This window comes from Coptis chinensis, chromosome 7, assembly GCF_015680905.1.
Source record: "Coptis chinensis isolate HL-2020 chromosome 7, ASM1568090v1, whole genome shotgun sequence".
In the NCBI taxonomy this organism is placed as follows: Eukaryota; Viridiplantae; Streptophyta; class Magnoliopsida; order Ranunculales; family Ranunculaceae; genus Coptis; species Coptis chinensis.
Genome location: NC_141462.1, coordinates 9903163 through 9975251, shown reverse-complemented (window position 1 = coordinate 9975251; position 72089 = coordinate 9903163). Strand labels below are relative to the sequence as shown.

The window sequence follows — 72089 nt, the reverse complement described above, 5'->3', positions numbered from 1 at the left end:
CCCTTGGTAGTTTATATAGCTAATAAAAAGGACCATTTTTCAGAAGTTCTATTCAAGTACCCGATATCTAGAAGCGTGTTGTTCAAGCCGCATATTTATTGTTGTTTACCACACAAAGACGACACAGGTGGTAATTTTTCTTTGTATGTTCAAAGAGTCCATATGATTACCGTCACCATTGACATTATAGTTTTTGTTGATAATCGCAGTTGTTGAATTTCAAACTGAAAAGTGCGCTAGCTTTCTCTTCTTTCTTGTAATGTTTCTGGATCCTTCTAAAAAAATACACTTTTGATTCTGTTTGGGTCTTGCTTGAGCATTTCGTAAATTATTATTTTAGTGTGAACTTGACTAAGGATTATGTATTTCTGACGAAAAAGGTATGGGAACATTGACTAATAGGTTAGGTGAATGGGGTTTGCTAAGCTGATGTTTGTTCCCAAGATAATCAGCAAAGACAGCAAGGCTGTGGTCATGTGGTATGTCATATTGGTATGTCATATGTTTATTATTGTCCAAGGACCAAAGTCCAAAATGGAGTGATGATTCGGCGGTCACATATGGAAAATATTGGTATTGAAGAGTTGGTATCCATGGCCCGTATGCAAGAAAAGAAAAATAGTACTACTCGGGATCATAGTACAAAATATCAGGATATGGGTATTTATCGATATTCAATTTTTAGATATGTATCGTAGATATATTTCTCTTTTTGGGGATATTTGACATTGTTTCACATGCAAATATCGTGGATATATAAAAAATATCGACAAATATCGTGGATATTGTGGATATTTATTGATATATCATGATACATTATTTATATTTATTTAAAATATAATGGTAAATATTAAATAAAATTGTTATATACACAAAATATCGCTAAATATCACAAAATATCACAAATATTGCAAATATCGTCAAAATATCGCTGATATTTGCAGTCGTATATATCTCTTAACATATCGTAATATTTATATATCTTTTTCTGAAATCTAGATAGATATCCCCAAATATCGCGATATATCCGGATATTTTGTACTATGCTGGGGATAGTACAAAATATCCCGATATATCGCAATATTTAGGGATATTTATCCAGATTTCAGAGAAAGATATATAAATATCACGATATGTTTAGAGATATATACGACTATAAATATCAGTGATATTTTAATGATATTTATGATATTTGTGATATTTGGGGATATTTGGGGATATTTGGCGATATTTTGTGTATATAACAATTTTATTTAATATTTACCATTATATTTCAAATAAATACAAATAATGTATCATGATATATCAATAAATATCCACAATATCTACGATATTTGTCGATATTTTGGATATATCCACGATATTTGCATGTGAAACAATGTCAAATATCCCCAAAGAGGAGGATATATCCACGATACATATCCAGAAATTGAATATCGATAAATACCTATATCTTGATATTTTGTACTATGCTACTAGGTGCCATTTATATCCAGTGCTCTAAAAAAACGCTAGGCGGTAGTTTGGTGGTGGGAGAGCGCCTAGCGCCTAGGTCTTTTAGACGGGCTAGGCGCTAGGTGTTTTTTTTTCCTAATATATATAGTAATATACACATATACTACAAGAAATGAAAAAAATCATTTATCATAATTCAAAAAATAAACACAAACAAAGATACTTATTACAAAAATGCGTAGTAGTTGAGGAATATTGATTTCATATAAAAACATACTTTTTGTTATAGTGACATATAATTTATATTAGACTTAAGTCTTTTAAACTCATTTAAATCTTAAGCCTACACGGGCCTTTATTTTTCGACATTTAATTAAAAAAAAAAAAAAAAACTTAACTAGTTGGATCGCCTAGACCCGCCTAATCGGTCCGCCTAGACCCACTTAGTCAGTCCACCAATTTTTTAAATGACTAGGGCCTAGGCGAGTCGGTTGGGCACTGCCTAGCGCCTAGAGACTGCCTATGCTGATTTTTAGAACAGTGCTTATATCCCATTACTTGCCAATACTTAGCGTGTAAAACTCATGTGTTGCTATCGACTGTACTACTGTAGTGTTAAACAGTCGATAGCAACACATGTGTAAAACTCATGTGTTGCTATCGACATTGTAGTATGTTCACGTTTAACTAGCGTGTAAAACTCATTGTGTTGCTATCGAATATTCGATAGTTAAACGTGAACATACTACAATGTCCAACGAAATTTGATGCTAGAACAACTATATTTTAATAAGGGTTAACGAACACTACCCCCCACTAGATGAGCCAATTAGGATTTCCCTCCCACTAGATGGGAAATTAGGGTCTCCCCTCCAAATACACACAAAAAAAACACAGTCAACTCAAGTTGATTTTTTTTTTTTTGTGTACTTAATTAGGAGGGAGACCCTAATTTCCCCATCTAATAAAGGAGAAATCCTAATTGGCTCATCTAGTAGGGGGTAATACTAGTTAACCCCTTTAATAATCCTTTTTTATAGCTTCACCTAGGTCCTAATTTTGGGATGCATCACATTGGTACGGCGCAACTCATTTGCTAGTTCCTTTTATCTAAGTACCGGATTCGGATTCATGGGTTGCAGATCATAATGAAAGCATACTGTGGAAATGATAAGTGGAAACCAATCACCAAAATATTGAATTCGGACAATATATCGTGTACCCAAAAAATGAGATATAGGATATATCAAAAATATCGAAGATATCCATTTTTTGTTTACTAGTCAAAATTTTGTTTTCGATATATCGAAAATATCAGAATATTGTTGATTATATCGGAAATATGGTCAATTATATAAAAAATATCGTTGATATATTAATAAAAATCGATCAAAGTCAACAAAATCAACAATTTATATCAGACATATCGTATATATCAGTCGATATTTATATCGATATATAGAAAATTGTGATATATATCAGCAAAAACAAAATTCAATATTCAGTAGAGATATATCGAATATTTCTATTTCGTATACCAAAATACAAAATATATCAACAATATTTCAAAAATCTCAGCTATATTTTAGTCTTTGGTGGACACAACCAAAGTCAGGGAGTTTGTTCTATACTGCAATTGTTTAATAATTGTAAATGGTCCACAATGACGTCTCCTTGGAGTTGGAGGAATAGGCAATTAGTTAAAAATAGTACTACAAAGAAAACTATGTAACTTTTTAAATTGAAACCAGATCGTTAAAAATAGTACTACAAAGAAAACTATGTAACTTTTTAAATTGAAACCAGATCGTATTCTTCGAAGCGCTTTGGTCGACAAAGCTTTTACCAACTAAGGCGCATTCAAAAAAATAATAAAAAATTATGCTAACACTGACAGATTTAGGCAAAGGTCACGAGAAATTATTGCCTACTAAATAATGTACAAATTCAAGCCTTAACTCATTCTGTAAGACATAAGTTCCTTTGTGCGGTCCTTTTGTTATTGCCAGTTTCGCTTCAAGCTCCTTTGTGCGGTCAATATCACGCATAAGTTCCTTTATTTTCTTTCTGGTTTTCTCCATGGTGGATGTGAACTTGGTTTCTTCGGCTTCCCTTTCCGCTTCAATGGCTTCAAACTCTTTAACAGCCTCCATCCTACCTAATTCGACCAGTACTTGCTCTTCATTGGCTTTCTCGATCTCCTGCTTTAGACCCTCAATTGAATTTGAGTGAGACCCCAGTCTCGAAGTCGAAGCTTCGGTTTCTTTCTCAACCTGCGATTTATTTTCTAAAAGACACACCATATCAAGCTTAAGCTTAGGGGGTGTTTGTTTTTCCTACTTATAAGTGTTTGCAAACACTTATAAGTAGGTCTTAAAACTTGTTTGTTTTTTGCTACTTATAAGTGGTAGAGGTGTTTGTTTTTTCAAGCGCTTATAAGTGTCGACATTACAATTTTACTCATATTTTAATAACACGTATTCTCTTGTCGAAGTTAATGACGATCATATAAGAAATCAATTTAATGGAAGTAGAAATCAATTCATATAGACCATGCATTAAACAATCCACAATAGACATATTGTTTATTATGATAATCAAAAAGTGCTATTGGAAAGACATTAACTTCTTCTCATTTGCATCAACTCATTTGCTATTTGGTTAGTTATGTAATTTTATATGCGTCCATGGGTAGTTATGCAATTTTATGTCTAATCCCAATTTATAAGTTGGTCTACTTACAACTTTCGGCACTACTTATAAGTTTTTTTTACCGTTGGCTACTTATAAGTGGGAAAAAACAAATGGGTAAAAACAAGTGGTCCACCACTTACAAGTGTTTATAAGTGGTCTAGCACTTATAACAGTTATAAGTAGGAAAAACAAACACCCTATAACAACCCCAATTTTTAAACAACATAAATTAAATTATTTGATTGAAAATAACTATTATATTATGAAGTCTAGCTTATTATAAAATTTGTTTAGCTATTGTTGATTTTAAAAAAAAGTTCATGTTTTTACTTGAATTGTTTGTTATAACTTATGTGGGTATTTTATAATCATTTTGGGCTTGAAAACATTGTTAAAATGTACCCATTCATATAGGTATGGACCTTGGGTGTTTTTAGACCCATTGGAGGCCCATAGGTTAACTTAAACAGACTTAAAACATGGAATAAAGAAGACCTGCGAATTTTCTCTGTAAAAAGATGATTATTCAAAATCAAAACCCTAGCCTCCAATAAAAAGAAGGGGAAGAGGAAGAGGAAGAAAAGAGAAAAAGGGAATGCAAAGCATTAGGCTCACGCACTATTGATATTCATAGTTGTTTACATCTTGTAGACTTAATAAGGTGAGTTATATTTCTTTCTTTTATTGTTTCCATAGAAATAGGATATGTTGTTTGTTATGTGTGATCATATGGATTGTATATTGGGAGGATAAAGCCATTAATAAATTGTATAAAGTTTTGTGAAGAAGATGAACAGTTAACAGTAAACACCATTCCAGAAAAGTTGTCTGCGCAGTCTTTTAATTCTGTTAAGATGGAGATCTTTCCGTGCACGGATGTCTCTCAAATTTAATCTATAATTTCCTGACACATTGTAGTCTGACATGTTAAAATTTTAGACAGATCCAACGGTTGGATTTCTGTCGAGGCGCGCATAAGCGTGACAGGTCGTAGTGTTTCTACACCAGAAAAACTGCAGTGTGCAGTTTTTTGTTTTTGCTTAGATGGTGTCGTTTCCATACTCAGATTTGTATGAAATTTAATCCATAGTTTCCTGACACATTGTAGTATGACATATTAAAATTTTAGACAGATCCAACGGTTGGATTTCTGTCGAGGTGTGCATAAGCGTGACAGGTCGTAGTGTTTCTACACCAGAAAAACTGCAGTGTGCGGTCTTTTGTTTCTTCTTAGATGGTGACCTTTCCGTACTCGGATTTGTATGAAATTTCATCTATAGTTTCCTGACACATTTTAGTCTGCCATATTAGATTTTTAGATGTATCCAATGGCTTGATATCTGTCGAAGCTTCCATTAGTGGGACTAGTCGTAGTAGAAACTACACTAGAAAACTGATGGGTGCAGTCCTTTGTTTCTGTTTAGATGGAGGTCAACCTATTATCGGATTGATCTCAAATTTAATCCATAGATTCTTGATATCCAGTTAAATGACATATACAAATTTTAGACAGATCCAATAGTGGGTTGTCTGTCAAGGCACGGATTAACAAGGTTGTTAGAATTAGCTCAAGTTTAAAATAGATATAGTTGGGTGGTTACATGATGGCATTAGATGGTCAGTGGTTATTATACTTTCGATATATTCTTACTATCGTGAAAATATTGGTGTGGAATGAAAATATATCTATATGTTTTATTTTATTGTGATTATTAAAATATTTGGAGAATTGGTTAAGAGCTACGTAAGGCTTGATTCTAATCTTAAAAGATTGGATCGTAAAGGCAGACCTTATGTACAAAAAATCAATATATCTATAATATATATATTAGTTTGTGTGATAACTATGCGATTGTGTTAGAAATTACTGTTGTTTTGAGACTACATAAATATATATGTGTGAGATAGAAGTTGTAGATGAATATAGACTTTAGTATATGTGGATATGTTTTGGACATTAGTGTGTGTGGACTTGAATTTGGGCTAATAAACTATTTGTTTACGATATTGTATATATGAGTGTGGTTATGTAAATTGTATTTGTTTGATTATAAGTCTATTTATATTTAATGATATTTAAGTGCTTGATTTGCCTTGACGCGCGAAAATGACTCTCTGCATGTGTGATATATTTTGACATGAGTAATGCTAGTATAAGAATAAGTGATAATAATGTTTTAATGTGTCGCCCACATCTTTATAACTCTCCACGCCTCAGGATTTGGTAATGAAAAGAAATGTTTATGACTTGTGATGTCATGTGATAGATGGGTATTCATTGAATGTGCCATGAATGACCCGGGTATTCATTGAATGTGCCATGAATGACCCAATCGTTTGGACTGCCCTAGAGAGGAACTAAGGTATTCGCCTTGCGGGTTGGTCGTATTCCTTGAATGTACGGGAATGTAGGTTTGGGTATTCCTTGAATGTGGCGGGAATGACTCAGGGTATTCATTGAATGTGCCATGAATGACCCGTTAGTGTTATGATGGGTATTCCTTGAATGTGGCGGGAATGACCCAAGGTATTCATTGAATGTGCCATGAATGACCTGATATTTTGTTATGCCCAAAAGAGGCTTTGTGATTATGTGTATGGAAAGCCCAGAGATGGCTGTGACTCACAAGTTACGAGTTTACAAGATGAAAGTATGTTTCCTGGAGGCGATATCCCGTTTGGGACATATGTCTTGTAGTGGTACTCGGTGTGAGTGAGGCGCACGGATATGTGTGATTTGGCAAATGTGTGTAGTGCAAATCATGGAGTAGGAACTAAAGGTTGGGCTGTGTCTTTGAATAAATGAGTCAACAAGATAATTAATAAGCAAAGTAAAAATATTGATTTTACGTGTGATGGAGTTATTGCATATGATGTCTATGATTTCTTATGAGAAATGTTTACATGGTTTGTATGAGTTGATACTCACAAGGGATGAATGTACTCATTGGTTGTGACTTTTCCTCGTTCTCATAAGTAGACGAGTGATACTAAAGTAAAAGTATATAAATTGTGTGATGTTATGGATATGAAGTGTGACGGTGAATAATACTAGTAAATGATTGTGAGTTCTATGTATTTGTGAATTGACTATAACTTGATATGTTATTCTGAAACTATTAATGACTTGTGATAGTCGAGATCTATGATTATGCACATTATAAGCTTTATGACGTAATGATGTCATATGAATGACTACCCTTGATATAGGTATTATGATAAGTGGTATTCCCGAATATCTTGGGACGAACCAGTCATATCAATTAGACTTAAATGTCTTAAATGAGGTTTGGTTATGAATGGAATTTTGACTTTTGAGATAAATCATTTTATTGTGATGTCTAACTCTGTTTTTCTTGCAGGAGGGTAGGATCTATTAATCTTTTCTGCAGGGACGTAAATATCCTACCCTAAGACGACGTGTTGGCTTAAAGGTAAGGTATACCAAACTCATTTTTAATTAGGTTATTATATGTGCAGTTAATAAATGGAATGTAAGTGGTATTGTATTGTGAGTTATTTTGGAAAGTGGGAATGACGAGTGCTGTTATAAGAGATTCTTGGAATTTGTATGTTGGGGGTGAAATCTTACTTGGGAAGAAACTACACGCCGTTTTTGGAAAACGGAACTATATTGTCTTCCAAGTTGAAATTGTTTGTAATGTTATATTTATTCATTTGAAATATTATTATATATATTTTGTTGTTAGTCTACTCATACCAAGCAAATTCAATTTTTTGACCCATGTTTGCTTTGTTTTGGTAAGCGTGGGTGTGTTCTTGGGAACATAGATGGTGGAGTGCAGTGGATAAGGACACGTGGTTTGGAGTTGCTCTTGGAGTCTTCTGGTTTAAGATTTTCTGAAGGGTACGGTTTTGTTTTGAGACAGATGTAATAGTTGGTTAGTTTTTTTGTAGTTTAATAATGTGATTTAAAGATTGTTCCTTTTAAGTTTTTTTTTATTTCAGTTTTGTGTATATTGTGTTTGATAACAGGGTTTTGGGGTTTTGTTTCACCCCGGGTTTCCAGATAATTGAATATAATTGTTTTAAATATTGTCTGGAAATTTGGGGTGTGACACACCCCCTACTCAAATCCTGTTTCACAGATTCCAATTCTCTCATAACTTGAGCATACTGATAATTTTCCCCTTCTGCTACAGCCAATGCTCGTCCACCTTCAATTCTTTCTGGTCTTTTAAGTGTTTCAAGCTCCTTTTTTTCGTGTTCTACCTCTGAATTTTGATTCTTCTATTCTGCGACTCAGATCTTTCACTGTCTTATTATTTGCGCTAATGAGCTCCGACTCTGCCTGGGATCTCATGTCTTCTGCAACTTTAATGTCCTCATTGTACTATCTGATGTCTTTCTTCGCCATTTGGAGTTCTCTTGCCCTTGAAGATGGCTTCTACAAGTTCAACTTAGTGCACAAATAATTAGCTTGCAATAGCAAAATAAATTTGGAAAATAAAAACAAACAATAATAGTATGTATTTGGATTTGAAATATGCTTATATATTGAACCGTTAATTTCTCAATAAGATTACATTGAATTTGGATTTGAGGAATATGTTTTGCTTACGTGACTCAATTTACATAAGATGTCACTGAATTAGCACTTAAAAAAAAATGAAATTAACAATGTTCGCGTCAATGAGCCAAAATTGCGTTAGTTGGGATTTTGAACCAAATAATACAAAATGTATATATAGCATCACCCTTTATTTACCTTGCTTTAATTATAAATATAAATTTCATAGAAAAATATTCTTGAATTACACATGCAATAGTTCTATGATTTCGTTAAGTTATATTTAAGCGTTTCTGTATGCCACATGAACTTTTCGCATTCAAGAAAAATTCCAAGACCTTATACACTACTAACTAAGACCATTGTAAAGAAGTGATATGTATGAACCTAAAATCTCACCCCTACAATAGTTCTCTCTCACTCTATTTCAATCTCTCTTTTTTCTCTCAGTCTTTTGGTTCCTTTCTTTCTCTAATGCGGCCTCCTTTTTTTTTTCTCCCTCTTCTTCCTTTTATATCTCTTCTTCTCTCCATCTAGCTCGTCCACTTGTCCTTCCATCCTTTGGTCCCTCTTGCTGTCGTACCCATGCCACGTCCCCAGTTTAGGGTTCCGCGGCCACGATCCGATGCTCCTCGACTCCCCCTATTATGCTACCTCCTATTCCTTCTCCTATTGACCTAGTCCACATCTCTTCATTGGGCCACTACAAATGCCCCTTCTCGACTCCGCGGTTCCGTTAATGGACCCAGGGTCGAGAACTCCCGCCGCTTCGTTCTCCGTGTCTTTAATATCTCTTTCATCGGTTTGCGTGTGATGTGATGGCAATCATCACGCATGTTTTCGATCGCCCCTCGTACTTTGAGCTTCCACGTGTGACCGTATGGCTGGATTACTGACCCGACTCTTCGATTTTCATACCCCTTGTAATTACCATTCTGCCCCTCCCCTATTTATAGAAGTAAAATCAAACATCGTAGTCGCAAACGAAATGGTAGCAAAATAGTCGCTAAACAAGGAGCGAAACAAATCATGAGTTTGTAATAGTGTCTTAATACAAAAAGATTTCTTGGGCATCAACGATTATCTCATTAGTAGCTTACTCAATGGCTGCGGGGGTCTCAACAGTGGCCGTCACCTGGGTGGGGGTTTCTTCTACCACAGGGTGTTCTGGAATGACATCAGTGGCCGACACTTCTTCCATTGCGACCTTAGGGGATTCGATCACTGGGGTGGCAGGCCTTTCAGGGAGAAGTCGACCTTCCTGCATGAGCCGCGCATGTTCCTCTTGAATTTTCTTGGCCACCCTCTTGTCGGCCAGGAGCTTGAAGTGGTCACGAAGTACAGTCATGTCTGTTTGGTGCTGCTGCAGTAGTTCAGCGGTAGCATCCTGATGCTTCTGATTGAGGGCGTCCACGACTTCCTTGTGTTGTTGAGTGAGGGCATCCAGATTGAGTTGGTGTTGTTGGAGGAGCACTTCCCTTTGGTGGCTAAGGCGTTCGTTGACCTTATCCATGTATTGTTCGTGAGATGACTCCACGGACTTGAGCTCGTCCTGGGCCTTGAGTTTTGCCAAATTAGCAGCTTCTAGATCCAATTGGAGGCTGGCATAGGCAGCTCGTAGTCCAGCAGGGTTGTTAAGTTCTTGCTCCAGGGATGCCACCTTGGTCTTGGCACTGAAAAGGCCACGGATCATGAAAGAGATATCCAGGCTCACTTAGGATCAAAGAGGAAAATGGATAAAAAAAAATGAAAAGAAAAGAAAAGAAAAGAAAAGAAAAGAGAAAGGTTGTACCTTCTCCTAGTTGGTATACAGAGAAATATGGTGCTAATCAAATGAACCCCCGTCCGCATATGCCATGTCTTTGGGCAAGTGAGCATTATAAAATAGAGAGGAGGCTACGACCGCATTGTCCAGATTGGAGTCCGCAGTGTTCACCCTACGATTGTGCACCTTGAAAATAGGACATAAGTCCTCTGCACTTGCAGGCTCGGATGTCGGGGCAATAGGCAGAACTGGTTCTTTGCCAGACCGGTGTGTGCGGGGGGAAGAGACAGCAGAATAAAGGGGTGAAGTGATAGGGGCAAGTTGTTCGGATGCGGAGGTCCGTTGAGCGGTAGGGGTCAGTTCTTCAGATGCTGAGGTCCTCTACCTTTTGGATGGAGGCTTGTCAACAGGAGCCCGCACCTCTGTGGAGGGAACCTCCCTCACCTCATCATCATTGGAATCACTGTCAAACAGTTTTTGTTTGTGGACATCCATATCGTCGGGAGGGGAGTGGGGAGAGGTGTACTGATCGTCCCAATTGGAGATAGAGCGGTATGAAGGGACGTCTTCAGGAGCAGAGGAGTTGGGAGGATCATGAGATTCAAGGGAGTCGGGGGAGTGTGAGGAGGTTTGGGGATGATGGCGGTGGGAGGTATGGGTGCAAGGCCTTTTCCTTGGATGAGGAGATGTTCTTGGTTTCCGCTCCTTGGGAGAGGGAGGACGATAAAATGGAGCGGAGAAACCACCGATATTGTGTAGATCGGGGATTAGCAACAGGGGAGTAGCGGTAGTAGGATGGATACCTAGGCGGTCGGCTTGAGCAGGACCTAGTTCACGGAGCCTTTGAAAAATGGGACACGAGATGCCAGAGTAGATCCTAGACTTGGAATCTGGCTGCCAACCTGGAAAACAAATAGGAACCGCGGTATAGTGATAACAGGAGTAGCACATCAAGAGAGAAGGGAAGAGATAAGATACTCACCACGGGTTATGAAGGCGAGATGGTTAATAGTTAAATCAGAAAGAATGTCCGCAGACAGAAATTGCCCCGATACATATAACGGGTAGTGATGCCACACTTTATCTGAGGTTGTGACATGGAGTACGAATGATTGCTTCTGAGGGCGTACACAAAAGGACTGGTACCCCGCACCGACATCTTTGGTACTTTTCTTGATGTAATATTGAGAGAAGATATCGCGGCTCGTAATCTTGGGTTCTCCGGTCCTATTATACGAGTTTGCGGCATACATGATTCTCCAAAAATTCCCTATGCCTTGGCAGGGGGGGATGTTGAAGTGATTACACACCTCGACGTCAGGTAGGGTGAGTGGAAGCTGTAGACTAGCGACAATTTGGCCTACAGTGATGACAAGACACCCCGGGCGTCGGGGAACCAAGTGAGGGTAATGGGTGACAGAAGGCACATGTTCTAGAACTATGTCGGCCGAAATGCCATAGGCAACCCTAATTGCACCCAAATTAGGTCTACGACACCGAGAAGGAGGCGGCGGCAAGGAAACCTGGCAACCAGAGGTGGAGGGGACCGCAGTAGGGGCAAGAGATGGTAGAGACGCTACCCTATCGGACCAGGAAGAGGAAGAGCCACCGGATTCGGAGCCCGACATGGGGAAAGGGGATGAACAGACGTGAGAATTTGAATCAACTCAAATACACAGTACAAGCAAAAGAAAGAATGGCTTAGAAAACGTACCGACAAAAGTGAGGGGAGGAGTGACGAGCCCGAAGAGAGTGCTGAAAGGGAAGGAGATGCACTGGAGGAAGAGAGAACGCGTACGTGAGCCGGAGACTAATCGGAGATAGGAAAGTTGGCAAAGCAACAAGAGAACGAAGGAAGATGGCGAAAGCAAAAATGAGAAAGGGAGGAAAATGAGAAGAGTTTAAATAGGGGAAGGGCAAAAAGGTGATTGAAGAGGGTTGGGAAAATCGAAGAGTCGGGCAAGTGATCCAGCCAAAGGGTGATACGTGGAAGCTCGAGGTACGAGGGGCTACAGAAAATGTGCGCGATGATTGCCATCACATCACACACAAACCGATGAAGGAATTATTAGCGGCACAAAGAACGAAGTGGTGGGAGTTCTCGACCCCGGGTCCATCGACAGGACCGCGGAGTCGAGAAGGGGCATTTGTAGTGGCCCAATAATGAGAAGTGGACTAGGTCAACAGGATAAGGAATGGGATGTAATATAATAGGGGAATTCAAGGAGTATGGAATCATGACCGCAGAACCCTAGACCGCCCGGTGGCATAGGTACGGCGAAACGAGGGACCAAGGGATGGAAAGACAGGTGGACGATCCAGATGAAGAGGAGAAGGGGTATAAAAACAAGAGGATAGAGAGAAGAAAAGGGGAGGTCGCACAGTGTGGAAAAAAAAGGAGGAGAAAGAAAAAGAGGAGAGAGAGAGCTAGGTCTGGTTTGGTTTTTAGTTCTTTGGTGCTTACTTGTAGTTTTTAGGTTCATATAATGAGAAAGTGAGTTTTGTATTGAGTATGAACGTTAGGCACAAGGAGATGAAGTGGAGAGAGAGCCAAGGCTTTATAAGATGATTGGTTGTTATTGAAAGTTAAGTTGGTGGTGTCGCCAGACGACTACTCATTTTTGCCTTTTTCAATATATACAAACAATACTTGAAGTTTACTTCTGAGATCCACTGCTAAATTTCTCTTGAGATTAGAGTAGGCCGAATGTGGATCTTCTATTCCCACGTGGAGAAGCCGAATGTGGATCTTCCAATCCCACATAAGCATCAATTTTGAAACTTCCGAGATTTTACAAAATATTTTTAGTGTCTCGGACTTAATTTTAGAGCACAAGACAAACGTTTTAAGCAGATTTCACGTTTTAATTATTAGGCTCTGTTTGCTATGTGAAATTTGGTAGTACTCGACCATGTTTAAGGTATAGAAAACAAGTGGTGGATACTCCATAAGTAATTACTTTAGAAACTGTTTGGTCCCTTTTTCTTTAGAGGGATTGTCTCGTATTGTTTTTTTTTCTAACTCTCCCAATGGAATAAAAATCCCAAAAAAAAAAACACACAAATCGACCAAAGAAAACCCGTATCAGTAACTTCAAAAAAAAAAACCAAATTTCAATTCAACATAATTTCATAGAATAATCAAAGTGGTGGTCGGTCGATCAGAATGGAGACGGTAAAGAAAAAGAAATCATAGACCGTTTATGTTTTTGGTTATTGCTTGCTCCTATTTCTGATCTCTAATTTTAATTTGGAAAGGTGAAGGGAAGAATTTGTGAGAGAAGAAAATGAGTGCGTGAAGAAAAAGGTTCGATCTTTTGAGTGTATAACTCGAATGAATAATAAAAGGATGTTTTCTCTCTCCTATATTTCTCTCGTGTATTACGGACTTACGGTATCTCACCTAACCCAAATATCCACTATACATGTTTTTTATGGTTTCACAATCTATTTGGTTTATACCTTACTCATTAGTTGTGGCCCCAATTCATAAAATGGACCGGACCAAACACTAAGACCTAGTATACAAGGCCTTCTTCCTTCTACAGGTTGGGCAATTCATGCTACCAAACAGGGCCTTAATAAGGACAGACTTGACTTTTTTTTTTTTTTTTTTATTTTTTTTTTTAATTTTGTACTCTTTCTAATTTTATCTTTCTATGTTTGGTATGCACATATGTCTGTGCATACTTCGCATACCAAAAGGTGATACTTGTGCATACTATTTTCTTTGTGATGTTTGGTATGCACATATGTATGTGCATACCTCGCATACCAAGATATAGTATGTACTAACACCTGTGCATACCAAGCATCACAAAAAAAAGATAGTATGCACAAATGTCAGTACATACCACTTATTGGTATGTGAGGTATGCACAAACGTATGTGCATACCAAGTATCACAAAAAAAATGGTATGCACAAATGTCAGTGCATACAGGGCCGGCTCTAGGGTAAGTCCAACTAGGCGACCGCCTAGGGCCCCCAAACTTCAGCCCAACTAAAGGGCCCATACCACAACTAGTAAGATTTTGTTGATATGAGCCTGGTCAGTTTGTATTTGGTTAGGCCCAAAGTCAACTTTTTTATAATAAAATACATAATAATATTTGAAAATGCTACTCCAATGACTCGAACCCACATACATCCACCGAAACTGAATACACAACCACTACACCACACAATTGCTTATGTTATAATTTCTGAAATTTATATATTACAAGATATATAAAATGGTGCATATTTTTTTCCGGTTTTTTTTGTCATGTAAGAGCTCACCTAGGGCCTCCATAATCTCAGAGTTGCCCCTGAGTGCATACCACCTCTTGGTATGTTAAGTATGCACAGACGTATATGCATACCAAACATAGAAGAGTAAAATTGGAAAGAGTAAAAAAAAAAAAAAAAAAAAAAATCAAGTCTATCCTTATTAATAATTAAAATGTGAAATATGAATTTTCTAGTAGTTATAAGCCAAATAATGTCCTTATCAATGGTTTCAAAACCAATATCCTAGACTATGATTAAAATTGGAAAATGACCAATTTGGCTTATTTATTGTAAAAAGGAATGTGTGTAAATAGTGAATATTTTAAGAACCAAAATAAAAAAACTAGAACCAGAAATACCCTCTAGGAACCAATGGTTATGGGTATAGTTCTACAATTTTAAAAACCAAAACTAGAACCAAAACTGTAAAATTAAATGGTTTTTGGTTCTTACAACCGGACCAGAACCAAACCACTTACACCTCTAATATTACATATAAATTGCCTATGTCTTGGGTTTTTAACGCTCCTATCAAATAGGGATCCAAATATTACTTGTTCACAAACATCACCCCTCACTAGGTTAGGCATTGACTTTCATCATCATATCATTAGAGACAGAAAGTCCAGGATGGTTCACCTATAGATTAAAAACTATATTTTGGACCCGGGCATACGCTCGGGATCTATTAAATATTTTGTGTGTTGAAAATGCTTTACAAAATGTCTTACACAAATTTTCGAATCAGAATATATATTTATTGAAAATAAACCGAAATACGTTAATGAAGAGCGATTATGGTGCATAAGTACTTGGAAACTAAGGCTGGGTGCAATGGCTCCCCATTCCCTCAAAAGCAGAGGGAGTGGCGGTAGTTTTTTCCCCCTATCTGTATATAACTCTCCATATATAGAGAGTGTTATTGAGGAATAGAGAGTGCATTCTAAGCGAGTTGAAATAGTGTGATTTGTAAAAACCCAAACGGCGCCACTTAAAGTGGTGTGGAATGGAGTCAATTGTTTTGTGTCCCCACCAAGTCAGAAACTAATTATGACCAATTTTATTTTTATTTTTATTTTATTTTTAATTATTTTCTTTAATTCCGCGCCGGTCAAAGTGGCGTAGAATGGTTCGAACCATTAGACACCAAAATTGACTCCCCATCCTCAAAACACTATTTTTTGGTGGAATGGAGATAAAGGGTGGATGTACCATTAGACTCAGCCTAAGGGATCAAATTTAGATAACTTCTTCAATTTGTGGTTTAGAATATTAATCCATAATTTTCAAGTAGAATTATCTTAAACTCGATCTAGCTTGCATAATAGTTTTCTTATATTTATGGTGATTTAGCGACAAATTTTCGAATCAGAATATATTTTTCTTGAAAATAAACTGAAATACGTTAATGAGCAGCGATTATGGCGCATAAGTACTTGAAAACTAAGGGATCAAATTAAGATAGCCTCTTCACTTTGTGGTTTAGGATATTAATATGTCATTTTCAAATAAAATTATCTTAAACTCAATCTAGCTTGTATAATAGTTTTCTTAGATTTATGGTGATTTAGCGGCAAATTTTCGAATCAGAATATATTTTTATTGAAAATAAACCAAAATACGTTAATGAGCAGCGATTATGGTGCATAAGTACTCGGAAACAAATGGATTAAATTGAGATAGCCTATTCAATTTGTGGTTTAGGATATTAATCCATAATTTTCAAATAGAATTATCTTAAACTCGATCTAGCTTGTATAATAGTTTTATTAGATTTATGGTGATTTAGCGGTAAATCATCATCACTCAGCTTACGTACTAATGTGTACAAATCACTAAAACAGATTGATTGTTTCCATATCCTCAAAGAATACATTACTCCCACTTGAAAAGATTTATCACATGAATGTGTCCTACGTTATATTCAATTATTCTAAAAAATATTAGCAACTATGCATAGCTATGAGATATGAAAATTATATTAATTACTTATTTAAATTTCTTGCACCACTCTCTATAAAAAGGAAGCATCAAACCTTGATAAAACTCATCAACTTCTTTTATTGTTAGGTTTAACAATAGAAGTTTGATTAAAGTTTTGTGAGAATGCCCAATGTGGCGAATATAATATTGATGCTACTTGAATAGCAAGACATTTCCAATCACAATAAAAGAATTATGATAAACACTACTTAAAATGCAAAACTATATTTGTCGAGACATTTATTCCCCCTACATATAATACAAATATATTTTAGGGTTATTAGTTCAATACATTTGCATCAAGTTTATGATTTTCCATTAACTATTATTTGAGGTTAGTTTAATGTAGTACGTTGCATCCAGTTTTCAAATTCTCATTAATTAATCTTTGAGGTTAGTTCAATACAGTTGCATCAAGTTTCTGATTTCCTGTTAATTATTATTTGAGGTTAGTTCAGTGCAATTGCATCCACTTTATGATTTCCCGTTAGTTATTCATTAAGGTTAATTCAATACAGTTGCATCTAGTTTTTGATATTTCGTTAATTAGTATTTGAGATTAGTTCATTGCATTTGCATCTATGTTCCAATCTCCCGTTAATTACTTTTTGAGGATAGTTTAATACATATGCATCCATTTTCTGATTTCCCATTAATTGTTTTTCTAGGTTAGTTTGATAGTTTATAATTTCTATGCAGTTTGCATACATGTAAGAGTTTGTTTTTATAAACTCACTTCCATTTTGGGTTCCTAATTACTCGTAATTACTAATGTGAGAAGGCTAAAAAGCGAACATTTATGCTTTGAGGTCAATGCAATGCAGTTACATCCGACTTCCGATTCCTAGTTAACTATTTTTTTAGGTTATTTCAATGCATTTGCATCTAATTTCTGATTTTCCATTAGTTAATATTTTATTTTAGTTTAATGCAGTTGCATCCAGTTTTTGGTTTTTCGTTAATTATTATTGGAGGTTAGTTCAATACAGTTGCATCTAATTTTCGATTTTATGTTAATTGTTCTTTGAGGTTAGTTCAATGCATTTGCATCAAGTTTCCGATTTCCCGTTAATTATTTTTTTAGGTTAGTTCAATGCAGTTACATCAAATTTATAATTTCCCGTTAATTATTCATTTAGGTTAGTTCAGTGCAGTTTCATCAATTTTTCAATGTTTCGTTAATTAATCTTTGAGATCATTTCATTGCATTTGGATCCAGTTTCCGATTTTCCGTTAATAACTCTTTAAGGTTAGTTCAATATATCTGCATCTAGTTTATGATTATTTATGCTTTGAGGTTAGTTTGATGCAACTATATCCGGTTTCTGATTTCCCGTTAATTATTATTTGAGATTATTTCAATACATTTACATTTAGTTTTCGATTTCCCACAAATTAGTCTATGATGTTAGTTCAATGCAGTTGCATTCGGTTTTTGATTTTCTGCTAATTATTTTTTGAGTTTAGTTCAATGCATTTGCATCCAGTTTCCGGGTTCCCATTAATTATTATCTGAGGTTTGTTTGATGTATTTGCATACCATTTCCAATTTCCCGTTAAATATTTTTCAAGAATTTGCATCCAATTTCTAATTTCCCGTTAGTTATTATCTGACATTAGTTTAATGCAATTGCACCCAGTTGCTGATTTCTAGTTAATTACTTTTTGAGTTTAGTTTATGCATTTGCATAAAGTTTTCGATTTTCCATTAATTACTCTTTGATCTCAGTTATGCATTTGAATCCAGTTTCCAATTTCCTTTTAATTATCCAATGTGGTGTGTAATACCAACTTCTACTGATACATCTGTAGTGTCCTTGCAAACATGACATAAAAAGTAAATTATGCTTGATTTACTATGTGGGATTATCGAAGATTATCCAGTTCCCGATTTTCCATTAATTATTCTTTAAATTATGCATGACTCATTATGTGGAATCTTTAAAGATTATCTACGAATGGATGTTGTTATATTAATTATTCTGAAAAATATTTGCAAATATGCAGGACTATTATATATTAATATTATATTGATCTCTCAACCAAATTTCTTATAACGTGAAAACCTCACTCTCCATTAAAAAAAAAGAACTCACCTTTGATAAAAACCCTTCAACTTTATTTTGTTGTTTAATAATAGAAGTTTGATTGAAGTTTTGTGAGATTGCCTAATAAGGTGAAGTTCATATATATTGAAGCTACTTGAATGACAAGGAGTTCCTAATCATACGAAAAGAGATAAGATAAACACCATTTTAAATACAAAATTATGCTTATCGAGACATTCCCATAACATATAACCTAACTATGTTTTGAGGTTAGTTCAATACATTTGCATCCAGTTTTTTTTTTTATTTTATGTTATTTTTATTTTGAGGTTAGTTCAATGCAGTTGCATTCAATTTCCAATTCCTATTATTTATTTTTTGAGATCAGTTCAATACAGTTACATCCATTTTCTGATTTCTCGTTAATTATTCTTTTTGATTAGTTCAATACATTTGCATTCAATTTCCAATTTCCTGTTAATTGTTCTTTGAGGTTAGTTCAATGCATTTATATCTAGTTTCTGATTTTCCGTTAATTATTCTGTGAGATTAATTTAATGTATTTGTATACAGTTTTCGATTTCTCGTTTATTATTTGATAAAGTTGCATTAGCATCTAGTTTCCGATTTTCTGTTAATTATTGTTTGAGGTTAGTTCAATAAATTTGCATCAAGTTTCCAATTTACCGTTAATTATTTTTTGAGGTTAGTTCAATGCATTTGCATCCAGTTTATTTTTTGAGATTAGTTCAGTGCAGTTGCATCCGGTTTTCCATTTCCCGTTAATTATTTTTTAAGATTAGTTCTACGCATTTGCATCATGTTTCCAATTTATAATGAATTTTTCTTTGAGGTTAATTCAATACAGTTGTATCAAGTTTTCGATTTCCCGTTAATTTAATATTTGAGAGTTAGCTCAATGCATTTGCATCCAATTTCTGATTATCCGACAATTTTTTTTTTTTTTTTTTTTTTTTTTTTAATGTTAGTTTGAGGTATTTGCATCCAAGTTTTGATTTTCCATTAATTATTCATTGAGGTTAGTGTAATGCAGTTGTATCCATATTCCAATTTTCTATTAATTACTTTTCAAGATTAGTTTAATGCTTGCATTTGCATCCAGTTTTCAATTTCCCATTAAATATTATTTGAGGTTAATTAGATGCATCTGCATCCAGTTTTCGGTTCTCCATTAATTATTTTTTAACGTTAGTTTCATTCAATATCATACTAGATTTTGGACCCAGGATCTATTAAATATTTTGTGTGCTTAAAAGGCTATACAAAATGTCTCACACAAATTTTCGAATCATAATATATTTTTATTGAAAATAAACCAAAATACGTTAATGAGCAGCAAAAGTACTTGAAAACTAAGGAATCAAATTGAGGTAGCCTCTTCACTTTGTGGTTTAGGATATTAATCTGTAATTTTTAAATAGAATTATTTTAAACTCGATCTAGCTTGTATAATAGTTTTCTTAGATTTATGGTGATTTAGCGGCAAATTTTCGAATATGAATATATTTTTATTGAAAATAGACCGAAATACTTTAATGAGTAGCGATTATGGTGCATAAGTACTTGGAAACTAAGGGATCAAATTGAGATAGTCTCCTCACTTTGTGGTTTAAGATATTAATCCGTAATTTTTAAATGGAATTATCTTAAACTCAATCTAGATTGATTGTAAATCATCACCACTCAGCTTACGTACTAATGTGTACAAATTACTAAAATAGATTGATTGTTTCCATATCCTCAAAGAATATACTACTCCCACTTGAAAAGATTTATCACATGAACGTGTCTTACAAACGGGTGTTGTTATATTAAATTATTCTAAAAAATATTAGCAACTATGCATAACTATGAGATATAAAAATTATATTAATTACTCATTTAAATTTCCTGCACCACTCTCTATAAAAAAGAAACATCAAACCTTGATAAAACTCATCGACTTCTTTTTATTGTTACGTTTAGTAATATAAGTTTGATTGAAGTTTTGTGAGAATACCCAATGTGGCAAAGATAATATTGAAGCTACTTGAATAGCAAAGCATTCCCAATCACAATAAAAGAATTATGATAAACACTACTTAAAATGCAAAACTATATTTGTTGAGACATTTATTCCCCCTATATATAATACAAATATGTTTTAGAGTTATTAGTTCAATGCATTTGCATCAAGTTTATGATTTTCCATTAATTATTCTTTGATGTTAGTTTAATGTAGTACGTTGCATCCAATTTCCAAATTCTCCTTAATTATTATTTGAGGTTAGTTCAATGCAGTTGCATTATGTTTTTGATTTCCCGATAATTATTAATTATTTGAGGTTAGTTCAGTGCAATTGCATCCACTTTATGATTTTCCGTTAGTTATTCATTAAGGTTAATTCAGTACAATTACATCCAGTTTTTGATGTTTCGTTAATTAGTATTTGAGTTGAGATTAGTTCATTGCATTTGCATCCATGTTCCAATCTTCCATTAATTACTCTTTGAGGTTAGTTCAATACATCTGCATCCAGTTTTTGATTTCCCGTTAATTATTTTTCTAGGGAAAAAATGGACGTTTTGTACTATGAACTTTGCTGGTTTTATCAATTTTGGCCAAGAACTTTTTTTTGAGCAAATTGGGCCATGAACTTTCTTTTTTGTATCAGTTTGGGCCACCGTTACCATTCCGTTACTTCACATGCTTATGTGGCGTGCCGGATGTATATGTGTCCGACCAAATGCTAATGTGTCACCGTTGAAGTGCACACCTAATCAGTGATGTGGCAGTTGCACTTGAAATTTCAAAGTGTTTTGAACCCTAATTCCCAAATTCCTAAATTCCTAAATTAAAAAACCTAATCAAACCCCAATCAACAGTGTGTCGATCACTGTTTGGATCAAACCCAAAACAAACAGTGTGTCGATCACTGTTTGGTTGAATGGTGTGTGGATTGGTATATATATAATGTTTCTTCGGTGATAGGATTAGTCACGAAGAATTTCCAACCTCGTTTTTCGTAATAGCATCCACAAATAAGGCCATTGCTTCAAGCCATTGACTCTCTACATAATCTCCTTACATAATTTAATGTTGGATCCGGTACTGGTAGGCCAATCACTTGAGTTGGAGAGAGGCATACGTGCTTTGTAATTGCTCGATACATGAGAGCCGGAGGTAGGCTTGAGCATCTTTCAGATTGGGATTTTATAAAGACGGAATCCCTTAAGATTAAATTGTTCCATTTCTTGCAAACTAACTTGAATCTGAATAAAGATTTAACAGGTACCCCAAGGCAGTATCGCATACATTATTAATTCATCACTCAGAAAAACAGATTCTTCATGTCTTCTCCTCTTCTCCTCCCGTTCAATGTATCCCATTGTGATTATCTAACAAAAATTGTATATTTCAATTTCTTTGAAATTTCAGGTGCTTGTCACGTAAGCGCCACATCAAATTTCACGCCATCTTCCGTTAGCACACATAAGCAAATATTTGTACACATAGGCAGCCGTTTGTACACGTAGGCAAATTTTCTAACGGAAATACACCGGTGGCCCAAACTGATACAAAAAAGAAAGGTCATGGCCCAATTTGCTAAAAATAAGTTTTTGGCCCAAATTGATAAAACTAGCAAAGTTCATGGTACAAAATGTCCATTTTTTCTTTTCTAGGTTAGTTTGATAGTTTATAATTTCTATACAGTTTGCATACATGTAAGAGTCTGCTTTTATAAACTTAGTTTCATTTTGGGTTCCTAATTACTCGTAATTACTCATGTAAGAAGGCTAAAAAAATGAACATTTATACTTTGAGGTCAGTGCGATGCAGTTACATCCGACTTCCGATTTCCAGTTAACTATTTTTTTTAGGTTATTTCAATGCATTTGCATCCAATTTCTGATTTCCCGTTAGTTAATCTCTGATTTTAGTTTAATACAGTTGCATCAAGTTTTTGGTTTTCCGTTAATTATTCTTTGAGGTTAGTTCAATGCAGTTGCATCCAATTTCCGATTTTATGTTAATTGTTCTTTGAGGTTAGTTCAATGCATTTGCATCAAGTTTCTGATTTCTCGTTAATTATTTTTTAAGGTTAGTTCAATGCAGTTACATCAAAATTATAATTTCCCGTTAATTATTAATTTATATTAGTTCAGTGCAGTTTCATCTATTTTTCAATATTTTGTTAATTAGTCTTTGAGATTAGTTCATTGCGTTTAGATCCAGTTTCTGATTTCCCGTTAATAACTCTTTAAGGTTAGTTCAATTAATTTGCATCCAATTCCAATTTCTATTTAAGGAAACTAGTACAATATTTAATATTTAATATTATAGTACAATAGTTGCAGATTTAGGAAACTGGATGCAAATGCATTGAACTAAACTCAAAAAATAATTAACAGAAATTCAAAAACCGAATGTAAATGTATTGAACTAACCTCATAGAATAATTGGTGGGAAATCGGAAACTAAATGTAAATGCATTGAAATAATCTCAAAGAATAATTAACGAGAAATCAGAAATCGGATATAATTGCATCGAACTAACCTCAAAGCATAAATAATCAGAAACTAGATTCAGTTGTATTGAAGTAACCTTAAAGAGTTATTAACGGGAAATCGAAAACTGAATCCAAATACAATGAACTAATCTCAAAGACTAATTAACGAAACATTGAAAAATGGATGAAACTGCACTGAATTAACCTAAATGAATAATTAACATGAAATTATAAATTTGATGTAACTGCATTGAAACCTCAAAAAATAATTAATGTGAAATCAAAAACTTGATGCAAATGCATTGAACTAACCTCAAAGAACAATTAACATAAAATCGAAAATTGGATGCAACTGCATTGAACTAACTTCAAAGAATAATTAATGGAAAACCAAAAACTGGATGTAACTGCATTAAACTAAAATAAGATATTAACTAACGGGAAATCAGAAATTTGATGCAAATGCATTGAAATAACCTCAAAAAATAGTTAACTGGAAATCGGAAGTCAGATGTAACTGCATATTATTGGCCTCAAAGCTTAAATGTCCGCTTTTTTTAGCCTTCTCACATGAGTAATTAGGAACCCAAAACAAAAGTAAGTTTATAAAAACATACTCTTACATGTATGCAAACTGTATAAAAGTTGTAAACTATGAACTAATTTAAAAAAACAATTAACGGGAAATCAGAAACTGGATGCAGATGTATTGAACTAACATCAAAGAGTAATTAACGGGAGATTGGAACCTGGATGCAAATACAATGAACTAATCTCAAATACTAATTAACGAAATATCGAAAATTGGATGCAACTGTACTGAATTAACCTTAATGAATAACTAACGGAAAATCATAAAGTGGATGCAATTGCACTAAACTAACCTAAAATAATAATTAATGGAAAATCAAAAACTTAATGCAACTGCATTGAACTAACATCAAAGAATAATTAATGAGAATTTCGAAACCGGATGCAACGTACTACATTAAACTAACCTCAAAGAATAATTAATGGAAAATCAGAAACTTGATACAAATGCATTAAACTAATAACCCTAAAACTTATTTATATTATATGTAGGTGGAATAAATGTCTCGACAAATATAGTTTTGCATTTTAAGTAGTGTTTATCATAATTCTTTTATTGCGATTGGGAATGCCTTGCTATTCAAGTAGCTTCAATATTATCTTCGCCACATTGGGCATTCTCACAAAACTTCAATCAAACTTCTATTGTTAAACCTAACAATAAAAAGAAGTCGATGAGTTTTATCAAAGTTTGATGCTTCATTTTTATAGAGAGTGGTGCAAGAAATTTAAATGAGTAATTAATATAATTTTCATATCTCATAGCTATGCATAATTGCTAATATTTTTTAGAATAATTTAATATAATGGCACCCGTTTGTAGGACATGTTCATGTGATATGATAAATCTTTTCAAGTGGGAGGACTGTATTTTTTGAGGATATGGAAATAATCAATCTGTTTTAGTGATTTGTACACATTAATACGTAAGCTGAGCGGTGATGATTTATCGCTAAATCTCTATAAATCTAATAAAACTATTATACAAGCTAGATCGAGTTTAAGATAATTCTATTTGATAAAGAATATCTAGAATCATGATTTAGGTAAAGAGGAGCCCCCTTGGTATTGCCTTAATATTGCGGCTTCCATTATTGCTTTGAAAGATCAGTTTGAAGTAGTTGAGTTCAAACATGTGTATAGGGAATCTAATCGGGTAGCTGACTATTTGTCAAAGCTATGTAATGTCTTACATGACTCTGTTTTGTTTTTCCACCCTCCTTTGGATGGTCCCTGACTAAACTTGTAATGGAGGATGCACAAGGTAGAATTTATCTAAGATTATGATTAATATAGGTTGGAGTCTGCCGAACCCCTAGCTTCTTCAAAAAAAAAACATTGATGCTATGGGATGCTCTAAGAAACCCATTTTTTTTGTTGAGATTTTTAAACTAATAGGCCATATAAGTTGTTTATGTTCCTGTGTGGGCCTATTATATTAGAGAAAGAAAATTTTATTCTCCAATCCTTATTGTACTTGATCATGTGTAATTATGTATCACTGTATTAGTGTATATTATTATATTATATATTTGCATGTATGTTGCTTTGAGTAATCAGTATACATGCTCCAGTTTCTACATCCAAAATAAGGTCAAATCATTAATGAGGTCTTATTCTCACATTTTAATGATTCAACTATATTGTCTAGATAATTTAGATATATATCTTAATCCCTATCTAGATGTTGTTCTTAAAACCGCCACATACAATTGCCCATGTGTGAAAACTATAATAGATTCACATGAATTTCCAACCTGAATTTCCTAGTACCTTGGAAAGTAGTGGAGGGTTTTTATGATTTTGGCAAGTCTCTTGATATTGGTATTAGAATTTTTTTGTCAAAAAAGTTGGGAGAGCTTTTGGAAGTTCCAAGTGTCCTTACTGCTGTAAATTAGGTGGAATGCCACCCAGCTTGGCAACAGTCTCAGTTGCACGGCATCCGTGAGTTATAAGTTTTAAAGAACTTAAGCTTCTAACTTTAGTATTATATCCCTCTTTCCAGAGCTTTTTTTCCATATCTCATAGCCTTCACTTTGCAAGGATATTAACCATTAGGTTCCCCTAGTTCAGTATGGCTAAAGAGTATTGTGCGTAAGCATCTAATATTAAGTATGGTGTCAGAGAAATTGTTGAAGACTCCTACACAAATTGCTCTTAGTTGGGGACTCCAAATGGGTAACAGTGTGTTGCCTAAGAGGCATGGATGATGGAGAATCTTTACTGCTTTGATTGGTAGATTCCTAACGACTCTTTTGTGAAGTTCTCTGAAATTGAACAGGCAATAACTTATCTCTTGTAATACTTTTATGGAATTGTAGGTAGATTTTGTTCTTAGCGTGTTTTGACTACACTTAATCAATCATTGCATGTTGTCCACTTATGCATTTGAAGTCATTTATTATTTCTTATTATTCAGAAAATAGGATCCCAACATGTTAGTTATTCATTTGTGTTTATTGTCTCATCTTCTACTTGTTCGGTTATGCTTTTGGTGATGTTGTTCATAAAATTAATCTATAATTTCTAGACATCAAAATTGCGTATGCCGTAATAGGTAGTACTATTTATGTCTTGATGTGGTGGTGAGACACTATATATTAACTTTGTTTTTTGTTTCGAAGTAACTGTAAACTTACAAAATGCATTGCTGCATGACAATATTTTGATGCATTGAGTGATAAGGTGATGCAAAAAATTGGTTTGGGAATTGATACGCAAGGTAATGTTCATAAGGACTCCAATTCAACAACCGACTTTATAACTTAGTTATCATTAAAAATGATTAAAAGTTTGGCTTTTCGTGAATGACTACCATGATCCTCAATTGACTTTTCTTCAGTTTCCAATTCTTCAAAATCATCAACTAATTTGTATGACTACCGAGTCAAGTTCTTCTCCTACATACCCGTATCGAATAGAACATGCTGAGCAAAATTTGTAGTCATTTGTCTCCTTGTTTGATTTCTTTTCTATTTTATTGCATTTCATATATTAGAGGACCTATATTTGTATTTAGTCCAATAAAAAATGATTCTATCATTGATGTATCTGCAATTCAATATGGATGGATATATACTACATATATATGCCTCTCTTACTCTAATTTTTTCCTATAATTTTTTATTACTTGAACAGTTCATTTTTATTTTTTTATCCGCCTTATCCCTAAGGCTAATAAGATTTAAAATTCCCCTATAGATCAAGAGTTTCCTAATAGGAAATGCTTCATTTTGATAGATTTTACGTTTAAATTTTTTACGATCTAATTCAAGCACAAAATGTGTTGCTTTAGTTAAACCCTTCAATATACAAAAAGTTTTAACTACGCATTTGGTAGCAACTCCTGACACCACACGTGAACACCCCAACTAATACATCACAATTAATCTATGTAGGTACAAATTGTAGCAAACACTTATAGTAGTAAAACTTATAAGTTATAAGTTATAAATACAAAATATTCAAATTTTTTTTTTATCTCCTTAGTCCCCTTAATATTAAACTTGATAGCTTAATTCGAAATTTTTTGGCCATCTCAACAATTAAGAGTCTCCTTGTGTATTTGCCCTACTCAATTTATCTTCTTCTTTATTTTCTTCTTATAGATTTTGAATAAATTATGGTCTTTTTCCAAGTTACAGTTGGTCGGTCTTATCCCTAGCAGTATTCTGGCCATCTGTCAATATTTCTAAATAGGTATTTATTTGGACCAAGTGTGTTATATGCTCCAATGATCCTATCATCAATCTATCCCATATGTCTCATTCCCCAAGCCCTTTTGAAGTCTAAGCAAAAGCCCCATTTCCAGTCAAGGTTTTTGTGATGTTATGTCAAATGGATTCTATGTTAAGATGGAACCTAGACACGTACAGAACATAGTTTCTAGACTTTTTTTTATGATTTTTTGACAAACACACAATTTCTCTGAGTCAATTAGAGAAATTATATAATAGGAAAATACAAAACGGGACTCAATTATATGCTAAGCAACACAACTTTGTTTGCTTAATTTTTGGTTCCGATTAAAAGGTTACTTAACTGGCAATGAGGTTACTTGGCCACAACAATAATGATCTTATTTTCTTTAATTCCAACATGAAAGATCAAAATCTATTCACATATATGGGCGGATAGAGATGTCTTGGTGCCAAGTCTTGGTTAATTCAGTGTAATGGTGGTCATTCTTTTACAACTTTGAATTTAATTAGTATGTTTCATTTCAAGTCCCATTATGCACATTTATTTTAGTGGTGTCAATGCCTATAATTTTATGATGACATCCTCTTTGTTAGTTAAACATAATTATTTTTACAGAATTTGTGGGGTAATTTCTTTTCTATTTTTGAGAAAATAATAGCTAGTTAAAAATAATTATGTTTTAGGAAATAATTGTACATACTAATTTGAATTACACTTAAGTTGGGAGAGTTGTACTAAAATAGTACGTCTTGTTAAATACCTTATGCTAATATTTAATTCCAACATTGAAGAAAAATTTATACGTACATAATGTATACTAGAAATAATTGCATCAAAATTGCAGATTCAAAATTATTAATGGCAAAATATTTAATGTCAAATATACTAAAGTAGAGACCTCTAATAATAGAGGATTTTCTCACTCCTATATGGCACTTTAATATGAGAGTTAGTTTTTTCTCTATCCTATATATGTGTCACTCTAATATGAAAGATAGTTTTTTCTAATAGCCTACAATCCCACGTACATGAAATCTCTTTAGAGAGTTTGAGTGTATTTTCAATTCTTATATAATTGATCAAATAAAAAAAATTGCTAAAAAATAGGTGATTTGTAAAAGGTAATTTCATATTACGAATCAAACAATTTTAGTGTTTCAATTCTTATATATTTTATCAAATAAAAAAAATTGCTAAAAAATATGTGATTTGTAGAAACTAATTCCCTATTACAAATCATACAATTTTAGTGTCTATGATAAAACACTGACTTATTTCGAATATATCCTTAACACGGTCTCAAACCACAGTTAAAAACAATTATACAAAAAATAACATCACAAAATATATAATAGAAAATGAAAAAAAAATAAAATAACGGCAAAGCAATAATGACAAATATTTTAAAAAATATATAATACTTAATGAAACTAACGTCAAAAAACAATTAATGGGGAACCCAAAACTGGATACAAATGCATCGAACTAACCTCAAATAATATTTAATGGGAAATCAGAAACTGGATGCAAATGCAAGTATTAAACTAATCTTAAAAAGTAATTAATATAAAATTGGAATATGGATACAACTGCATTAAACTAACCTCAAAGAATAATTAACGGAAAATCAAAACTTGGATGCAAATACATCAAACTAACATAAAAACATAATTATCGGAAAATCGAAAACTGGATGCAAATGCATTGAGCTAATCTTCAAAGATTAAATTAACGGGAAATAGGAAACGAGATACAACTGCATTGAACTAACCTCAAAGAAAAATTAATCATAAATTGGAAACATGATGCAAATGTGTGGAACTAATTTTAAAAAAATAATTAACAGAAAATCGAAAACCGGGTGCAACTGCACTGAACTAATCTCAAAAAATAAACTAGATGCAAATGCATTGAACTAACCTCAAGAAATAATTATATGGAAATCAAAAATTGGATGCAAATTCATTGAACTAACCTCAAACAATAATTAACGGAAAATCGGAAACATGATGCAAATGTATTAAACTAATCTCACAGAATAATTAACGAGAAATCAGAAATTGGATGCATGTAAATGCATTGAACTGACCTCAAAGAACAATTAACAGGAAATTGGAAATTGGAAATTGGATGCAAATGTATTGAACTAACCGAAAAGAATAATTAATGAGAAATCAAACATTGGATGCAACTTCATTGAACTGATCTAAAAAATAAATAACGAGGAATCGGAAATTGGATGCGACTGCATTGAACTAGCTAACCTCAAAATATAAATAACGGAAAATCAGAAACTAGATGAAAATACATTGAACTAAAACATAGTTGAGTTATATGTTGTGGAAATGTCTCGATAAATATAGTTTTGCATTTAAAATGGTGTTTATCTTCTCTCTTTCAGTATGATTGGGAACTCCTTGCTATTAGAGTAGCTTTAATATATATTAACTTCACCTTATTAGGCAATCTCACAAAGTTTCAATCAAACTTCTTTTACTAAACAATAAAATGAAGTTGAAGGGTTTTATCAAAGGTGAGTTCTTTTTTTTTAATGGAGAGTGAGGTTTTCACGTTATAAGAAATTTAGTTGAGTGATTAATATAATATTAATATATAATAGTTCTGCATATTTGTAAATATTTTTTAGAATAATTAATATAACAACACCCATTCGTAGATAATCTTTGAAGATTCCACATAGTGAGTAATGTATAATTTAAAGAATAATTAATGGGAAATCGGGAATTGGATAATCTTCGATGATCCCACATAGTAAATCAAGTATAATTTACATTTTATGTCATGTTTGCAAGGACACTACATATGGATCAGTAGAAGTTGGTATTACACACCACATTAGATAATTAAAAGAAAATCGGAAATTGGATTCAAATATATAACTGAGCTCAAAAAGTAATTAACGGAAAATCGAAAACTTTATGCAAATGCAATAAACTAAATTCAAAAAGTAATTAACTAGAAATTGGATGTAATTGCATTAAACTAATGTTAGATAATAACTAACGGGAAATTAGAAATTGGATGCAAATCCTTGAAAAAAATTTAACAGAAAATCGAAAACGGTATGCAAATACATCAATCAAATTTCAGATAATAATTAATAGGAAACCGAAAATTGGATGCAAATGTATTGAACTAAACTCAAAAAATAATTAACAGAAAATAAAAACTGAATGCAACTGCATTGAACTAACCTCATAGAATAATTGGTGGAAAATCAGAAACTAAATGCAAATGCATTGAAATAATCTCAAAAAATAATTAACCGGAAATCAGAAACCGGATATAATTGCATCGAACTAACCTCAAAGCATAAATAATCAGAAACTAGATGCACATGTATTGAACTAACCTTAAAGTGTTGTTAACGGGAAATCGAAAACTAGATCCAAATGCAATGAACTAATCTCAAAGACTAATTACCGAAACATTAAAAATTATATGAAACTGTACTGAACTAACCTAAATGAATAATTAACGGAAAATTATAAATTTGATGTAACTACATTGAACTAACCTAAAAAAATAATTAACCGGAAATTGGAAACTTGATGCAAATGCATTAAACTAACCTCAAAGAACAATTAACATAAAATCGGAAATTGGATGAAATTGCATTGAACTAACCTCAAAGAATAATTAACGAAAAACCAAAAACTGGATGCAATTGAATTAAACTAAAATCATAGATTAACTAACGGGAAATCAGAAATTGGATGCAAATGTATTAAAATAACCTCAAAAAATAGTTAACTGGAAATAGGAAGTCGGATGTAACTGTATCGCACTGACCTCAAAAAATAGTTAACGGAAAATCAGAATAGGAGAGAGAAAATCCTCCATTTGAGGTCTCTGCTTTAGTATATAGATAGTAGATAGTAGATAGTAAATAGTAGATATCACTTATACGTGACATATGTATTATAGGTTAACTAAGACGATTAATTCGGATTAATCCCTGTAAGCTCTTGGAGCAACTTGGTCCCATTAGCGCTTAAACTGCACATGAGACCGAGAGGGCCCGAAATTTTGTTTCATTTCATTTGAAATTTTGAAAGATGGTTGTATTTTGCGTTGTGTAAATCATATCTAAAAATGAGCTACTTACTCAAACTCCGCTCTTCACATTCCATTCCCCAAAAACATTTCTTCAAACACCAAACCTCATTTCACTCCAAACCTTCAAAACTCCGCAGAAAAGAGAAAAACCAAGACACCCAATTGAAAAAAACACAGAAAGAAACCAATGAATTTGCTTCCATCTTCAATAAGATCACAGAAATCATTGGAACGGAACACTCAAATGACCCCGACCCAAATTGTAGCTCAACTGTTTGTAGAAATGTCAAGGCGAGTACACAGCTTGAAAAGACTGAAACATTGGTTTTGGAAGAGACCCATTTCGCCAATTCACTTGTAATTGATGTGAGTCCACTTGTTCATAAGATAACTGAGATTGTACGAGCTGAAAATGCTAATATTTCGATGGAGGAGCGGTTAGAGAAAGCGGGTTTTGTGTTTGATGCTGAGATTGTTGAGAAAGTATTGAAAAGGTGTTTTAAAGTCGGGGATTCAGCATTGAGGTTCTTCAAATGGTTGAAATATGAAAAGGGGTTTCGTCATACTAGAGAAACTTACAATACAATGATATACATTGCGGGAGAAGCAAAGGAATTTAATGTGATTGAAGAGTTAGTTGAGGGAATGGAGAAGGCATCTTGCCCCAAGGATATTAAGACATGGACAATACTTATATCTAGTTATGGGAAAGCGAAACGGATTAGCAAAACTTTGATGCTTTTTGAGAGAATGGGGAAATGTGGTTGCGAGCCTGATGGAACGCTTTATGAAGTGATCGTTTATGCTCTATGTAATGCGGGGGAAGGAGATATTGCGATGGAGTTTTATAAGGAGATGGTGTGCAAGAACATTGAAGTGGATATGAATTTGTATAAGGTGTTAATGAATTGCTTGTCGAGATCGGGGAATATATTGGATGTTAGATTGGTTGGAGAGGATATGATGAATGTTTCCCAGGTTCCGCAACAGAAGGTTTATTCATGCATTCTTAGAAGTTTTTGTGTTGGAAGGAGAATAAGAGAATCGCTAGAATTGCTTCGTGAGCTTAAGAATGAGAATATAATGCTTGATCCTGAGAATTTTGAGGTTCTAGTTAAAGGGTTGTGTAGGGATGGTAAAATATCCGATGCTTTAGAAATTGTTAGCATTATGAAACAAAACCATGTCGTTGATGGGAACATTTATGGGAGTATTATCAATGGATACTTGAGAAGAAATGAGGTTTCTAAGGCTTTTGATATGTTCAGGAGCATGAAAGAATCAGGGCATACTCCTAAAGCTTCCTCTTATACCGAGCTGATGCAATACCTCTTCAGGTCCAGTGAGTACAATGAAGCCTGCAAGTTGTATCATGAGATGTTGGAAAGTGGCATTCAGCCAGATATTGTGGCAATGACAGCTTTGGTTGCAGGTCATATTCAGAACAATCATGTTCCTGAAGCGTGGAAAGTTTTCGAAAGTATGAAGGAGAAAGGCTTCAGGGTGACTCACAAGTTTTATTCAGTAGCCATTAAGGAGCTATGTAAAGCTTTAAGAACAGACGAGGCTCTCAAACTTGTAAATGAAATGAGGAATTCGAAAATGAAAGTTGGAGATGAAATATTCCAAGGTATCACTTTTGCGTTGGAGAAAAAAGGTGAGGTGGAGAAAATTGACAAGTTCAAGCAGATTTCAAGAGACTCTAAGCTTTGTAGTAATGAAAACGAGTTGGCTGGACTATCCATTGATAACAAGTCTCTTTGTGGAGGGAGTGAAACTGTTTTAAATACATATGAGCAACCAGAATCTCTACAGAAATTTAACTATGGCGTGATGGAACAAAGCAAAGCTGATGTTCAACCCACACAGCCTTTACAGGTGCTTTATTGTAACCATGATCTTGAGGAAATATGTTGGATTCTGTTATCACACGTCTGTTGGAGCTCAATGCAAGAAGCTTTGGAAAGATGCACGGTTCCATTCAGCCCGGATCTTGTTTTGGAAGTTCTTAGTAGGTGCCAACTGTATGGTCATGCTGCACTGAGTTTTTTCACTTGGATGGGGAAACAAGCTCGATACAACCACAACACCGAAACTTACAACATGGCCATTAAAATATCAGGATGTGCAAAAGATTTTACACACATGAGAAACCTTTATCTCGAAATGAAAAGAAGAGGCTGCTTAATAACATCTGATACGTGGACTATTATGATTATGCAGTATGGTCGAGCAGGATTAACGGAGATTGCTCTTAGAAAATTTGAAGAGATGAAGGTTGACGGGTGCAAGCCAAATAGGAGTACTTACAAGTTTCTGATCTTGTTGCTTTGTGGGAAGAAAGGTCGCAAAGTAGACAAAGCAATAAAAACATTTCATCAAATGATTAGTGCTGGATATATTCCAGATAAAGAATTGATTGAGATATATCTTAACTGCTTGTGTGAAGAAGGTAAATTATCAGATGCTCGACAGTGCATGGATTCTTTGCGTAAGGGTGGGTTTGGAGTTCCGCTAAGCTATTCTTTGGTCATTAGGTCTCTTTGTCGTGCAGGAAGGTTAGAAGAAGCTTTGGCGTTAGTAGCTGAGGCGGGGGAAGAACAATCTACCTTGAATCAGTATGTTTATGGAAGCCTTGTTCATGGGCTACTAAGAGCCGGGAAAGTGGAGGCGGCCTTAGCAAAGGTAGATGAAATGAAGCAGGCTGGTGTTAATCCAACAGTCCATGTACGTACATCCTTAATGGTTCATTATTTTAAGGACAAACAGATTGAGAAAGCTATGGATATTTTCAAGAAAATGAGAGCAGAAGGTTGTGAGCCAACCATTGTTACTTATTCTGCCCTGATTCGTGGATATATGAACCTCGGCATGGTTTCCGATGCGAGGAATGTCTTTCGCCGATTGAAACTGAAAGGACCATACCCTGATTTTAAAACTTATTCGATGTTCATCACTTGTCTCTGTGAGATAGGCAGGTCTGAAGAAGCCCTGCGGCTTATTGATGAAATGTTGGACTGTGGGATATTCCCTAGTACTGTTAATTTTCGTACTATTTTTCATGGGCTAAACAGACAAGGAAAGCAAGATTTAGCTCATACTGTATTACAAAAGAAGTGGGCTCTTGTGAGTGGAAGGAAGTTCAATCAACCCAGTGTATATTCCAATTTGCCGTGCATCACTTAGCTTATCAACTGCTAACCTTTCAATATAATGTCCACAGATGTCCTTATATATTCATACCCGCTCTGACACCATATAAAAAACACGAGGGAAGCGAGAATTGAACGAGCAGTGCTAGTGATCCAGATTACATTGCTGTTATCTCAGAGCTCAACTCGTCATTGTATCTTTCAGTCATTTCTTTGTTGTCTATTACTATCAAACACAGAAAGAAGAGCTACTCAGAATTGCATTCCTCAACTTGCTCCTCTGTTGCCAGTTGGAATTCATAATCAAATAAATAAGAAAAAAAAAATAAAGATTGGCATTAACACATACAATGAGATGATACGAGGACTCTAATCAAGATTTGCACTTTTATGACAGGTTAACTAGTATTACCCTCCCTCTTCCCAACTAGATGAGCCAATTAGGATCCCCACTAGACGGGGAATTAGGGCCTCTCTCCTAAAAAAAAAAAATCAATTTCGGTTGACTGTATGTTTTTTCAATGTATTTGGGAGGGGATCCTAATTTCCTATCTAAGTGAGGGGAGAGATTCTAATTAGCTCATCTAGTGGGGTAATACTAGTTAACCCTTTGTATAACCTCTATAAGCAAGTGGATTGTCAGCTCACACACGTGACGACAAGTCCATAATCATTTATACAAACCAACTCGCATCGGAAGTAAAACATTTGATTCGAGAGATTAATTAACAAATAAAGTCGTTGTAGTATAGTGGTGAGTATTCCCGCCTGTCACGCGGGTGACCCGGGTTCGATCCCCGGCAGCGGCGAATTTTTGTCCTAAATCTGAAAATTTAATTACCAAAGAGCAGGAAAACAAATATATCACTTTCTTTTCTTGTTTTTGGTAAGATATTACTTTCATTGCCCAAAAGTGAAAAGTGTTGCTGCATTCTACATCATTTTATATATTTTCAGTAAGGGCATTACAACAGGGAGAATGTCCCATTCTCCATTTCTTAAATTATGGTGACACTTGAACAATTACAAGTACATTTGCTTCTGTGTTGCAAGCATGGTTACTAATTCCCTAAAGCCTGCGCAAGTTGTGAACCGCTCCAATCAGTTGGTTACTCTGGGATTGCCAAAAATGTGCACATGCAGGTGATGTAGATCGAACCGACTTGCGAGTGCTAGACCTCTCCATGGTAATAAAAATATCTAACAGATCATTTTTCTGCAGAAAAAAAGTATAAGCAGCAGCGCCTTTGTTTCTTTTTTGTGTACTCTCGACCATTATCACTACCTTCATGAATGTCATGAGCATCATTGCTCCAGATAGTAACTTCTTTATCAACACTACTCATCTTGTCCAAGGCAGGTACCTCCAATACTCCCCCATTCTGGGAAGAATTCCAAGAGTCCTCTTGAGTTATGACCATAGGTGTGGAATTTTGTTTTGGTGATGGTGGGGTTATTTTGTTATGGTTCACCTCCCACACTGGAGAATCTTGGTTGTTGTGTCTGCAAACAGTGAATAAAAAACACGATGAAATACAGAATGGGAGAAGAATTGGCAAACAAAGATAACGCTTACAGGGATCCCATAGTCATAAAAAGAATTCTACAATGTATGACTTTGTCCAAGTTCTTTTGGAACGAAGGAGGGTAGATCAGATAGTTAAGACCATCTATACTAGGAGTCAATTTCAGTATCGCTGATTTTGTAATGAACACATTGAAATACCTTGCAGACAAAAATTCCAATGAGATGTAATCATATAGAGCCTACTGTCTAGGAGGTTATCAGGAAGCTTAACTATGAGGCTATTTTTAAAACTAAGAAAAAGTCGTACCTGATTTCAAGAAAGTCCGAACTGCTTTCATCTTCATCGAGGTCTGTATCCATTTTGTCCACTTTTGGTGCTTTCTGACAATCTTCACCATCTGAAATGTCTTCAGATGAGCTTGAGCTGACCCTTGATGCAGCCTTCTGTACATGTAGAACGTCCTGGTTCTTGGATCCAAATCCAGACCATTCGAAAGAAAATCCTTTCCTAACCATAGAAATCGCATTGTCTAATACACGCAGAGCATGTTCCACCTCTGGACTGATAGAAGTCTTCTCTGCGCTGCACCGATCCACAGTTATATTGGTAGAACAGTGATCCAAAACTTCATCTTCCTCCAAGTCTGTGTCTTCTTCTAGGTCTAGTTCCATCTCCTGATGAGATGTCTGACATTTTTCCATTGTTTGAGTTTCCGTTCCTGCCTCCACTTCTTCTATCTCACAGTTATATGTCTGACCTGTAACCGCTGTACCTGCTTGTGAACTTAGATGAGAATCACCAAGAGGTATCTGCTCTAAAACCATCGTATCAACCGGTGGAATTACAGTTGCAAGTCCTTCAACACAGGAGCCTGCAGATTTGTCCCTCTCCAGGGATTCTGGTTTCCGAGTGCTCTTGAGTTTATTTTTAGGATCCAGACCTTCACGTACATGGACATAAACTGGTGCCTCCAAGGCTTTGCTGAAAACTTCATCACCTTTAGCAATAGAAGCAACAGTCTGCAATGTAAATAGGTGAGAAATTTAACAAAGGGGAGTTATGCATGCCTAATGAAATGTTTCTCTTATTACCATACTTAATAGCCAATACATATTACATATATGCCCATTCATATCAGGTTGCTGAATTACATGTCATAAATATTGAGTAAATAGCTCCTCTCTCCACCTCAACAGAGAAATGTCATGTAATGTAGACTTTTTTGCTGAGGTGGACGAACTCTTTGCTCAATAATAAACAGGTGAACAGTCACACGATCACATTGGTTTTCCTGGAATTATATCAGCTGGTCGACATTTGTAGAGGTTTGAAGTTTGAACCACTTGAGTGAACTCGATCCCTAAATCAGTTCATAATTCATCTTTTAATTAACAATTACTGTGAGAATGGAATATTTTTGGTCACTCAACAAAAGCAATATAACGACAACCAAGAGTCACTATAAGAGATCTTATTACAGAACATGAAAACGAACCTTTTTATAGAGCTTAAACCCACTGCCTATGAGCTGTCTCGAGACAAAATTGAGAAGTGAAGGAGGGACAAAATCCAGCTTAATATCCATAGTTGCTATCGTCCTGCATAAGTAAAACTTCCGCTAAGAAAGGTAGTCATGTAGCGATTTCGATGTGGTAAAATAATGAAAAAGATAACTTCGTTAACCAAATTCTTATTCATCAATAGAAAAATATACGAATATTCTTAGGTAAATGACTGGCTCATCAGTAGCCCATGCGAATAGGCTAGCACACCTGGGCAGTGCAGAGCCCATATCAGAGATCCTAGTGCTGCTATTCATAAGGATGATATTCCCTCATTGGGTCAGCCTGACAAAACTTCAGATGAGTCTGAACATTCTAAGTTCCAACCCCTGTACCCTCCTCTTTTGGGAGTTCTTTTTAACCGTGACTTCAGCATTATCATGGACGTTATCACTAAGATTTTGTGCTAGCCTGCACAGCTATGCAGGACATTATCACTAGTTATATCATTGAGCTCCTTGAACAAAAGCATGACAATACCCATCCAGTAGGGTGTTTCTTCTGCATGTGCCAGGTTGGATAATATTGTTTAATGAGATCAGCTTAGTTATAGAGAAGTTTCAAATTCCTCATGTACAGTTTATCTTGTGTAGCCTAGGTCCTACACCGTGCATCTTAAGATGGGAAGTAAAGGACGATATACACCATAAAAATTATTATGAGCTTACGAATTAGACCATCAACCACACTCTAAAATATGTCTGTGTGTCTGTGTGTGTTTTTCTCTTTTAGAGGGTTAAGGCAGATCCACCCCGGTTACATTGAAGGACCCAGCCTGAAGGCTTACATTGCCCGAAGGCTCATCAACTCTGAAGGGAACCTAGCCCGAAGGCTCTTGCCGATGTGCCATTTTGAGTAGACCCAACCGCCTCCACCTTGTACATGTACATGAAGACTTGCGTTCGTTCCTTGGTCCACCTAATGTAGCAGGCTAGCAGCACCCTATCTCTAGCTCGAAGGCTCACTTGGCCCAAAGGCCCATCACATAAATCCACGAGAAATAAATCCCAACCAACACTTGGTGGGATTCAAACTTGCAACCTCCCCCATGAGGAGAGGGTACACAACCAATTGAGCTAGAAGCTCTTGTAAAATATGTGGTCCTAAAATGGGCATTATGTATAGCCGTATAGGTTCACACTTTCGATTATGTTGTGTTTATAACCCTATCCGGTCAGCTAGTTGAATCAATATGCATGTGCCAACTCACCGGAAGTAACTTGTGCTTGAGTTCACCTTTTGTAAAACAAAACCTCCTACGACATCTATACGCACAATATCTTTAGCATCAGGTATTCTATCTCTTGTGAATCCATGAGTCCTTAAATTAGCATCTTCCGCATCAGATATCTGAAAGCAAAGTATAAATCCAAAATTAGTTTCTTTAAGAATTATCCTACCAAGAGAGAAAAAAAAAGTAAAAATAAATAAAAGAATCAGTTGTCACCGCTAGAATATTCAAGTGCCCACCGAGTTTAATAGTACAATGATGAGATCGTCTTCAAAATACTCCAACTCAAAATAATGTAAAATAGTCTCCCTAGCTGATAATGGCCAAGCAACCTTCAACCTTTCTTTCAAACAGTTAGCAAGAAAATGTCATCTTAAAGAGTCTGAAACACAAAAGGTTGTGCAGCTGAATTTATTGCAAACTGACCTCATGTGGCAAATTTGTTCACCAATTCGGACCTCTTGCAAACAACTGGAGGAAATAATTTTGAAAGGTGGGACATTGAACTGAGGCCACCTGGAAAACAATATACAATTCTTCATAATTAGAGAGCATACCACAATTTTTAAGTCGATTTCGACATTTTGTTTATCTAATCTGCAAAGAACGACTATGATAAATACATGTATGCTACTTTACTTGTATGATTTTCTGTTCACTAATCTTACTACTCGTGTTCTTTTCTGCAACGCAAGTGACCTAGTGACTTATCTTATTATATCCATGGGGCCATGGGGGTGTACCAGAACTGAAAATTGTAAGTCAAAGAAACTCGGAGCATAATTCCCTCAGCGCCGCTTGATGCTGTTAGAACCAAGGGATAGCTCTTAGCAGAGACATTGTCCCTCTTGGCCACCTTGTTGTAGTCAAGGTGTGGTGTTAACAGAAATGGCTCTATGCCAGTTTCGATTTGGGACTATGGTTACAGTCCACGCATCTTAACAAATGAGTGTAAATTGATAACAGTTTAAGTTAAATGTACACGATTTCTACTGTTTGTAACAACGTTGGCAAATAATGATGTCATTTCTCACCAGTTCTTAAAGAGAGTTGCTTCCCATGAGAGACATAAACCTACAATGGAAATTTAAACCTATCATTACAATACTCAGTGGCACCATAAAAGAAATTTATTGGTCTTTTTGTAACTTCACTGCTAAAAATCAGGTTATACTACTTATAACTCACAGACATCCAGAGGTGCATCTACATATCCTTCAACAAGTAATGTATGAAACGGAGTGCCTTCAGGTCCTTCACGATACATGACACGGTAATCTTCATTATCTTGTTTTAACTGTTAACAAGAAAATAATAGTTTATCTCAGCCACCCCAATTTTCAGAATGTGAAACAATAAATAAGCATTTAAAAAAAAAATCTACTATTAAAATGAGAAAACTTGCCCTGAAAGTAAGGAATTCTAAGAAACTGACTAATTACCATGAAGAAATGCAAAAGGACAGGACCCGCCATTCAACGGGATCCACAATTGGACATATTTTTGGCATCACTAGAGATGAGGTGATAAACTGACATAAGAGTGAATTGTAATAAAAGAGACAAAACATCTTCAGACTCCACATAATACCTTCCAGTCACGATGCGGTATTCCCTCAGTTTTTGACACCTCACCATCAATTCTTGTACTTCTCAACGTATCAAGAAATTCTGATACTTCGGCGGCTCTTTTTTCAACAATGTTGTCAATGTACCCTGTAAGTATCAGTTACAAAAAGGTGAACATGTTAATATGGCCAAAACTTTTATCAAAACAAACCCAAACTTGGCAAAACTCCCGACTATAAATAAAAATGAAACAAAATTATACAGGCAATCCAGAAATCAACCAACCTTTAATGTCAGGAGGGCATGTGCGTACAAGCTGAGTCCGAACAAGGTTCTTGACAGATTCTTCATTTACGAGATCATGGCATGCCAATGTTTTATCCAGTCTATCTCGGTACTCGGAAATCTTTTGTTTTTTCTCCATTTTCACATCTCTTGGGCACACCAAAAAGAGCTTCCCACTCTCAAGTCTCAAGAACTAGTGCTGCAAGATTCGATAAGTTCTTCATACGAACATAAATATCTCTTGTGAATTAGAAGAAACATACTCCTTTAGTCAAATATAACGAAACAATCACCAACGATTGCTCCATATTTCCACTGGTCCACTAGAATGCACCATAAATGACCGCGGTAAAATTGAATATATACAAATGTCAAGGCAGGTGCAGACTACAGAGGCAGTCGAGCTACTCAATCAAGTTTCGAACAGCATATGCATAGACTGCTAAGTAAACACACTAAAAAGAAATATAACTGTTGAAACAATCTATAAAATCATTCACTGTGTAGTATTACACTGTCCATAATGTCAACACGAGTTAAGCCCGGTATAGATTTAACAGGAACTAATGCATTTGTTTGCCTTACTCTAATCCTACATACACAAAAAAGCCATGCACAACAGGATTTAATGGTCCTTAAATGATTGAAAGTTTATTTAGAAAGTGCTTTTCCCATCAATTCAACATACCAGAAAGCTAGCTTTACAGAAACAATCTAGATAAATTAGAAAAACACTCCTAAAACATTAAAGTTACATGACAATTCACAAACTCATACTCACAGAAGTTACAATAACTGCTCTTGAAATCAGTAACAACTTAAAACTCTATCACCAAGCCTGATGCAGGTAAAGTAGCAGTAATTGAAACACACCTTAATAAAGTGAATAAGTATATCACAATCAAAGCTCAACATAAATACGCCAAATATATTATTATTCACAAAACTCATCAACTGAGCTACCTCGAAATTCCCCTTTCTGTATATTTACATAAACGAAAACCAAGACATAGAGATATTCACCTCCACCTAGTTTTTTTGAGATTACCCATTTCTTATCAAGTACATATAGCCCACATGCAAAAATCATCAAACTCATCGAAAAGCAGGTAATTTCAGCTATCTCGAGTACACCTTTTTCCATATTTCGAGATATTAAACAATAATTAATAACATATTTGAAAGAGAAATGATGATGAAGAGATTTACCTTAGAGGTGACGGGGAAGAACGTGGTAAGTTAATTCTTCGGACATAACGAACTCCAGACAAAGCTTAAAAACGTTAACAACACGAACTACACTCTGGAAAATGGGACCAATGTTTGCGTTGAAACTTCAAACCCCAACTCACTTTTTAACTATAACTATAAAGACTGTTTGGAATGATTGTACGTGGCATGTGTTGGAATATGGACTTGTAAAAAAAGCTTCTTTTTTTGAAAGGGACAGATTGGAAAATGTAGTATTACAGTTGCGCACGGTGTAGAGTTAGCTAAAATTAGTTCTTGTCTAGAATTCTGACACATTCACACATTAGTATGGTCCAAGACTCCCATAACATTGAGTTTGAGAGCATCCTATATATGGTGCTATTAAATGGGTCCCAGTCGTAGTAATAAAGCGTGTGGTGAGAAATGTAGGAAGTGAAAGTCAAATAGGAGCTCCTAATTTAGAATCTTTTCGAGTTAAGTGTTTGACTGTCTGCTACACGGCGAAAGAAAAGTAAAACTTATTTGACATTCTGGAGGATTGGAACATGACACCAAATTCTCTGTGGGTTGCCTGGTTGGAAAGTTTAATGACAGAAAATTCAAGGCAGTGGAAGAGTTAGGTGTAGTGATTGATGACCTAGTTAATGTATGGAGACATGGAGTGCCATACTACCAGTCAGGCAGTCATGTGTTTGTGAAGCTTTTGCTGATTTATTATCACCGGCTCTAACAAATGTACCTTCCATTGCCCCAAGTTGAATGGATTTATTACCATTGCATGGTTTGGAAAATCATTATCAGGTGTACCAAATAGCCGATACGTACGTCCACTGTATTTAGCTTATTCATAAACAAAAATAGGGGGAACAAAGGGAAAATCGACTACAGATGTGTAGAAATTTGGTGCTAGAAGCGATCAAGATCATCAATAACATCAAAGAAACGTTATACACACGAATAACATTATTAAGAGATAATGGACCTGCTTTATGTGATCAATTATGTTTGGGTTGTCATAAGCTGACAACTTGTTTTTCTTTACTGACTAAGCAAACAACTTGTACGAGAACAAAAAATGGAATACAAAAAGTGGTCGACCAGTAGCATCAATATGCACCAGGTCGTATTCTTCTTTTCAACTGTTTCATACACTTCCATAAATCTCATTATCATTGCATATGAGAAACTTTTAGTATATCTATATTCCCTTAATATAAGAAACATAAATAGAACTAGTTTACAGGTAAAACATGCCAAACAAAATCAGAATGATGGAAATAAACAATTTGTACAAACCGAAAACAATACCAAAAATCCATCAAACTAAACTACAATCATTTTTCCTGCTTCTGAAAATTTCAATGCCCAAGTAATCAACAGAGCCAAGAACAGCAACATGAGGTTTCCCAACTTTCACACGTACAGCAGATATCTGAGAAAATTTGGTTAGCGAGGTGATGGCAATGAGGTGCGCCACAGACTCTAGAAGATCGTGAGAGGGTCCTTCAATGACTTCTCTGACTATGCTGCAACTCCACAGAGAAAACTGTTTAAGACTAGTAGATCATAAGCCGTGGAGAAAACTGTTAAAAGAATGTGTTATAATAAGCACCGCCATACAACACCATCATAGGTTATACAAAAGTATAAGAATCACTATACATGTAGAAATGGATTGATAGTCCTGCAAACTTATAAAAATTCGTGGTTAGATATGAATTGAAACCAGGGGCTTTGCTCAACTTGGTGGTGGTCCTAGGGTCCACCAAAATTTCCTCCAAAGAAACTGCGAAAGCCTGACACTTCTGCACTTAGAATGATAGCAAAATCTTGATTAAATTTTCATTTTCCTTGAAGGAGATTTTGGTGGTGGGAAAGCCCTTTAATGTATTTCATTTTAACCTAATACTTTTGCCAGGCTGCAGGGTTACGAAAGAAGAATGATGTAGCTGCCATTACACTAGAAGCACCTGCGGTCCATTGGACCCAACTCAGTTAACTGGCAGCTTTTCCACCACAGGTGACAGATGTTATACACCTTCCACATGAGATTCTAAAACAATCTAATCGGCAACTTTTACCAAGCAACCTTACAGAAACCAAGGTAAGGCAAAGCAGTAGTTCAAAAATCCAAAAATGCCATGTTATACACCTTAAGTGCTGCAACTACACTTCAATGGCTAAGGAAGAATCCCGCTATGCAGTTAGAGAATCTATGAAAGGATATCTAAGGCTAAGGAAGAATTCAATAAAGTCCATACGAGTTCAGTAAAACTCAACAACATTTCTTGATTTTTTGAATGCGTATAAAATTCAAAGTATGTTGAATACCCTACATAATTGAAAAAGACTTCCAGTCGCTCAACAACATTCTCAATCATAACTCACCGATAAATTTCCGTATAACTTATAGTGTCAGACAAACGGTCAGATTTCCCAGCCGGACGAAGATCTAACCATGCATCCACGTCAACCAAGAACTTCTGACCCAACTTTTTCTCCTCAGGTTTCACTCCATGAAACCCATGGAACTTTAATCCCCTTAGTATAAGTTTGTCTCCATTAGCAATCTCCTCTTCATTCATTGTTTAACCCTAGCAAGAAGATATTTTAACTACATTAGCAACTCATTCACACCCTTACCATCAAAATATAAAACAAAATTTTAAAAATTGTATAATTGAAGGGTCATCTCCATTATTCTAAATTTTTTTTCAACATCCAATATGTCAATAATAATATTAAATATCAGAGAATTGATTACGTCTAAAGGTATATAGAGAGAATGGAAAATATGAGTACCTTGTCTCGTTTCTCTCTCCGAATACAAGTGATTCAGAATGTGTTGATCGATCGTTGACTTTCCAATTTCACTTTGGGCAAGAACTGTTCAAAGAGTTGCACGGAAACTACTCCAGTACAAGACAAAGTTTATGTGTTTTTAATTTAATAGATCAAGCCCAATTTTGTTGTGGGTTTTGAAATTTGCAAGCCCAGGCCCAACTAAATATTATGGTAAAATAATAAAATATATCAACGTGCTGTTATTTTTTATTGCCAATGTGATAGGTATCAATTTTTCTAGCAATTTTGTTCATCAACGCGCTGTCAAACACCTGTTTCTATCTCATCAATTATTAAGTTCTCAATCAAAATATTCAGAAATTTAGCAGCCACTCGCATAGGTCAACTTTTTTCGCCCAGATGGTGGACGGGTCAAGTTTTGATGTCCAGAAATTTTGGCATTTTTAAAAAAAATTAAAACGGTAATAAAAAATTTCATCACCATTTTTTGATTTTTATTTTTGAATTTTTTGAATGTGTTAAGTTTTGCCGTTTTAATGTTTTAATTTTTATTTTTGTAAAAAAATTAGGGACGGGACAACTATTCCCATTTGAATGTGTTTTTTTTTTTTTTTTTTTTTTTTTTTAAAAAAAATTAAAATGTACGGGACAAGTTCTACGTCTGAAATAAAAATTGAAAATATCGAAAAAATGCGTTGGTACATAAACTGGTTTTAGCAATTTTGACCGAACTAAAATGCTGATGTGTCACAATTATTTTTGGCAGCGCGTTGATGATGCTCTAATGCACTACAATTTTTATTTTCTTTTTTCTTTTTTGGTTTTCCATAAGAAGGTTGTGCTGGTAAGAATTTGAAATTTTGAATGTAGACTTGAGCTGAAACAGAGTAAGTTCGAGATACAATTACATTGTTCTTGAATAAAAACGTTGTGTCATCTTATTCCAATTGATATACTGCAATGAATGACATCAATACACTTCCCAACCATAGCTTTCCATCCTTCTCATCTATTTCACTAACTGCTTTAACTACCTTGCCTTCACTGTCCTCTAAAACCTGTAAAAGTTTCCCTTCAGGGCTGTATTTCATAATCATTCCATAAAGTCGGTCACCATTGTTTATAATGTAGTGAATCTTCGGTGGAATTGGGAGCTTTAGCAAGAATTTTCGAAGTCGTCGATAACTTGCTAACACATGTGCGTACATGGTGCGACGCGTATGTATTGCCACCCAAAATTCACCCTTCTCATTGGTTCTTACGTTGTCTGGGAATCCAGGTAGTATGGCAAATACATCTGATGTTCCTGCTTTCTCTCCTTTCAACCAGTATCTCCTCAACCTGTACATATTCCATACAAACATCTTACATTTCATAGCAATTCAAAGTACAAATGTTGCATAAGTCACTACAAATTCTAATGAGCTCACCTGCCAAGCACTCCTTCACAGAAAACAAAGAAAGAGTTATCCTTACTCATGGACAGTCCATTAGGAAATTGTAGGTTCTGAACTAGGGCAGTTGTTTTGTTTGTAATTGGATTGTACTTCAAAACTCTTCCTGAATCCTCTCCAGAATAAACTACCTGAATATAGTTCCTAAAAGCAGACTTTGGGTTAGAAAAATGCTAATTATTAGAGTATAATATAAAAAAATACCTATAAAAAGTAGTATCAATAGTTATTAGCATAAGTGGGCGTAACTGACTTTGAATGTAGCAAAAACTGGAATGTACGTCTACCTCCTCTGGTGCTTGGCACTTGTGTCTGTGAAATAAACATTCCCTTCATTGTCGATGTCTAGATCATTTGTAAATCTGAATGGTACCCCTTCTGCCTCAGTAGCAACGGATGTTGCCAACCCACCCTCAGGTCCAACCTTCATCAACCCAAAATACGCATCAGCAATGTACAATTCTCCCGTTCTTTTGTTGAAACGGAGTCCCAATGGTCGACCGCATACATGTTCATACTTCCAATTACTTGACAGTAATGGCTTTGGGCCGCACACTGACCTAGGACACCCATACCACATACAACAAAACATGTAATTGTTAGATTTGAAATTTCTAAGTACTGTACATTTTTGGAATTCAGGACACAAAATATCAAGTGTAACTCCTCGTAATTGATTTTTCTCTCAATTTATGTCTATCGGTGTCGCCATACTCTCATGGTCTCATGAGGTGAAATAAGTGCAACCACAGTAATGGACCTGATCCATCATATGTGGATATGAATGAATGGCTCCATCATCACCTCATAATGGACCTAATGCCCCTGTTCTGACTGTTATTTGCATTATTATTTTGAGACAAGGTGGTTAACTAATTATCAGCTACCACTCTACCAGTCCACCACATTTATGCGATTGTGACGATTGAATTCAGTGCATTCTAATAGTCAAGGAAAATGTGTCGCTTGTCAATAATCTAATGCTGAAGATGTGGAGTTGCAATAACCAAGTATTCCTAAGGACTGGACATAATGCATGCAATGGTCCAGCAGTCCAGCACCAAAATAGTTTATTTTCCTGCAAAAATTTAGATTTTACAGGGAAAGTACTATCTTCCCATTCTTGCTTGAATAAAAAAGCAGGCAGAAACGTTTTCCAGGAATTATTTTCTTGTTGCTATCAAACGGCGAGAACTGCAAACTTTCTACTTTATCGTGTGCAATCAAAGTATCAAGTAGTCAAACACCACGATAATGAAAAAAACAATTCCTGGAAAATATTTTCATAAGTAAAATGTGTATTTTCTCAAACCTGCTTCTTTAGGTTAAAAAAGCAAGTACAGGACATACACCAATATAATTCGATCACCAGTTGGAGGATAAAGACAAGCATCCATTGTAATAATCATACATGTAGCAAAACAATGAAAACGAGCAGCTAGCATTGCATTATATAAATCGCCAAATCAACGAACTTACCTATTGGATGAAGTGTAGGCAAAATCTGTCCACGACTGACCATTCCAAAAAATAACACGACCATCAGCTATTCCAGTATATGGTCCACGACCAAGCGGATCGAAAGCAATGCTTTCTGGCCCTTGCACTTGATTCAAAAACTTAACTTGAGATTTTTGCAACAAGTTCTCTCCATCTCTCTCTTTTGGAAGTGCTGACCATGGTGGTAAATCGACTTTATAAGCTTCAAAATCAGGATATTTAGAAACTGAACTGTGCTTCAATGGATCAGTTGCACAGTACAAAGAAAATAGTAAGAACAGTGCGGCAAATATCACGGGCGACGCCATTGTCGATGATTTAAGGTTTTCTTGTGAGAAATGATGGATATAGATAAAGGATGTTTGCAATAGGTGTTTTCAAAGTGTTACCATGCCGTGTTATAGAGGAGGTCTTTATATATAAGTTAGTTTAGCGGTGCAAACGGATATATAAGAGCATTCCCAATGCAGGTGAAAACGGGGGGTTTGTGAAAATAGTCACCTCTATTTTGTGGAAAACCAGTGCACAATGCAAGGTGAATAACCGGTGACTATTTTCCCAAGGTGAAACCTTCAACCGAAATAGTGGCTGACTTGATATTTTCGGACGGGATGTTGGATTCCGTCTGGATTACAAAACTTAGCAGACAGAACATTCTGTCTCGCTATATTTCTAGATAGAATCTAACATCCTGTCCGGAGTCCTAATGGCTAATTCACCAAACGGTCAGAAAGTCAGAACAGTAAAAAATGGTCAAAAATAAAAATTTTGGTATATATACAACATTTGTTCCATTACAACTCACACTCACTTCCAACAATCATATTTTTTCTTCTTCAAAATCAGTTCTTCAAAAAAAAAAAAAATAATAAAATAATCAAATGACATCTCAAACATCTCAAACAACTCAAGCAAGTGGTAGCACTCAAGCAAAAGCAAAGACTCACTTTAGCATGTCCGAAGATCAAGCTCTATGTCTTGCTTGGATAAAAATTAGTGAAGACTCTATTGTTGGTGCTTTCCAAAATGCAAAAGAATTTGGAATCGTATAACAAACGAGTTCAATCAAATATGTGGGTCGGGATAGGTCTTCCGATTCAATTAGCGGTAGATGGAAATATATTTCGAAGATGATGATGAACAAGTTTGTTGCAATTGTGAATGCGGTGGAGGTTCGATATGCAAGTGGTACAACAATACAAAGCCGGGTAATTACAACTTCATTAATTTAATTATCTTAGTCTTAGTATAATTATTTCCGTCTTAGTCTAATTATTATTTTCATTTTAGTCTTAGTCTAATTATTATCTTAGTCTAATTATTATTTTAGTTTAATTATCTTAGTCTTAGTGATTATTTTAGTCTAATTACCACCATTTTATTTTTTAGTTGTCCGAGGCAAGAATGACGTACCAACAACAAGAAAAATTGTCTTTTTCACTTGATTATTGTTATGTTATACTCAAGAATAATCCAAAGTGGAGTAGCGTTTTTGAGACAAGGTCAAACCGCCCTACAAAGGGAAAATGCCGCAAAAGTGACTGTGAAGATTGAACTACTAATTCACCAAGTGTTGGTGAAGTTGAATTGGAGGGTTCTCAAGAAATAGAGCGTTCTCTTGGATCGAAGAAAGCCAAGTCCAAGAGGAACCAAGAAAAATCACTTGGTATGTTAGAGGGTTACTTTACACGTTTGGAGGATACATTTGTAAAGAATGCAAATGAAACACAAAAGTGCTTAGAACTTAGGGAAATGGAGCTTGCATATGGTCAAAGAACTGTAATGGCAAGAGAAGAAAAAAATTGGATTCAAATGGAAAAAAATCAAGTTCAATTGAAAAAAAATCGGCTTCAAAATATGCAATATGAAGCTAAGATTTTAGCGACCGATATAATTGTCCTTCATCCCGATGCCGCTTTTATAATCGAGCAACAATAAGCTGAAATATGTGCTGAATGGGCAAGGGCTAGAGGTGGTTCTAGTTCTAACTAAGTTTATGTAATATCTAGTATTTTATTTTAATTAATGTACTACGTATTTTAATTTCACTGCCTTTTTAATTAATGTACTATGTATTTTAATTTCACTGTATTTTTAATTAATGAACTATGTATTTTAATTTCACTATTTTTTTTTAATTAATGCACTATGTATGTTCTTTCCAATATAATTATTTTCATAGAAATACAATTACCAATAAAATTAAAATACATTGTAATATAGTTCATTAAAACACAACTCATAAAACACACAAAAATTTCTTGGAATTACATAGGAAATACATTATGAAATACATAGGAAATACTTTGGAACTTCATAGTTCACATTAGGAAATACACTTTCATTTCCATTTTAATTTCCCCTTTCTTCTCCCTCCTCTGGATCCGACCAATTTGGATAATAAATTGGTATCGGTACTGCTGTTTCTTCAATACCAGTCCAATTAAAAACATGCTCAACTAAGCCCTTTTGAAGATTAGTATGTGTAATTTCATTTCTGATTTTATTTCTTGCTTGATCATCTGATATACAAAATGACAACCATCATCTTCCTGAAAGAGTGCAGGTATTGTTTCTTTCCCCTGTCCTTTCCAATTCCAAACTCCACTTGCATGTTCATTCTCAACAATCATATTATGCATTATAATGCATGCCTTCATTATGTCTCCAAGAACAACAACACTATGACAATGCGCAGAAGCCTTAATAATATGTCATCGTGCCTGCAAAACTCAAAACGTCCTTTTGATATCTTTTCTTGCAGCTTCTTGACATTGAGTAAAGATCTTTTCATGCTTATTTCTTGGATAACGAATGACTTGAACAAATGTGCCCCATTTTGGGTAAATACCATCAGCAAGATAATATCCCATATCATAGTCATTACCATTCTCAATAAATGCAACAACAGGAGCCTCACCTTGCTCTAATGATTCAAAAACATAGGAACGATGAAGCACATTAATGTCATTATGCGAACCCGGTTAGCCGAAGAAACAATGCCAGATCCAACAGTGTTTGTCTGCAATGGCTTCAAGTACCAAAGTTGGTTCCTTCTTGTACCCTACATGTGTTCCAGCCCATCCAGTTGGACAATTCTTCCACACCCAGTACATACAGTCGATTGATCCAAGCATTCCTGGAAAACCCCTTGCCGCATTTTCAGTTAATATCCTAGCAATGTCTGCCTCAGTTGGTCGTCTCAATTACTCTTCCTCAAACGCCGTGATTATTGCCTTGCACCAACGCTTCATTGATACAGCTGCTGAGGAATCTCCAATTTGAAAATACTGATCCGTTGAATCAGATGAACAACCAGTTGTTAATTGTTCAACTGCAGCTAATCCCTTCTGCAACCCAGAAGTTGCTTACCGACCCAATCCATCCACCTTGTCTTTGAAGTAGTCGTCGAATCCAGCAATAGTTTTCAACATATACGTAAAAAGCTCTCGACTCATCATGTACCTTCGCCTAAACTTATGAGGAGGCCACCTACAAAGTGTTGTGAAGTAATCCCTCAGTATCTTTTGTTTACTGAAATCATCACCATCTCTAAACGTATATTCTCTGCCCATCACAGATCCACCGCGTTTGTCTGTATCCACATCTTCAATGGCTACTTGAGTCATTAATCCCCCAGCAGTGGATAATAACTGCAACCTCCTCCTCCTCCTTCGCCTCATCATATCATTATGCTCATCTCTTATTTTTTCCATGTAATCATCTTCAACGGAAGTACCAAAAGACGACCCGATAAAACCAGAAGACTAACTATTACTACTAGATCCTCCCCATAAACGTTGGTTGAATGCAATTCTATCTTCTCTAGACATTTTTTCAATTTTTAGCTTGGTTGTGGGGAAGAAGATGGCTGTTTGTTTGTTTGATCTAAAAGAAAGAAGGGTAAAATGAAATATGAAAGGTAAGGTCACATGTGATAAGGTCACATATGACAGTTAGATTTTGGTCCACTCTCCAATTGACAACATATTTTATAAGATTTTTGTTCACTCTTCAAGTGACAACACAATCTATCCAAATGTCTATCCAAATGTACCTTTAATAATTCCAATCTATAGGCCACCATCAGTAATTCCAATGTATTGAATGAAGAAAAGGCGTAGTGGTATGGACCTAAAAACCAGACGGGATGTTACATTCCATCTCGGTTTAAAAATCCCATACGGGATGTTACATTCCATCTCGGTCTACACCATACACTATTCCTGTTAGAACCTGTTAGAACCAAACCTGAAAAAATGAGTGATATTCCTTAAAAAATTTCTGTCAGAACCAAGACATAGGAAATGAGTGAAATACAACTTATATTTCCTGAAATAATTTCTGTTAGAACCAAGCCTGAAAAATGAGTGAAATGCAACTTATAATTCCTTCCTGAAAAAATTATACAGTATACTTTGGAAACATATTAACTTATAATTCCTGAATTTTTTTTGCCATAACCTCATTTGTTTTATTGACATATTCATATCCAAAACCTGCTAATATACTTTGGAAATAATAAATAAGACAAACAACAATCCTGAAAAACACCCAAGTCTAACACAAAAACTCGGTAAAAAAACTAACTTATAATTCCTGAATTTTTTTTGCCATAACCTCTTTTGTTTAATGACATATTCATATCCAAAACTCATCAATATAAACCTACTAATAAAGAAGTCGTTACAAACAACAATCCCAAATACCATATTACAAGTAATGGCACACAGTTATTACAAACTAGAAAAAAAATATCTGTTGAGACCTCCTCCCCCTACGAGAAGGCTCGGTCGAAGAGCTCTTCCCCCTACGTCATTGTCGCCTCTATGGTTGAGGTTGAGCTTGAGGTGTGGCACTTCCAGCATTCTCCAACTCTTGCACACGTCTCTGAAGCTGCAAAGTTCGATTTCGCTCTTGTTGTAAGTACTCAAAACTTTGACGAGAGGACTCCATGAACGACGCACACATGACATAACTGAGAGAGTTGTAGTTAAGGAGCTCCGACCTTGCTTCCTCCTGTTTAACAAAACAAATGCATGTTACATGTTATAGTGAATAACAATAACAAATCATGAATAAATTTAAATCATACTAACCATGGCTAACTGCTCAAACTGTTCTGACAAATCTGTGCCCAATGCGGCATTTGCTAGTAGAATAGGTATGCTCATTGCCAGCAAAGGAAGGGCACCGTACCTGTGTTGCCTTGAGCTGACCCGGTTCACCCTTGTGGAGCTAGTGCATCCGGTTTTTGAGCTATCTGACCGGTTTTTTTTTTTTGCAGGTAGAAACGACCGTACTATACGGGCAAAATATAATCGAGAAGAAGAAGATGCGTTGACGATCGTAGACTTGGTGAGGTGGAAAGAAGGTGACAGATATAACGAATACACGAGGCCACGACATAATCTAGCTCAGGATCGAGCAAATTCAAATTGGATCGGCTATGATATTAAACTTAAATTATTGAGTTTCGATAAAACTTAAATTTGGCCTGTCGAAGAAGACGAAGAAAACGGAGAAAAGTGCGGAGAATATGACAAAGCAGTGTGGGAAACAGATATGTTAGTATTTTTTTATCAGTTACCGTAAAATTTTGGTTAAGTCTAAAAAACCGGCGAAAAGTTTATTCTTGTCGCCGCGGTAGAAACGGCGGCATTACGGGCAAAAATATCGAGGAAAAAGTCGACAAAGAAAAGATTTCGGCGGAAAGATCTCAATGCCTTATAAAAAGAAAGAATTTGGAGAAAATTTTTATTTCGAGAAAATTTGACATTTGACGTAATCGCGAGAAGTTTTCGCCACACGTAAAAACGGTGGTTTTACAAGTCAAATATATTTACAAATAGTCAACGTAGAAAAGTTTCGTGCAGAAAGGTGTCAGTTAATGCCGTTGAAGAATTAAAGAAGCTGACAGAAGTTTCGTCGAGAAAGATCAGCTCAATGCCTTAGAAAAAATAATGAAGCTGTCGGAAAGCGAATGCAGATTTCGAAGAAGAAAACGAAGATTGAATCAAGCGACCGTAAGAAAATTGTACGAGTTGTATAAGTGAAAACTGATAAGGAACCATTAGATTTTCCCAACCCAATGATTATGTGATTGCGTGAATGTAATACAATAGAGCTAAAAATTCTTTTTTAATAAAACAAAGTATGTGTTGGCTATTGAATATCATTGTGATGTTAAATAACATACCTGTGGAAAACTGACAATGTTGTTGAATTATATATATGACACGAAATAGAATGAAACGCCCCCAATGCTAACTTTAAGCTTGCAAAATTAGATTGAGCGAAAAAATGCTCGGCGTAACCGACCGAAAGCGAAGCGGGGCACTTCATCAGATGTTGACATAGCGCGAGTAACCGACTAAGCGAGCGTAAAATCGTTCAATTTAGACTGACGAAATTAAATATAGGAAGTTCGTCAGATTTTGTCGTAGCGATAATACGACTAAACGAGCATAAAAACGTTCAACTTAGACTGACGAAATTAAACGTGGCAATTTCGCCAGATTTTGTCGTAGCGATAATAACGACTAAGCGAGCGTAAAAGCGTTCAACTTAGACTGATGAAATTAAACGTGGTAATTTCGTCAGATTTTGTCGTAGCAATAGTAAAGAAGCGAGCGTAAAAGCGTTCAAACTTAGACTGACAAAGCTAAACGCGGTAACTTCGTCAGATTTTGTCGTAGCGATAGTAATGAACTAAGCGAGCGTAAAAACGTTCGACTTAGACTGACGAAATTAAACGTGGTAATTTCGCTAGATTTTGTTGTAGCGACTAAAACTGACAAAGCTAAACGCGGTAACTTCGTCAGATTTTGTCGTAGCGATAGTAATGAACTAAGCGAGCGTAAAAGCATTCGACTTAGACTGACGAAATTAAACGTGGTAATTTCGCCAGATTTTGTTGTAGCGACTAAAACTGACAAAGCTAAACGCGGTAACTTCGTCAGATTTTGTCGTAGCGATAGTAATGAACTAAGCGAGCGTAAAAGCGTTCGACTTAGACTAACGAAATAAAACGTGGTAATTTCGCCAGATTTTATTGTAGCGACTAAAACTGACAAAGCTAAACGCGGTAACTTCGTCAGATTTTGTCGTAGCGATAGTAATGAACTAAGCGAGCGTAAAAGCGTTCGACTTAGACTGACGAAATTAAACGTGGTAATTTCGCCAGATTTTGTTGTAGCGACTAAAACTGACAAAGCTAAACGCGGTAACTTCGTCAAATTTTGTCGTAGCGATAGTAATGAACTAAGCAAGCGTAAAAGCGTTCGACTTAGGACCGAAATTCGCGTGGTAATTTCGCCAGATTTTATTGTAGCGACTAAAACTGACAAAGCTAAACGCGGTAACTTCGTCAGATTTTGTCGTAGCGATAGTAATGAACTAAGCAAGCGTAAAAGCGTTCAACTTAGGACTCCATTTTAAATTAAACGCGTGGTAATTTCGCCGGATTTTGTAAATAGCGATAGTAATGAACTAAGCTGGTAAAAGCGTTCGACTTAGGACCGGCCGAAATTAAGCGTGGTAATTTCGCCGATTTTGTTGTAGTGATCATACCATTGGAGCGAAGTAAAAGAACGCTTCTTTATTGATTACCGAAGTCCGAAAAATGCAAAGATAACAACGAAAAATACATGCCCGGGCGGAAACAAACTAAATATTGTATTATTTTATTTCTCCGAATAACGGAAAAACACAACTAAAATCTACTTATAGAACTTGCACAGATGAAACGCATTCCACGGCTTATCGAGAACATTCCCATCTAAATCTCGGAGAAAATAAGATCCTTTGGTGGCGAGGCGATCTATGATGTATGGACTGTCCGGTTTTCTCCAAATTTTACGGAATCTATCAACCTCGTCTTTTCGACGAGTAGTATCATCTTTCTCAAATACTTTAAGTCGAACTTTCTTATCATATTTTCGTTTCATATCGACTTGATAACGAATTAAGCGTTGAAGACCAACATCTCTTGTCTCATCTATCAAGGCTTTGGCTTGAGCAAGTGCTTGATCATTCGACTCAATTCCACGTTAGAAGTTCGTGTGGTTGGTGTCATCAACTCTGTAGGCAAGACCGCTTCGCATCGTAAAGCAAGATTAAGCGGAGAAAATCCGGTTGAATGCTTAGGTGTGGTTCGATAAGCCCACATAACCGCGAGGAAGTTCCTTAACCCAATTTCCTTTGGCTGTTGAAGTCGCCGCTTGAGCATTGCAAGAATGGATTTGTTAGTAGCCGGCTTGTCCATTAGCTTGAGGATGATATGGTGCCGAGAAATTGTGGTTAATCTTCAAGTCGAGAACAAAATTGTCGAATTTCTTCAAACATCAAATTGTTTGCCATTGTCGGAAGTCAATGATGTTGGAATACCGAAGCGACAAACAATGTCTCGCCATAAGAATTTTTAACATCCGAAGCATGGATCGGGCTAAGGGCATAGCCGACCCTTGGTAAAATAATCGGTTAACGGCGAGTAAAGAAACGAACACCGCCGGGAGCTTTGGAAGAGGACCCGGCGATGTCAAGACCCCACTTTGCAAACGGCCAAGGGCTCAAGATTGGATGAAGTTCCGTTGCTGGAAGATTTCCCATATTAGCATATTTCTGACAAGGAACACACTTCTCAGACAAACGCTTAGCATCCTTTTGCATGTACGGCCACCAGTATCCTTGTGTCATTGCTCTATGAGCGAGACTTCGCCCCCGGGAGTGGTTCCCACATAGGCCTAAATGAATTTCCGCCAGGACGAGCAAACCTTCAGCTCTGCTGAGACAACGAAGCATAGGGTTAAGACTTGTGCCTTTGCGATAAAGTTGCAACAGACCGTTTGAAGTCGATATGAGACAATATTTCCAAGCATCGCGTTTTACACGATCACCCACTTTATGATCGGGAGGCAAGATGTGATCATGTAAATATGTGATATAAGGAAAACGCCAATCATCTTCGTCACAAGGTGTAAGTGGAAAACTTAGCTCTATATCAGGAACCTCTGGAGCATTGTCAGCTTCATGATCGTCGTCGGTATGGACCGAGACAATATCATTGACAGGATCATTGTGGTCATCTGATAGCATAAGTTGTGGATCAAGCGTTTTCTCTGCAATGATAGCTTGCTTATCAAGATCACGCTTGCGCTTCCGAGTCAGCACAGGAGATATCAAATTGGCATGACGTGATTCCTCAGAAAATGTCTTGATGAAAAAACAACTTTGAGTGATGTACATATCGCGCACATCCTTGATGGATAGATCGATGCTCGGTTCCTTTTGAAATTCAATGGTAATCTGGCGAGGCTTATCTGACTTAATTGCTGCGGATAAATATGCGAGAGAATCCGCATGTCGCACGTCATGACGCGGGCGCTGCACAATACTGATAGAATCAAAATTTCGAGCAATCCGATGAATTAAGTCCACATAAGCCGCCATTCTATCGTCACGAGCTGCATACGATCCACCGAACTGGCTAGCGACTAACTTAGAATCTGTGAATAATTGTAGCTTAGTCGCCCCCAAGTGAAGAAGCGATGACGAAGCCCAAAAAATGGCTTCCGTACTTTCGGCCTCATTATTTGAAGCTTCAAAACCCAAACGACCGACTTCTCAATTTTTCTCCATTCGGTTGCAAGATTACACACCCAATACCGGAGCCATACTTATTATGTGAACATCAGTGTAAACAATCCAACAATCAGCAGATACATCTGATAAGTTTGGCAAATCATCGTCCCTGAGAGGTAATGGCGTGTTGTCGACGACATTCTCTTCGTCTAGTAATGCGTCAGACATAAGAATATCCTCAATTGGAAAATCAGCCATTAGCGAAGCCAAAGCTTGTCCTTTCTCAGCTGTGCGAGTTTCAAACACAATGCTATAAGCGCTAAGGTAACTTTCCCATTCTGCGAGGCGACTTGATTCCTGGGCATTGCGAAAAAGCTTTCGCAGTGGATATTCCGTATAAACTTTGACGACTCGTCCCTGGAAATAAGGTTTAAGACGTCGGGCAGCATGAACCAAAGCCAATGCAATTTTCTCCACTCGAGAATATCTTGTTTCAGCAGTTGTAAGAGTCTTGCTAACAAAGAATATAGGACGCCCATCGCCACCGTTGACAAATAAGACGGCACTTACGGCATGATCAGTGGCGGCTAAATACAGAACCTATAGGCTGCCCGTTCTTTGGACTAGCAAGAACTGGAGGTTGGACTAAGTATGCTTTCAAATGATGAAATGCAAGTTCACAGTCCTCCGATCCAAATTCTTCGCGTCTTTCAATGTTTGGAAAAAAGGACGGCATCGATCAGAATACCGAGAGATAAAGCGATTTAGGGCAGCCAAGCGTCCTGTAAGTCGTTGAATTTCTTTCTTTGACGTCGGAGAAGGCATTTCAAGGACAGCTCGAATCTGATCCGGATTTGCTTCAATTCCGCGTCTAGTCATCATGTATCCTAAGAATTTACCAGATGATAAACCGAAAAGAACACTTAGCGGATTCAAGCGCGATGTTGACATTGGAGAGTCTGTCGAAAACAGCTTGCAAATCAGTAAGATGATCAGGTGCTTCTGTAGATTTGACAACCATGTCGTCGATGTATGCTTCGACTGTCTTTCCAAGTAGGTCAGAAAAAATAGTGTTGACTAGCTTTTGATATGTGGCTCTCGGCATTTTTTCGGACCGAAAGGCATTACCTAGTAACGATGAAATGCCTTGGTGCGTGAATGAATGCGATGAACTCTTGGTCCTCAATGAATAACGGAATCGATGATAAACGGAATAAGCATCCAAAAGACAAACGCTGAAACCCAGATGTTGCATCGACCATTTCAGATATACGAGGCAATGGATACGGATGAATCGGACAAGCCTTATTGAGATTTGTGAAATCGATACAAACACGTAATTTGCCGTTCTTTTTAGGCACTGCGACAACATTTGACATCCATGTTGGATAAGTCATAGGCCTTATAAAGTTAACAGACAAGAGACGGTTGATTTCGTCTTTCACTTTCATCTTTCTATCGGGGGCCATCCTTTGGGGCTTTTGTCGAACTGGTTTTGCATTAGGATCAATGTCGAGTTTATGACAAGCCACCGAAGGATCTATATACGGCATTTGCTCTATTAAGCCAAGCAAACACATGATTATTCTTCCATGCAATAACAAAATAAGCTCTTGTCTCTCCTCTTACGGAAGTTGGCTGAAATAAAAGTAGTCTCTTGGGGAGTTGGCCAATTTGAACTTCTAAAAGTGGATCGATTGTCGGGGGTCCTTCAACATTTCTATTGGCAGAGTAAAACTGAAGGTCCCGGATCTTTGTAATTGCTATTTGACGGCGTTGGAACTCAGAATAGTTAGATCCAACAACTTGGACTTCTTGTAATCATCGAGAACATTGTGCGTGGCAAATTAGAGATGCCGGTTGATCGCCAGCAAGACCTTACAAACTTTTTATTGAATGGGAACTTGATGGCTTGATGATATGTTGAGGCGGCGGCTTCCATATAATGAATCAATCTCGACCAAGGATGACATTGTAAGGGGATTTACAATCCATCAATAAGAAATCAATATTGACTTTCTTACGCATAAGAGTGACGGGAGAGACACCTTTCCAACGCAATGAGTAGCGGTACCATCAAAACCAACGATAGGCATTTCAGGGGGTGACCAAGTTATCAATAAAAGGAATACTTGCGATAACACCCGAAAACATGACGCTTAGCTGAACTACCGGTGTCGATCATTATATCGTTGTACACGATACTGGTTGATATAATGCAGTTATCACGACATCATAATAATGAGGAACATGCGCCTATTAGATCTTGGTCGGTGAAACATAATGGTTCACCTTCAATAGTCTCCGTCGTCGAAAACCTTCCGCGAAATTGATCCCGTTAACCGTTACAAATTAGGCGGATATTTGACTTTAGAACGACGAAAGCGGTTTTCGAGTATTGGACAATGAATCAATGATGGCATGTCCAACCTTAATGACATTGTGATCAGTGATAGTTAAAGCTTGAGTTGTTACTTTCTTCTCTACATATTGATCAAGTTTCCCATTTTGCACAAGCTTTTCAATTCTTCCCCGCAAAGACCGACAATTCTCCGTCTCATGACCATAATCATTATGAAATTTGCACCATAACGATTTATCGCGAGTTGTTTTAGTGTCGTCGCGCAAGGGAAATGGCGGAGTGAGCAGACTCTTATCCTTGATTTTGTCGTAAACTACCGCATATTTGGTATTAAGCGGAGTTAATTCAAAATCAGTAAAAGGCTTTCCAATCTCTTTCGTGGGTCTTCTTTCTTATCACGGAGGCTTTTTTTGGGTTCTTTGTTGATCAAAAGTCGGATTCTTCTGTTTATTTCGCTGATCATTGAAATCCTTTCCTTTATTATCTTTGTCACGAGAAGTTCGAGCAGCCGTGTCGTCTTCAACATTGATAAATTGTTGAACTCGGCTGGTATAACGACGCGTCGGAAAATGGAATATCGAACAAAGAGAATTATATAACCTATCTTTATCAAACAAGATAGCTTCTTTAAAAGCGTAAACCACCATTAGATCGGATTGCTCGAAAATCTCAGCTGCAGCGAAGCGTAAACGCGCGATAAAACTACGGAGAGTTTCCTCACATTGTTGCTTGATGTTGAAAAGAACTTCGGACTCCATTTGGACGTTTGAGATTATGATGAAAACGTCTTGAAAACTTTTCGGTTAAGTCCTTGAATCGACGAATAGAGCGCGGAGGTAATTCGCTAAACCATACCAACGCTTCCCCTTTTAATGTAGAAGGGAAAAGTTTGCATTTTAAAGCGTCATCACCTCCCGATAAAACCAGTTTGTTTGTGAAATTAATCACATGAAGCATAGGGCAACCCACCGACATCATCATATTGATCAAACTCTGGTTGTTTGAAGTCTTTGTTATGAGTAGCCCTTTGGACGGCGAGAGAAAATTTGTCCAAAATACCATCTTCAACTGCCAGATTTTCTAGTGTCGATTCAAAAGGATCGCTGTCCAGAAGAGCTTTTTTAATCATTTCTCTAACACGTTGAGGAGTCGTCAGATCCGTATCTGTTGGATCGTGATCATAGTCCGCGATGGCGCCTATGGGGATGACGAGCGAAGAAAGAAAACGAAGATTCATCGTTTCCGTGTCGAGATGATTGTGGATGGACGTTGGGCTTTGATCACGATAATGTTGAATGATAAGAACGCGTTCTTTGAAGTGTTTCACCATACTGATGGTTACGATCATGAGTGCGATCATTATTTTGTTCGCCATTTGAATTCCTCGGGACTTGCCGAAAATTTGTAGGATCATGGGGTGCAGTCGGACGATTATTAACAGTACCTTGCCTACCGAGAACGTGACCAAGTGGGTGGAGATTTCTCGGCGGAGGTCGGGAATTAAATTAAGCCCATTACTCTTAACTCGTTGATGGCTGTTGCGAATATCGCGAATCTCATCCTCACCACTTAAACGATCCCACACACTATTATGTCGTTGGCGTGTGTGATGTTGTGGTGTGACAGATACAACATCATCTACGAGTGGGAGCGTCGTTTTAAGATGGCGCTGTAGTAATTATTATTGTTTTCACGGACGAGTCTTTAACTTTTGAAGAAGTGCTTCTCGAGACATATGACTTACATTATCCATCGGATATTGGAGAATCGTCCGAAGCAATAATAACATTTGAATAATTTGCGCATTGGTGGAGCAACGGTATTAGAAGGTATTATCTTTGTCGGTAGCCAAGTTGTCCTTGACCATCATGTTCGTCCAATAATCACATCGGGACCTTGAGCTCTTGGTATCGTCATAACTTTCGCTAAGCGTGATCGAGGGTGTAGTATAAGAACCATGACGGCCAATTATGTTTCAACCAAATATGATCAAAACACCAAGTGTTGATGAAAAAGACGAAGAACGTAGAAAAGTAATTAGAAAAATGATGGTGATTGGGGGAATGATGAGACTGTACCTTGCGGTTGCCTACGTACCCAAATTATCAGTGGGATCAAGTCTCAAGAACGTAGTTCTGAATGAAAAATAGTTTGGTATTTATATAGGTAGAGTAGAGAGTCCTTGTAGCTCAAGTAATTGTGATAGACTATAACTTTCAACTGATAATTATCTCTTTGATAAGAAATGAATCTGGACATAAATCAATGTACATTAGTGGCAAGCCATGTGGCTAAGGTTCAGCCTTAGACACATGAGTTAATGGGCCTGTACATTGATCCATGGTATTGCGAATTGGGCTTTAGCCCTGTCGATTAAACGAATAAAGTGGAGACTCCTACCAATGGACGTTTGCCACGTAGGTGGGGGTCGAAACACTCATCTTTTGCTCCTGAGAATTAATCATGCTCCAGTGCCAAAGGTTAGACTCATCAAATATATGTGAAGTTCTTTGTGGCATCTTAATATCATGAAACACCCTGGGCTGTGACTGTGGCAACTCCACTCCTTCTGGAAAATGAATGTTAGGCCTCAATGCTTCGGAAGTAACCCCTTCAAAATTGGTGCCCCAGTATAACGCACCTAGCAAGAGACCTCGACCAACCCTCTTCCAATACAAGTAGTCTCCCATAAAAATGAAAGCTGCTGCGTCTGGCCAATCATTTGGGTTTGCTCTATAGTGTGCAAGAGTTGCAGGAAGAATATCAGAGACTGTCATATCTATGGGTGGTGGGTAAGGTATAACAATCTCTCCAGATACTTGACGCCAACATCTGTCCCCAAGGTACCATGCAGTTACTGACCTTACAAGTATCATTCGCCGCTGAGAAAGAAACCTTGCTCTATGACACATATAGGATAGTCTACGGTACTCAGTGTTCTCTGGAACATCTAGAATATCCGCATAAGGGGTCTGAAATATGAAGGACTCTACCCAGGGTTGCCACTCAATTCGGGTAGCTCCTCAATCTGTTGATGAGTGTTATGAATATTATGCGATAGATCCCCATACCCCCTCTGCCTACGATGAAGCCCCCATGCTTGAATACGTGGAATCAGGTCATGAGTCTCATTCTCTTTCAACCTCTTCAACACAAGATGCATCATCTAAAAAATGTTTGTAAAATGTTTGATACCACCAATACTAAATATAATAGATAAATATATATATATATATATATATATATATATATATATATATATACATGTTAATATTAATAATTAGATAAATAAATGAAATGAAACAATAACTTAATAAATAAGACTTACCGATATAATCCAAACAAAGCCGCACAAATTGCCTTTAGCGACTTCATTATCAACTCTTGAGGTCTAGCGGTGAAGGTAAAGGTATGCCAAGATGGATTGACCCCAGTCATAATCCCACATCCTCTCTACGTTTGAGACAGCGGCCATCCACCCGATACATAAAAAACTATCAGCGTATCTGAATAATACCACAGCAACAAAGTAGAAGAGGAAGCCACGTACATATTCTTGGATCGACTCCTCACAAATATGATAGTCTTTCGGCTTCTCCTTTAGTATTCAAGTATCTCGAAGTAAACCAACTCATATTTATAGCTCCTCCCTTAAACTGCTCAGCCGATAATCTCAAGAACCCGTCTTCCTCATCATCTTCTACCAAATCAAAACCTTCAAAGAAATTCATTGCCGTAGTAAAAACTTCCAAATTTTCATCAAAAGGAACGGCATCTCCATAACTAATTGGGATACCTGTGAGCATTGTGAAATCAAGAGGGGTAATCCTAAGCTCACCCCATGGGAAATGGAATGTGTGGGTAGATTTCCACCACCGCTCAACTATCCCAAACAACAATGCTTGATCATTTTGTCCCAAATTTGAATTCAAAAAGTTCCCAAATGGTGTGGCGGCTATAATGTTGGTAACCGTGACAAAATTAGGATCCGTTTTTTATTTCAATCAACGCCACCATGACACATCATTTGAAAGTGCACAACACACTTTCCATAGGTGTACTTCCTACATTCATACTACACGCAATACAACAAACTATTCAATACGATATAATTTCAACTCAAATTTTTTTAACACAATGCAACAAATTCAAACTAATTACACAACAACAAACTTGATATAAACTAACATAAATAATAATAATTAACATAAAAAAAAATCTAAAACTTACTTGAGACTCCGCCACTCGATTTGCTACGTGTTGGACCGATGTTGACGCTAATGGTGGGTGTTCCTCAATTTCACAACGCGGTGGAAAATTAAACCCAAGTTCAATTTCGTCTTCCTCGTCCACATTTTGCGTTCTTGACGACGATCCTTTTTGCCCTTTTTTTTGGATATTTTATAACTTCCAAACCATCTACTACGCTCTTCATGTGGTGAGGTTGGTGGGGAATCATTAGGGGTGGAGAAGTTATTAGGAATTGAAGAAATTGAATTTTTTTTGATAATGGAGGCACTAGAAGAAAGTGAAAATGGGTTTGTTTCGCGTCTGTGATATTTGACTCACCAGATGGGATGTTACATTCCGTCTCGTTATAAAATACCAGACGGGATGTTATATTCCATCTCGATCAAAAAGCCTCTAGACAAAATCCAACATCCCTTCCGAGATTTTTTTTTTCACCTCTGCATTGCACAACTTCACCTTGCTTTTCACCAAAACGGTGAAAAGAGGGGGAAAAACTGCCTACGTGGCGGTGATAAGAGGGGGGGAAAATCCACCTGCAGAGGGTAATAAGTTGGATTCAGATATGACCTCTATCTGAATCCGAATCCAATATCCAAGCGTTACTCATTCTGGACAACAAGAGTATATATAAGTCCAGTAACTACTTGGTGGCAGTTGCCACATGGGCAGTGCATTATCCCCAACAGGTAGAGTCATAGAAACATGTCTACCTTTCTAATGTCTCTAGGTTAATCTTCGTTGAACTCATATTGTTTCGATCATGATCCCACTTCATCCTAATAGGCAAATACAGTTCAAAACAGAAATTTTTGGTTTTAAGAATGCAGAAATTGGATTACATTGTTGTTGTGCAGTTCTCCCTTACAACCATACACAACACTGACAGAGTGTACAAGTACAAGCACAACAAATGTCTGCTCCTTCCATCACGTACAGGTTCAAGCCCCCTCCCCCCTGGGTCCGCCACTGCAGGTGATACTGGTACTCTAGTAGAGTAATATGGTGATGTTGATTTTTTTTTGGCAAATTAAGATAATTTTATTAACAACTAGAAAATATAATAGTACAATCATTTGTTTTCCAAACTTGATGCCCAATAAAGAAACCCATGGAAGCGAGATGATGAGATGTTATATTACAGAAGCGGGGAATATAAACGAAAATAACCGAAGTGAAGGACTCTGCCAAGTTTAAAATGTCGTGAACCAGGATGTTATTATGCCAAGATAGGTTGTCAAACTTCCCACAAAGAACATTAATTTATAAGGGGTAAGCAATCAGATGCTGCGATGACTTTTTTAATACCATTCTCAAAAGAGGTTTGCAAACCATGAAACAAAGCCAAAGCTTCACCTTTACATTGGCCCCGTTTGTGGCTCGATTTTTTTGAGTAAACCACAATCAATCTTCAAACCAACAAACCTCAAGCCCACGAAGCATGGAAAACCTCCAAGAATAGGTGCATAATCTAGTCAACCAGATTGGCACGATGAGTGACAGCATCTCCCTGCTCCAGCAGGAAAACGTTGCACTGAATAATCAGGTCGCAACTCAAAACCCGAACGGAATCACTGCAGAGGATGACATGAACGAAGTGAATCAACAGATCAACAACCTCTCCCAGCTGATCGAGTAGAGCACAATGAAGAAAGACGCCACTCAGGTCATCCAGAAGATGTTGAAAACATATCGGGCGTCCCCCCTCACAACTAAAGTACTCAATAAACCTTCCCCCCAGGATTTCATTCAGCCAAGGTTCATAATGTATTACGGCAGCACGTGCCCTGGTCAGCACGTAGTCTGCTACATTCAGAGCCTCGCACTCTACAATGTACAAGAGTTCGACTACTTGCAATGCCACCTTTTCCCTGCAAGCTTGAAGGACGAAGCTCTAGATTGGTTATACTCACTGGAACCGAACTCGATAGACAGCTTTGAGAAGCTAACTGATTAGTTCGCTAGCCAGTACATCTATAAAAGACGTAAAAATGCTAACCTCAATTCACTCTTCCAGTTGTCCCAGAAGAGTGACGAGCCAATCCGCTCCTTCTTAAGACGATTCAAGATAGAGCTATTATCCATAGAGAGCGGCATCAAGGAGTCGTTCGCTACCCTCACCTTCACCAACTCAATCCAAAAAAACACTGGTTTGTCTAGGTCGCTAATGAAAAAGGGTCCTGAGACACTAGCCAAGTTGTACGCCCGGGTAGAAAAATATATTAAGCTGCAGGAAGGCATGGAGTATGAAGGCCTGAAAGAAAAAGAGGAGGTCGCCGCGATTTCAGACGCTGCCCCATCTTCTAAGAAGCGACCCAGACATCAGGGTCAGAAGCCCAGCACCAGAACTCACACTAGAAGAGAGTTCGTGGTGCTCACCAGATCTCCAAGTTACATACTAGAGAAAATTAAAAAAAAAAAAAAGTTCATATTACCGACTTGAGGTGAAACAGCCAGAGGACACCCCAGGGAAGCCATACTGCGCTTTCTATAAAGCAAAGTGTCATGAGACCAATGAATGTCAGGGGCTAAAGTACTATTTGCAAGACCTAGTTGAAGCAGGGCATATCAAACACTATACTGATATTGCCGATGGCGACTTTCGCCACAAATTGATGGCTCACAGAGAATGGAGCCGAACTCCACCTCGCAATAACAATAGAGCTCGCTCTCAACTTATAGGTCGCTCTAGAGAACAATCTCGTCATGAGTGCCACCAGCACTCTTCTGACAGAGACAATAATATAACCATCAACATGATAACCTTCTAGGATGATTCTGTCACACCCCAAATTTCCAGAAAATTAAAATAGGGAATTATCCAAGATATAATTATCTTAATCGTCACCCTATTCTATCTTCTGAAAACCCAAGATGAAACGAAACCCTAATAATCCATTATCAAACACGACATTAAAAATCTGATATCAAAATAACAACTCTTCATTCACGAATTAGTAACCAACTCTATTATATCTGTTTCAAATCAAAACTTTACACTTTAGAAAACTTAAACCAGAAAGACTCCAAGAGAGAATCCAAATCAAGCGTCGTCATCCACTGCATTCTACCATCTATGTTTCCAAAAACACACCCACGTTGTAAAAGAAAGCAAACATGGGTCAACAAATTGAATTTGCTGGTATGAGTAAGGCTAAATATAAAATAGCAATATATTCATATCTTTTGAATGATGAAATATACTATTTCAATCATTTCAACTTGGAAGACAAGTTTGCCCCGTTTTCTCAAAACGACATGTAGTTTCTTCCCAAGTAAGATTTCACCCCCAATATAAAATTCAAAGAATCTCATATAATAGTACTCATCATTTCCACTTTCCAAAATAACTCACAACATAAATACCACTTACATTCCACTTATTAAATGCACATATGATAACCTAATTAAATATGAGTTTGATATACCTTACCTTTAAGCCAACACGTTGTCTTAGGGTAGGATATTTACGTCCCTGCATAAAAGATTAATAGATCCTACCCTCCTGCAAAATAGAGTTAGACATCACAATAAAATGATTTATCTCAGCCAGTCAAATTTCCATTCATACTTAAACCTTATTTAAGACATTTAAGTCTAATTGATACAACTTTGACTAACAACCAAAAATGAAATTAGATCTAAGCAATAGATATTCAAATTTGGGAATACCACTTATCATAATACCTATATCAAGGGTAGTCATTCATATGACATCATTACGTCATAAAGTTTCTGCGTGCATAACCATAGATCTCAGACTATCACAAGTCATTAATATTTTTGTAATAACATATCAAGTTATAGTCATTTCGCAATCACATAAAAGATCACAAGCATTCACTAATATTATTCACAGTCACACTCCACATCCATAATATCACACAAATTCACATACTTTTAGTTCATTCAATTCCACAATGTATCTTGTTTATTAATCACTTATTTACTGACCTCACCTTTAGTTCGTACTCCACGATTTGCACTTCACACATTTGCGAAAACACACATACCCGTATGCCTCTCTCATACCGAGTACCACTATAAGACATATGTCCCAAGCGGGGATATCGCCTCCAGGAACATATTTACATCTTGCAAACTCGTAATTGTGAGTCACAACCATCTCTGGGCTTTCCATGCGCATAATCACAACCTCTTATGGGCATTCAATATCTCAGGTCATTCATGGCACATTCAATAAGTACCTTGGGTCATTCTTGCCACATTCAAGGAATACCCATCATACACTAACAGGTTGCTCATGACACATTCAATGAATACCTTAGGTCATTCCCGTCACATTCAAGAAATATCCATCATAACACTAACAGGTCATTCATGGCATATTCAATGAATACCTTGGGTCATTCCCGCCATAGTCAAGGAATTCCCATCATAATACTAACTGGTCATTTATGGCACATTCAATGAATACCTTCCTATCACATGACATCTCAAGTTATAATATATAATTACCAAATCCTGAGACGTGGAGAGTTCTAAAGGTGTGGTCGACTCGTTGAAAATATTATTCTCAGCTCACTTATCATTATACTAGCATTAATCATGCACAACAATTAATCACACGTGTAGAAAGTTATTTTCACGCATCAATGCAAATCAATCACGCATTTAAATATCATTGAACGCAACACGAATGGTCATCAATCAAATACAATTCAAACATCCACAATCACATACATAATTAAATAATAATATTATACACATATAGTTATCACAAAAAATAATATATAATATAGTGGCTTCACCTGTACATAAGGCTGCCTATGTATCCAATCTTTCAATATTAGAATCAAGCCTTACATAGCTCTTAACCAATAAATATCAACATCCTTGTATGTACTTTTAAGAAAAACAACAATTTATACTATATAGAATCCATGCAATAAGTTTCAATTACTCCCACAATCATATACGTAAAAGTTTCATACCCAGAGATACACTATGAACATTTAAATCCAAAAACTCACAAATGGATATTTTTCTACTTTTGATTCTAAAAAAAAATGATCTTATGAACCATGCATGTCAATTCCAAATAAAACCATGGTCTAAAAGTAGTCTACAAATACTATATAAAACACCCAAGAAGATTTTAAAAGTTTTTTAGTTCATTACTAGACATATTTTCCAAAATAGGTTAATGCACATAAAAGATAACACGATAGGTTTTCTAGCCAATTTGTCAATGCTATAGTTTTTTCTATATTCATCCAAATGACATGTAACTTAATTATTTAGAAACTAGGGTATGTAGACCTATTTTTTCATGTAGAACTCGAAGTCCCAACCTCACCGCATCTAGAAAAAAACTTAGATCGAAAACAGTAAAACTCCTAATTTTCAGCAAACTAAATTTCTGACGGACTATCTTCCGAATGACACAACTCATTCCACAAATATCCAAATGCTTCGAGGGTTTTTGCATTGAAAATCTAGCACACAGAAATTACTTTTTTATGTTTTACATAAATGCTAAATCTCATTCTAAATGTGCGAAAACTAGGTTCGAACACAGTGTACAGAAACTGATTTCTGACGCACTATTTTCTTCCAGTAAAATTTTCAAACACCATAAATAATTCCACAGACCTCGGAATGTGATGAGGTGAATTGGAAAAGAAATAAGACTTCCAGATCTTACTTTTTTATGTTTTCATAAAAATCTAGTTCAAACTCTAACTAAATTAAAATTGGACTTGAACACAGTGCACAAAAACTGATTTCTGACGCACTATTTTCTGTCAACCAAACTTCTAGACATCATATCTACCTCCACAGAACTCTTAAGGGGTCAAGGCCAATTGAGTTAGAAAGAAGACTCATAAAACTAACCTTTTAATGTTTTACAAAAACTTTAACTCTCCCCCTAGCTTTATACAATTTGTGATCAAACCCTATGCAAAAAACTGTTTTCTGACGAATAGAATTTCTGATGCACAGAATTGTAAAGGTCATATCTTTTACGTCACTCATCCAAATTAAGTGAGTCTCACTCTGTCGGATAAAAAACTCTCTAAGGTTTCATTAGGTTTTGGTTTCGCACAAATCTACAAAGTATAGTGTCCTATACACTTTTTACAATGCAACATATCCAGAATATGTGCACAAACAATCATCATATATTGAAGTCAGTTTTCATAATCTTAAACACGAGTATGAACTCGGGTCAAAGTATGACGTTGTAACTTTGTAAGTCTAGATTCTAATGGTTTTGGGATCAACACAAAATAGTAAATTTTTATTTTATATGATTTTATTACTGCAGACTGCTCAGTTTCAGTCCCAATTTCTGCGTTAGACTTCAACTTCAATTTCAATATGCAAAACAACTAGATATGAAATTTTACAAAACACAAAATTGTAGATATGCATGTCTACAGTAAACAAGCACTAGATTTATATCAAAAAGATCAAAAACGAATTTTCTATGCTTAAATTACCAAGAACAGTTATGGAATTCTGAAAATCAAAACCCTATAACATGAATCCAATGACTTCACATCATTCAAAACAGTTGCCGGCCTATATAATACTACCAATCAATCAATAAACATATGGTTTACTCACTACTGTATATAAATACTCCTCAACACGACAACACCTATATATCAAAGCTAAACTTTTGGTGCGAGTAACTTAGTATACCGAAAGTCTCTGATTAAACAAATAATTTCGACCTCAAAGTTCTATTATAGAGAATTAAATACACAACTAATCTAAATCATAGTAATAAATCAATTATATAAAAATAAGATTTAGACTACTCATCCGAAGTTAATTGAAAAATGAAAACATTAGTGAAAGCGAAATAACTGGCGAACTCGAAAACCAATGGTAAGGTGCTCTCTCTCTCTCTCTCTCTCTCTCTCTCTCTCATATTTAAAAAAAACCCAAAAAAAATACTAACAAAGAGGGAGGGTTCGGTTGTAACCAAACCCCTCTAATTCTCCCACGTTTTTATCTTATTTTATCTTTATCTTTATTTTTTTTTTTTTTTTTTTTTAATATTATTATTACTTCTTAAACCCTAATAAATAGGGAGAAATATAAAGAAAATAAACGGGGTGTTATAGATTCTGTCACGTCCAGGGACAGACCCAGCCTTTCAACTCTCTCCGGGCTAAACAATGATAACCAGAGTCTTAAAAAAAAAAAAAAAAAAAAAAAAAAAAAACACATTCTAAAGAAACAACCGAAACACCATAATTCACAAGTAGCCAAATATATATACTAATTCATCAGAATATCTAATCAAGTTTGACTACAAATCTATTTAAAAAGCAAAACTACTTAAACAGTATTTTATGGGTCTTGCGGGTATCAAAATCATCTATTACCAAATTCAGATCAATATCATTAACAAAATCTCTTTCAATGTAGATGATCATTGAATATGCAAGAAACTCATCTTCCATCTTGTTTCGAAGCTGTATTTTGATAAGTTTCATGGCTAAGAACGCCCTTTCTATAGTTGTTGTAGATATGGGAAGAGTAAGTACAAGACGAACCAATCTATCAATCAAGTGGTAGGATTTTGACTTTCCAGTTTCAACTAATCTTCTACCCAGCTCAGACATCGTGGACATATTATGGAAAACCAAATTACGACAAACATCAATCTCATAATGCTACATCTAAGTTCTCAATATAAGTAACTCTTGATCACTGAAATCTCGATTGTTAATTTTAATTCCCATCATGGTCAGGACCAAAAGAAATGCCCACAAGTTTCTCAAATGTTTGCTCAAACATGAAACCTTACAGATTACTCCTTAAGAATACATGGTTTTAATACACTTGCACAAAAAGATCCTACCCATGGGAGAGGCAGAAATGGTTTTGCAATTCATGAAATATTTTATTCACCCAATTCTAATTCAAACAACCATAATAAGATTATACTATAATCAAACCAACTCATGCAACTGAAATCTATCAAA

The 72089-nt window shown here is 36.0% G+C and overlaps 5 protein-coding genes and 1 non-coding gene across 7 annotated transcripts in view; 2 read left to right on the top strand and 4 right to left on the bottom strand.

The window, feature by feature from the left end:
• The window catches only part of LOC147485896 (alpha carbonic anhydrase 7-like), a 4037-nt gene extending 3789 nt beyond the window's left edge, over positions 1 to 248 (bottom strand). Inside the window, exon 1 of the mRNA XM_086570677.1 lies at positions 1 to 248. This exon is cut by the window's left edge and continues 159 nt beyond it. The gene's annotated coding sequence lies outside the window, so the exon portion shown is untranslated.
• Positions 249 to 31641: 31393 nt separating this feature from the next.
• Positions 31642 to 34864, top strand: LOC147485895 (Pentatricopeptide repeat (PPR) superfamily protein). Its single transcript, XM_086573139.1, has one exon. The coding sequence runs from the start codon at positions 31669 to 31671 to the stop codon at positions 34816 to 34818; it is 3150 nt and encodes a 1049-aa protein (XP_086429265.1). The 5' UTR covers positions 31642 to 31668; the 3' UTR covers positions 34819 to 34864.
• Positions 34865 to 35521: 657 nt separating this feature from the next.
• On the top strand, positions 35522 to 35593 carry TRNAD-GUC (transfer RNA aspartic acid (anticodon GUC)). Its single transcript has one exon. It is a non-coding gene; the product is annotated as a tRNA-Asp (tRNA).
• Positions 35594 to 35705: 112 nt separating this feature from the next.
• LOC147485893 (uncharacterized) lies at positions 35706 to 42516 on the bottom strand. 2 transcript variants are annotated; one of them, XM_086573355.1, is made up of 12 exons: positions 42169 to 42284; positions 41741 to 41797; positions 40960 to 41158; positions 40697 to 40821; positions 40295 to 40403; positions 40141 to 40180; positions 39533 to 39622; positions 39346 to 39445; positions 39086 to 39225; positions 37809 to 37911; positions 36620 to 37332; positions 35706 to 36287 (listed from the first exon to the last, which is right to left on the bottom strand). In XM_086573355.1, exons 3-12 carry the CDS (start codon positions 41096 to 41098, stop codon positions 35993 to 35995), a joined length of 1854 nt encoding a protein of 617 aa, XP_086429481.1. In that variant the 5' UTR covers positions 41099 to 41158; positions 41741 to 41797; positions 42169 to 42284; the 3' UTR covers positions 35706 to 35992. The 2 variants fall into 2 exon arrangements, with proteins under 2 accessions (XP_086429481.1, XP_086429480.1); XM_086573354.1 differs by lacking the exon at positions 41741 to 41797 and having other exon boundaries at positions 42169 to 42516.
• Positions 42517 to 43249: 733 nt separating this feature from the next.
• LOC147485892 (dihydroneopterin aldolase 2-like) lies at positions 43250 to 45107 on the bottom strand. The gene is made up of 3 exons (XM_086573356.1): positions 44974 to 45107; positions 44560 to 44765; positions 43250 to 43697 (listed from the first exon to the last, which is right to left on the bottom strand). Exons 2-3 carry the CDS (start codon positions 44754 to 44756, stop codon positions 43490 to 43492), a joined length of 405 nt encoding a protein of 134 aa, XP_086429482.1. The 5' UTR covers positions 44757 to 44765; positions 44974 to 45107; the 3' UTR covers positions 43250 to 43489.
• A 714-nt stretch (positions 45108 to 45821) lies between these two features.
• On the bottom strand, positions 45822 to 48442 carry LOC147485891 (protein STRICTOSIDINE SYNTHASE-LIKE 3-like). The gene is made up of 4 exons (XM_086573462.1): positions 47910 to 48442; positions 46718 to 46990; positions 46407 to 46574; positions 45822 to 46317 (listed from the first exon to the last, which is right to left on the bottom strand). The coding sequence occupies exons 1-4, from the start codon at positions 48236 to 48238 to the stop codon at positions 45915 to 45917; spliced, it is 1173 nt and encodes a 390-aa protein (XP_086429588.1). The 5' UTR covers positions 48239 to 48442; the 3' UTR covers positions 45822 to 45914.
• Positions 48443 to 72089: the final 23647 nt, after the last annotated feature.

Excerpts from the sequence above, each read along its gene's own strand:
- LOC147485891 (XM_086573462.1), bottom strand. The coding sequence starts at position 48,238 with ATGGCGTCGCCCGTGATATTTGCCGCACTGTTCTTACTATTTTCTTTG. Across the intron at positions 46,575-46,717 it reads AGTGCCAAGCACCAGAGGAG|GAACTATATTCAGGTAGTTT; the intron begins GTAGACGTACAT and ends GTCTGCTTTTAG. Across the intron at positions 46,318-46,406 it reads TGTGAAGGAGTGCTTGGCAG|GTTGAGGAGATACTGGTTGA; the intron begins GTGAGCTCATTA and ends GAATATGTACAG.
- LOC147485892 (XM_086573356.1), bottom strand. The coding sequence starts at position 44,756 with ATGAATGAAGAGGAGATTGCTAATGGAGACAAACTTATACTAAGGGGA. Across the intron at positions 43,698-44,559 it reads AGTTATACGGAAATTTATCG|CATAGTCAGAGAAGTCATTG; the intron begins GTGAGTTATGAT and ends GTGGAGTTGCAG.
- LOC147485895 (XM_086573139.1), top strand. The coding sequence starts at position 31,669 with ATGAGCTACTTACTCAAACTCCGCTCTTCACATTCCATTCCCCAAAAA.
- LOC147485893 (XM_086573354.1), bottom strand. The coding sequence starts at position 41,098 with ATGGAGAAAAAACAAAAGATTTCCGAGTACCGAGATAGACTGGATAAA. Across the intron at positions 40,822-40,959 it reads ATGCCCTCCTGACATTAAAG|GGTACATTGACAACATTGTT; the intron begins GTTGGTTGATTT and ends TGATACTTACAG. Across the intron at positions 39,226-39,345 it reads TCATTGTACTATTAAACTCG|ATATCTGATGCGGAAGATGC; the intron begins GTGGGCACTTGA and ends CTTTGCTTTCAG.